Here is a 72,089-nt window from a genome sequence, read left to right as displayed (position 1 = left end):
AGAAAACACAAATTGCCTACTGAAACCTTTCTACTTCCTTCCAAAACAGTTCAGTACTCAAGCACAAGCCCGATTCCCTCAGTGAGATAGGAAATAATATTTTGCTTCAGCTGAAGGGTTATTAGAAGAAAGAAGGAAAGTTGTTGGTTCTAGGTGTTGTTATTTAGGGTTTAGATTTGTTCTAGTTAATTCGTTGGGTGTTGCTGGGAGAGGGGCCAACTTGAAGACCAGACCAAAAGGGTAGTAGGAGAAGAGGGGAGGGGACAGAAAAGGAGGCGGTGGGGACAGAATACAAGTTTCCTATTTCCCGGCCAAAGGGAAAGGGGACACGGTTCGCCCTGGGCTGGGAAAGGCAATAAAAAGCAGCATTTTCTGTGTGTGTGTTGTGTGTGTGTTTGGCTCTTGGGAGAGGGAGATACACACCCAGCTCAGGTGAATCCATCCTAAAAAACAGTTCTCTTTGGCTTTGATGACGTTGTCACCCCATTAAATTTCATCTCAGAGTTGGTTCCTCTCTAACACCTCTCTATCTCCCAGCAGCTCAGGGCTGCATTGCACAGTGCTTGCTGTGTGCCAGAGAGCTCAAAGCAGGCTGGCCTGGCGCCCCGGAATATTTCTGCAGAACACTCTGCATTTCACTCTTTTGCTCTGGCTCAGTGCACAACTCCAGCACTGCAGGCGCTTCCTCCCAGAGCCGTGTGAGGCCCCGGCTCCTGCAGATGTGAGCTGACAAGCTGTCCCTGCCTGCCGCTGGCCTCGCTTCCCCCGGCAGAAGCGCCGTGCCTGAAGGAGGCTGCCCTGTGCCGGAGCCTGCGGAGCAGCCCGGCTCCCTCCCCTGTGCCCAGAGCGCTGCACACACTGCTCACCTTGGCCAGGAGTTAGAGGGCAGCCGGCACAAGGGTGGCAATCCTCAGCCAGGCCTGCAGCCCTCGCCTGTGGTTTGCCTTTCTCTGCTCCTGTGCACGCTCCGGACGGCCGATGCCACCGGTCTGTGCTGTGCCCAGCACGGCCACGCTTCCCCTCGGGAGAGCCTTCCCCACTTTCCAACTGTACCAAAGAAGCCATCAATGTCACTCTCCACCTCTAAGAAAAAACTGACACTTCAGAAGAAAATGTTCAGCTTTGTCAGAGGCTCAGAAGGAGGGGAATCTTTGAAAGGAGTTGAGGTTTCACAAACTTTATTTCCAATCCTATGCTACTATCCTACTCCACTGTCCTAGCTGCAATCCTACTCTACAGTCCTATTCTACAATCCTTCTCTATACTGGTGTTGGAGAAAACAGTTGTCTGATTCCTGTCTCCTCCTTCCACTCTTTCACTGAAGTGATCAGTGGCACCAGGCTGGACACAGGCTTGGCTGATGTTACAAATGGATGCTGCACAAAGAAAAAAAAAAAAACAAGAATGAACCATTACTTTGCAAGCTAAGAGCCTCAAAGGCAGGGCAATATTTTTCAAAGGAAAAGGAGATTGAATCAGAGTACGTCTAAGGAGCAACAGTGGGGCCACATTGGCACAGCTTGCTGCAAGAGCTGCTATGTGCCCCAGGCCTGGAAATATCTCCGGTCTGAGCATCCTGATCTCTTGAAAGAGGTCCCTGGTCATATTGCAGGGCACTTGGAGCAGATGACCCTTACAGGCCCTTGCCAGCCCAGCCCAGTCTAGGATTCCTGACTGTTCTCATTTGAACAGCACCAAGAGTGGAGGTGAGGAGGAGGAGGCTCCCCTGATGCCTTGCACTTCAGTGCAGGAGGAGCCCGTCCCTGGGACACTGTTTCCCCTGCAGCCCCTTGGCATTTTACCTGCAGCAGCTCCTTGGCAGACCAGCGCCGCGCCTCGTCTCTCTGCAGGCAGCAGCTCAGGAAGTCACACAGCAAAGGGGAGCGGAGCTTGGGCTGCTGCAGCTTTGGGATCCCTTTGGTGGCTTTCAGGAGTTGAGCCTGAAGAGAAAGGAAACACGAGTTTCTCACCCGCTTCTTTCACGTCTGGAACTGCTCTCCCAGATCCCATTGTTTCAGGTGCACTCTGCAGTGGCACCTTCTGCCGTGGCACAGAGGCAGAGATGACTTTCCTGACCAACAAAACACCCAAAGCCCGATGCAGCCACAGCTTTTCCAGCATCCAGCTGCTCTTGCCTTGGCAGTTGATTTCATTGACTGGCCTTGTTAGTGGAAACAATAGCAGCAAAAGCAGGTTTCCTTCTCTGAGGGTTCACCTGAGCAGCTTGACAGGCTATTTGGAAGAGGCACTTTGCTCTACTAACTCACTCTACTATTTCCAAAGATAATTACATGAAAAGCATCTCTGCAGCTCTTGTTGGTCCCTTAAGCACAGCTGCCATCAAACCAAAGTCATCAAGCTTTTTCCTTGGTTCTTGAAAACAATGGGAATTGCAAGCAAAGAAAGGAAATCCCTCAGTTATTCCTCAGGTAAGGAAACAAACATTTGGAATCTCATCTTCCACACAGACACATGAAGATGCATGCACAAATGTCTTGGGACGAAAATGCCTCTTTGGGCACACAGGAAACACCTGCAGCTCCGTCTCTCATCAGACTGCAAATTTCAGCTTCCCTTAGGCAGCAAAAGGAAAATTTTGGTGGTCAAAGCAGAAGAGGGAGAAACGCCATCCATGTGGTAGCCCTCTGCTCATTTGGACACTCAAGTCAATGCATTAATGGCATGGCCATCCTAGAAAGTGCCTGGAAACAAAGGGGTGGGTTTGGCCGGCTCTCCACATGGCCAGGCTTCATCTTAGTGACATGGAGGTGACGGCTTGGGTTAGGAAAGAAAGACGGTCACTGAGTGTTTCAGCAGCACCGCACAAGAAGCACAAGAGACTCTGTGGCCTTCACACCCTCTTGTTAAGGTTTCAGGCAAATTTCCTTGTGAGAAGAATGGGGGTGCACTTCTTCTCTCCAAACCACTGTTTTATAAACATCCTCGGGTTTGGGTTACTTTCCTTCATTTCAGGAAAGATAACACCACTTCTAAGATGCTTGTTTGCTGCTATTAGGGCTGTCTACAAAGCCAAAAGAGCTGGAACGACTTCTAAGCCAAAGCCCAGTGTTGCCTGAGAAGGGAGATTGTTTGCCTGGGCTAAGGCTTGAGTTCCCCCACGGATGCAACCAAAACCCCAGCAGATGCTGATGTGCTGCCGGGACATTTTCAGAAAGGGACTGTGGTGGAAGTAGTTCCAGCGGATGGCAATGGCATTTTGTCCAGTGGCACACACAAAGTGGGATGGGGGAGAAAGACAGCGGGATCAGAGAGTATTTACACCTTACCATGGCAGAATTTTCCTCCCAGTCAGGAGCTTCTCCTTCCACCATTTCAATGACCACGATTCCCAAAGACCATATGTCCACTTTGGGGCCATAGGGTTCACTGTTCACTTCAGGTGCCATCCACTGAAGAGTCCCGACCACCGATCTCCGTCTACTCTGCTCAGGGGTGAGTTGAGCAGAGAGGCCAAAATCAGCTGGGGAGAGAGCAAAAGACCGTTTTTATTTGAATCCTGTGCAATTAGGAAAGCACGCAAAAGAATTTCCCGGTAGAAGTTTGAGAATGTGCTCTTGAACCTCCTGGACAACTGTCCCTGCTCTGTTTCCTCAGGACTTTAGCCAAGGAAATATGGTGCTGGCTGCTTCAGAAATCCCCACATTTTTTACACTGCCTCCAGCAGGGGCTTTTCAAACTTTAGACATGTAGCTCCCTCCCTCTGGAAGGGACACGCACAGAGCAATGCCACTGTGGACTGCTCGAGCCTTGCCATAGGTCTGTGCACGTTGCCACCGCGTGGTCAGCTCACAACAGGCTCCCTGCACTGCCACCAGCGCCATTTTGGGGGGGCTGGCACTCACTCAAAAGCAGCCCCACAGCCCACATATCCCTGGAACGCTGCACCTGCCCAAGAATATACTGACCCAGCTTGACAGAGCCATCCGTTTTGAGAAGGATGTTGAGGCTTTTCAAATCTCTGTGCATCACGTGGTTGGCGTGGAGAAAATGCAGTCCTTGCAGGCACTGAGAGAGAAACCAGAAACAGGAGGGCAAAAATCAGTGATGTGATTTCATCACACAAGAAAGGAAACAGCTCTCCAAGATTCCCTCTCCAGGGGAATGAGGAGTAATGGCAGAACACAGTGCCACTGAGGGGAAGAGCTCGCTGTCCAACACAGGCAGAGCAGCACCTTTCTAAAGAAAGGCATGTCAGGTTGCCAAAGAGCAACAGCAACTGCTGGTGTAGACTCTGCCCGGCAAACCAGCCAGGATGACTGCTGCTGCAGTGGATGTTCTCAGAAGCACACAGCACTCTGGCTGCACTGCTAACCTTTCCAGCTGAGGACTCAGAGAAATGAGTCTCTCTTTCTTCTTTGCTGTTCCTTTCAAATGCTCCCACCATCACCACCTTTGCTTTTACAGGCAAGGAATGCAGTGCCAACAGACCAAAGTTTAGAGAGGCAAGATGGAGAAGAGCAAATACAAGAGCCAGAGTGAAAATGCAACAGCAGGAGACAAGAGGACAAGAACAGAGTCCAGTGAGTGCAGGGGCACTGGCAGGCAGTTCATTTGAGAGGCTCTTGCTTGCCCACAGCATATCAGCCACACAGAAACAAAGCCTGGCTCATGGAATCGCTCCTGTTCTGAGCCCCTTTCCCAGACAATCCTGCCCAAGCTCTGGGAAGCACAGCTGGGATCCCCGACTGACCTCCCGACTGATGATGGCAATCTCGTCTTCTGTCAGGCGAGTCTTTTGGATTGTGTCGTAAAGACTGCCTCCATCCATGTACTCCATCACCAGCCACAGTTCTTCATGCACAAGGTAGCTGAAAGAAGGGAACAAGGCCATGCAGATGAACATGCATTCGTTGGTTCCTTTGCTTGATTCTTGTTTCCGGGTCGCTTTGTGACAAGGACAGAATTAAAAGAATTAAAGACATTCCCTCCGGGCTGTGGGTTGTTTGCAGTCTGTGCAGTCTCAAGGAGAACAGCACATCTGTCAAAAGGAGATGTCTCTGATGGCCAGCAATCAAAAAGTGCAGTTTAGTAACAGCCAAGATGAAAAACCTGTCCCGTGTGGTATTTCTGGAAAGAAGCACCTAGTGTTCCTGGCATGGCCAGCCCTGGAAAAGAGGGGCAACAATCCAAGGGAAATCCTCCCTAGCATGCTTCATCAGCATTGAAGAAACCTTAAAAAATCCATCCTGAGACAACATGGAGGCAGCCAGCTTACAGGGTACTGACTTCTTATGGTAGAGATGATGCAGGTTTTTGAACAATTTTTCAACTATGTATTGGAAAGCCAGGGATGACTCACGGAGATAAACTGCACTCTCTTCCCATCCATTGGAGATGAGTAGAGAAATAATAATGAAGCAATAATTAACAGCTTTCTTTTCTGCCAGTGTCCAAAGTGGGGTTTTAACCTTGCATGCTTTTACTATGTAAACAAACCTTCATGGGATGAGACCATGACCACTCACCCGTCTAAATAATGGACAAGATGGGGACTCATATTCCTCTTCATGACCGTGATTTCAGTAACAATATCCTCCATCTCGCTCGGTCCCCGAAGATAGATTTTCTTGATGGCCACCAAGAATGACATTGAAAATCAGTAACTTTAGAAGCTGGCGGAATGAGACCAAAACACACATGGGGAGAGAGACTTTGCAATGACACCGCCAAGCCGTGCCAAAGTGCCTTGTAATTAGACAAAGGAGTAATTAGGAAGTGACATTCCTACAGCCCATTTCTCTGCTCCTTTGGGGGCCAGATCCAGGACACGTGGCCACTGACCACATTTTGCCTTGTCCACTTGTTAGCAATGGTGTGTCAACTCTCACCCCCCCAAAGCTCTGAGCACACTCTCTGTCTGTCTGTACTTGAGAAGAAGTAATGCGTGACTTGGTACTCTGTGGATACATCTCGGGCTATAGGCAGGGCTTGGGGCTTTTAGGGACACCTTGCAGATCTCTCCCTACGTGCAGTTCCCAAGTGCAGCACTGCAGGTGGCTAAGGAACTGCCAGGAACATTCAGATGTATTTGCTGGCAGCCAGAAATGAGAATTCAGGACTCTGAAGCCGTAGCCCCAGAGAGCAGTGAGATGCTCCTTTGTTGGAGCATCTGAGAGCCAGGGAGAGCATCCTTCTCTGAAAGGAACCGCTGTCCTCCTTGCCTTCCTTCTGGCAGCTGAGCAGGACAAAGACTGCCCCAAATGCAGTTGGCAGGCTGGCACCAGTCTGTGCTTCTTGTGCCTTTGCAGCACAGCTCTAGCCACAGCTGCAGCCGCAGCTGACACGAGACAGGAAAGCCCTGGAGAGCAGCAGAATCTGCAGGGGCTCTTGACATTTACCTCTCCGCCCGTGGCAGTGTCGATCGCTCTGCAAACCTCTCCAAAAGCCCTAGAAACAAAACAGCAGCAAAGAAAGGAGAAGCCATTTAGACCTTGGAGTGAAAGCCAGCCCAGACAGGAGATGTCTGCTGGAAATGCCTCCAACCTGCAGCATGCAGGAGGGCACTGCCAGAAGGCAGATGATGCATGTTCCTCTCCAGTGCATGGGCACTGGGCCTGTTTCTGAAGCATTGGGGTTTAGTGCCTCAGCTCCAAAGGCCAGGTGATTCTTTCATCGTGGATTTCAGTTTCTAAACTGGGCGGTTTTTATCCTCACCACAGACTATTTCCTTCAGCAAACTCTTGGGAAGAAATGCTCCTGAGAAGTGTTATCTGACTGCTATGATAGGGGGTAGGTTGCTGTTTCTGGCAATGAAATAGAAGTGTCTTTGATAATGCCTTCTGACCACACTTCCAAATTCTGGCCGGTACTGAGAGATGGGGCAGACTAACCCGCGTGTCTGAATATGTTTGCAGCTTGCCTGACTTCACACTTGACAGATATTCCAGCAGCAAATCAGCTGCCCCATGACTGTGTAGAAGCAACTGTGGTTGGACTCACCCTCTGCCAACAATTTCCTTTTCGGTGTATTTCCTCCGGGGATTTTCTGTGCTCACCATTTGCCCTGAGGGAAACAAAATGCAAAATGCTCACTTGAAAGCAGACATCCCACTATCCAAGAGATACAAAAGGCAGCCCTGCTGGGGCTCTACAGTCTGGCCTTCTGAGTCCTTTGTGGCCAGCTGGGTAACAACAACAACGACAACAATTGCAACAAGACAGGCAGCTCTGCAGTACAAGCAGGTCAGCACAGAGAATGATTTTCTACAGTCCTTTGAAGAGATGCCTTGGCAGAAAACAAAGCACAGGGAGATGCATTCCCAGGAGAGGAGGGCATCTTCCCCACCTTGCAGCAGTTTCCCAAAGGAATGCCTTTCCCTTTGTAAACCCAAGCAGCTCATGCTCTAAACAACCCCAAGGGGCCTTCAGCAGCAGGACCCTCACCCTTGAGGAGCAGGCTGAGCTGGAAGACGCCCTTGCCCGTGGCCCACGTGAAGAACCACACTGCTTCTCCTCCCCCTGACAGCAGGGATCAGTCCCTGCTATTGCACTCGCCCTCTCAGCCCCGCACACGTGCCCACCTTCCCGCAGCGGGCAAGGGCAGCAAGGACAGCAGTGCTCCTCAGGTGCCGGCGGGACACGGACAGCTGCCCAGAGGAGATGCTGACCCTCTGTGAGCCCAGCCCAGGCCGTGCAGGAGCCGGCCCAGAGCAGGGGCTGCTGCCTCGGGGCAGCTCCGCGCTGCAGCGGCCGGCCGGCAGCGGCACTCTCCCAGCTAAGGAAGGCTCCAGCCTCGGCGCTCACACCAGCCCTCAGGGCCAGGGCAGCCACCGCCACAAAGCTGCCAAAGCCCAGGCACCAGCACTGACAAGCAATGGCAAGAAGGCACGGCCACACCCAGCCCCTTCCAAGCTGGTGCCCCCACTGAGGACACAGCAGGATTGGCTTGGAGAGCAGACACACCCAGGTGCACGTCAGTGCCCTTTTGTGCCAACAGGTGATGGGAGGCAGAGAGTCAGCTGGGCTCTCTTCTCAGCCCCACCAGGTCTTATCTGAGGGCACAGGACGGGCAGCTGCTCTGGGCAAGAAGCAGCTTCAATGACTTGTGCTGTACAATCACAAAGGGCACTGAGATGAGGAGGATCAATGGGTCCAGCTATGCTGACACATGCTCACAATACACTGTCCCTCAGAGAAGAAAGACACAAGACGTACTCATGAACCCCAGGAAGTCATCCTCCTCATACTCCATCTCCTGTTGCTGAGCAGCAGCTTTGTCAGTGCTGGAGATGAAGGAACTGCCCAGGCTCCACTGCTCAGCTGGGGCAGGCCAGGCCCCTTCAGGTGACACTGCTGCTCCTGCTGCTGCAGCTTCAATAGAAGAGCCTGTGGAGATCTGAGACAACAAAAGAGTTTGTGTCAGAAAAGTGGCTGGCAGAGATTAGCCCCAGATCCCATTTTAAATGCAAGCCCTTAGGAAGGTGCTGTCAGCCAGTGACTGGGAGCTGCTGTCAGGCTCAGCTTTTTCACCTTTCTGCCCACAATTCACATTAATTCAGCCACTTCTTTCTGCTTCCCTGCCCACCTCTGCTTCCATTTTACCAAAAGAACAACCTGGCAACCAAGGCACCAAAATCCCTGACTTGAAGCAGAAACTCCACGTCCCCAGTGTGTCTCTGAAATGCTCCCAGGTAAGCACAGCCAAGAAGCTCGTGGGGACAAACCGCCCCAAAAAGCTTGTGTTGTCACATCAATACTTTTTGTGCCTGTGGGTACTTGGCGAGTCTGTGGAGGGGGACAGGTGTCCCCAGACCACAGCGTCCCCTACGTATCCACCAAGGCTGAGCACAGTGCCTTTGACATGCTCCCTCCTCTGCAGACAGGGAACCTTCCTGCTCCAGGTTGGCCTCTATCAGAATCCCAGCAAGCTGGGGCCTAAACATGGCAGCTCAAAGCCCATTTTCCAGCTGTCACTGGCTGAGGGGAATGGCTAGGTCTGGCAGGACTGCAGCACTCGGCATCCTCAGCCACCAACAGCAAGAGCTGGCTGCTCAGAAACTTGCAGCTCTGCCTCGCACTAAAGACAGCGCCCTCCAGAAGTGGCACTTACCGTCTTGGAAAGTTGCGGCTGTGGTGTGACCACAGCTGGAGCCTTGTGGTCATTTGGCTCCTCGTTGGCTTCTTGTCCAGGAGCAGAGGAAGCCGGAGGGGAGTCTGTTCTTCCTTCAGTGATCTGTGGACAGACAGGAGCGTGAGATACAGGCTCATTTAGAACCTTCTTTCTCTTCAGCTCTAGAACCAGCTCTACTAAGCACAAATCATCAACTTGGAGAGCAAGGATATTCTAAGTCCCTCAGACTAAATTCTAATGGGCTGATTCAACTGGACTTGGCAAATTGCTCTGAATTAGATATTCCCCCCTGGCTACTATCAGGAAGCAACGTTCTCTCAGCAAAACTGGACTTTTAGTTCTTTTAAAGCTCTGGAATGGAAAATTAGGAAATAGCCGGTGATGCCTTTGCTCTTCCTGCTGTAGACATGGAAATGGATTTTCTTGCAGCCTACTCAGCTGGCCCTCTACACTCTACTGCCACAGGCCAAGCCCACAGCTTGCTGCACAATTTTAAACACCAGGAACATCAAATGTGCCTTTCTTACTCACCTCAGCATCAGCACCTCTGAATACCCGGCTCAGGTGACCTGCAGTGGGCAAGGGAAAATGAAGCAGATGCTTTGAGAAAACTGGAGACAACCACAGCATTTTTAGAAGATCTTCCAAGAAGGCCTCCCAGTCTACATTTTCAGAGTTGTCCTGCTTGACCCAGCAAATGGAGGAAATGACAGACTCTGCTGCCACAGACTCTCCCATGGAGGGAACGCAACCCCTGCAGGTTCCCTTGCAAATGCTGCCCGCACGGCCCTGGCTGCAGGCAGCCCGTTTTGAGCTGAACGTGTTGACAGCACCTTTACCCAAGTGGCATCCAAAAGGTCTTTCTGTTTCCAAATCAACTCAATGCCCAAGAAAGAGCAGGAAGACATACAAAAGGCAAGTTAGGTGACACCCAGGGAAAACTTCTACTTACGTGCCAGGTGAGTCAGGAAATAGGTGGAATATCCAACTCCATAAACGGAGCAAACTACAGCAGCCAGTTGCCCAATCATTGTGGCAACTGCTGTGCAAGTTTGCCAACTGTTCTCTAACACTATCAAAAAGCAAGTCTCCTGTCAGTGTGCACGTGCCCACTGACAGTCGCCTCAAGCTGCAGGACGCTCCTGCACTGAGCAAGCTCAAGAGCTGCTCTGACACCCCTGAGGCCTTCCGGGCAGCAAGGCAACCTCGTGATGTCACCACAACCACGTGGCAACTGTGCCCTGACATCACAAAGCAAACGCTCTGCCTTGGTCTGTGAGTTGATACAGATGGAGAGACTGATGTTTGTGTAGGCCTAGGCTGCATTTTTACCTCTTTCCCCCACTCAGCTGCCTGTTTCAGCTCTTGTTTCTCCCCCTGTGCCCCCTGTGTCCCCTGTTGCTGTGCTGGGTCCGAGCTGGCGGCCGGGCCGGGCGGAGCAGCAGTTCCAGCCCCGGGTGTCCCTGGAGCGCTGGGAGCTGCCGGTGGCCCCAGGCACTGTCCCCTGAGCCAGTGCCATCTGCTGTCCTTGTCCAGGGGTGCTGCTCTGCAGGGGGGAAAGCAAGGATGGAGTGAAAGGTTTTGAAGATGGGGCGGCTGGAATCCCTCTGCTTCGAGTTCTTTTTAAAGATATATGGACTTGAACATAGAGAGGGATAATTATATGGATATTTATACATGTGGGTATGTGCTATTTGTATGGGAATATTTCTATCTATATGTTGTTATATTTATAAATGTATGCTATGTATTTTTGTGTCTGTATATATGCATACGTCTTTGTAATAACGTATGTATATATGGACGCAAGTATATGTATATGTAAGTACGCTGTTCTATGTGTGTTTAATTCTATTTCCTATGAATACAGTTGTGTAGGTATTTCTATTTATGCAGTTGGAGTTATATGGCTCTTTAAATAGGTATATTGGTATTCCTAGAAGTAAATATGTTGAGGAATGGCTACATGACCAAGGCCACGTAGACATGAGAGAGCTTTGCTGAAATCACTTGCACAGAAGCCTGCGAGGTCAGCATGACCCTGAATGCAGCTGTGTTACCATAACAAAGCCTTGGGGTCGAGAAGTTTGAGGGAGAAGCTTAGTGATAACAAGTATATAGTTTTCTTTTACTGTAACCAATCAAATGTTAACAAGTGTGCATAATAAGAAGTAGCCTCAATATAATGTGTGCCTTTTGATCAAGAAAGTGAGGCTTGCTTATAAATCATATTGATTATGTGCGATCTTCCCACGTACGAGAAAGAGCAATATAAATATATCTAGTTTTATATTTACACATGTGCATTTACTTCTGTATTTTGAGGTGGGTGTATCTGGGTGTATCTTTTTATTTCAGCATGTATGGAGATGTATAGTTGCATCATTGTATCGACTGAGATCTTCCTAGAGGACTGTTTAGATAGAAATACTGATATTTTTGTATTCCTAGATGGGCTTTAGGCTTGCAGTAATATGTAATAAATTAAGTTGCTAAACACCTAATTGATCTTTGTGTCTAGTGAGTTGTTGTAGATGTTGGCAATAAATTAAGGTTTTCTTAACTGAAGTGGATATTTGTATATTTTTACATAGCATTGTTGTAAAAATCTAATAAATCCCTTTTTTAACTTAAATTGAGATATACAGTTAAATTAAATATATCGTTGTATATTGTCAGCGCAGTAGAAGCAATCTGTAATAAATGACATTTTTCATGTGAAATCAATTCTTGTGCATTTGTCGATCAGCAGTGCAGCTGTAGGAATCTGCAAGAAATTACAATTGTCAACTGCGATGGGTGTTTTGTGATTTGTGCTGTCCAGAGCAATGAGCAGTTGTAAATATTGGAGGATTTTGGCCATGGAAATCTCCATCCATGCCCAGCACATGCCCCACTTGCTCTCAGGCTGGGCAGGGCAGGTGCAGATTTGGGATGGCAGCAGAGCCACACCTTGGCTGAGAACTCGCTGCAAAGGCAGCTGAGAAAACTCCGGGACTCCACGGAGCATCCAGCTCCAACCAGAGCCACCCAGGGAGGACAAATCCACCCGCCATGCCACGGGCAGCTCTTCAGGAAGCGCTCCAAGTGTCCCTCTGAAGGTCATCCTGGAGCCCAGGAGCCAACAGGGATCCTGAGCCAGCTCCGCTGCCTTTGGCAGCACTTTGCAAATGAGCTGCAGCAAGGGGGAGGCCGCAGGGCTGTGAGTGCTGCAGGCTGGGGATGAAGGAAGGGCCACGGACACCTGTGCTGACATGACCCAGAATCCACAAGGATTCTGGGGGAGAACTGGCAAGCAACAAGTTCCCACAGCCACGACAGTGATGGAAGCCCTTGGTGTGAAGTTCCCTGGAGGAACTCCCAGGGGAGTTGCTGCTATAAGAACTAGTACCAGAAGGCACAAATGTAGTAACACTAGGAGATGGCCTCTAGGACCCACAGGCAATAGCTTAGGAAAAGATCAACTATATATTTGATATATTCTATTGATTATGGCATATCAGAATATATAATATGCAGCATTATATTTGATAAATTGCATATATGATACAAATAAATATGTACCATTGAGTGCATTTTCATAAATATTTTCATTTCATATAGATTTGATATATTCTTCCCACTTGGGGGAGTGAAGATGTACTGCTGTTGAGAACCTTCTGCCCACACAGCAGTCAGGCCACAGGGCTGTGCATGCACACCCACCCACCGTCCTTGTTCTTCTCGGCATCTTGGGGCTGCTGTTGGCACAGAACTGGGATGAATTGAACTCGACACACCTGTCCATGTCCAGCCTGTCATCAACGCTGATGTGGCAGGGCACAACACACAGCTCTCAAATCACTCACATTATCATCCATGCTTTCATTCCTGCTGGGGAATGGGGAACTTAGAAACACCAAAGACACAGAAAAGAGGTGGAAAAAGTTGGGATCTTTGGTACACTGCTGCTACCCTCATGGAGGAACATTTGTTGGGTTTTTTAAGGTCATAACTTTCCAAAAACTAGCAAAGCGGCTCAGCATCGCTCACTCAGTTGTGAACGGTTTTCTTGACTTGGCAAAACTGCTGTGCTAACTGCGGACTCCGTCCTTGGTTCAAACCACCTGCCCTGACCTGCAGACAAAAGCACCAGCACCAGCAGAAACTACATCAGCCACTTTTCTCAAAAAGCTCTCTTCAATATGTGAGAGGAAAGGAAAACATGTCAGACAGTGTGGACTAATGACAAGACTCTGAGCAACAGTTAAAAAGCCAAGGGCCGCAGCTTCTCTGGGACACCCCTCGTGCTCCAAGGCAGCCAGGCCGCCCTGGCTGCCCGGGACCCTGCGCTCCACGGGCTCTGCAGAGCTGCACAGCGGGGAGGCAGCCTCGGGCACCTCAGGCCCTGGGCACCAGTGGCCTTCTTGGTCTGGACGGCTGCCTCTGGGCAAATGCAGCCTGCTGGCCCTCTGCTCTCGGCCCTAGCCTGGCCTTGCAGGGCTAATCCTGCTCCCGGTCTGAAACGTGCTCAAGGGGGATTTGTTTGTTTCCAGCTTTCCGGGGCATTGATTTGCACCACAACATACTGAAGGACTAAGGCCTGAACAACAGGTCCTGAGCTAAATCTGCCCTCTGGATGACCCTTCCAACCAAATGTTCAATGGATCTGCTCCTTAACCAAGTGTTACTATCAATAGGATCGATGCATTCATTCATTGGTGAAACACATCTTTATCTTTCAGCATGAAGAAATCAGACAAGGCTACATCTGGCCTTGCTTCCTCCTTGAGCCCTGGACAGGCTCAGGGAGAAAATAAGAGGAGAAGGAAATCAGATCTCCTGCCCCAGAAGGTCTGTCAGATTGCTCGTTCACCACTGTCAAAGCTGGGCTACTCTCACAGTGCAGTCAGAAGCCTGGTGGCCAAGAAGGGGGGAGGCAGTGTAGGATTTCCTAGTTCCTTGCAGTGACTTTCCCGAGCTTTGCTGGGACAGCTTTCCCCACCTGATGAGTGGATCTGGATGAAGGCTAAATAAAAAGGGTGCCTGCTGATGTATCTTTCTTAACCACTAGAGGCAACCTTTTGTACCAGTGATAAGGTGCATTGCTTACCTTCTTCTCTTCTGATTTGCCTTTGCACTCCTGCATGATAGTAAATTACACTGTTGCTTCAGCTGATGTCTGTGTCTGTGTCTGTGACTCTCCCTGTTGCAGACAAGTAAAAAATGTTATTAAAGAAAGGTCTTATGGAATATGGATGAGGCCATGCTACTTCAGCTAAGCAGCTAGCAATAGCCTGCAAGCTCCCAGTTGAAAACTGTTTAGAGAAAGAGAAGTTTGTTCACACAACAACCTATTCTTAGGGAGAAAAACAAGTGCATCTGCATAAATATTAGCTCTGTTCCATCAGAACCCACCAAGGAAAAATGTAAACAACCTGAAACTTAGCACATACACACAAATGACCTTCTGACCAATAAATGAGGCAGTAAGGAAACTACCAGTCAATGGGTGCTGCACATGAGGTCCCTGAAAACTGGATAAAATAAGTGATGTGAATAAAGAATTGGCTTTATCGGCATGAAGGATATGGAGTCTCGGCTGATTCATTACAACATCTCCCCACCACCAAAACAAACACACAGCCAGTTGAGCACAAGACCTGCCTCTCTGCCAGCCCATTTCTCGGAAAACACCCCTGATTGCCATCTCTGCAAGTGCAATCCCCACTTTCCAACTACCTTTTCTGCAGCCAGGCGAGAAAAGTCGTCGCTCCCAGCTCCGGACACCTCCAGAAACCAACTGCTTTCAGCAGTCACAAGCCTGAAATATCAACTTCCTTACTGAACCAGCCCACTGGGAGCTCACACAGGGAGGCCTTTTGTCCAAGGATACCCACACAAGAGCTCGAGGCTGGAGCAGTTTGAAATGCAACTCCTCCCGATGTTAAACCACCCTTTATCAAATGAGCACATACCAACCTGCCCCAAAGGGAAAGCCGGCAGAAAAGAGAAGCTCTTCTCCTGCAATAGCAAGCTCTGTGCTTCTTTCTGTTCCAGCTGGAGAGTGGAGGCCATGGGCTACTCCTCACTTTGGGAAGGAACCCTGGGAAACGGCCAGATCTGGGAGACCAGCAGAGGGAAGTTCCCCAAAAGGTACGAAAAGGTTCTCTGCAAAGGGGGGGAAAAAAAAAAATTTAAAAAAAATTATATATATATTTATATAAATGAAGCATTTCAAAAAGTTCTCAGACAGAAACTTCTGCCCCAACATGACAACCCCAAAGTCTCTGTGGTCTTTCAGGACACATCATTTTTGTCAGTCCCCCAAAGCACAATCAGCTCCCCAACAAGACTTCAAGACTAAAGGACAAACCTTGCCCCCTCACCTCTCCACACCAGCTCGAGGGAGTCTCTGTCCATTGCAAGATCTCCTTTGTCAGTCTGCATTGGCAGGAGCTGGCTGCAGGAGGCATTTGCATTGCAAATCTCCCCACATGGGGGGAAAAACAGAAGAAGCGATTCCTGAGGAAAGAAAATGGCAACGTCCTTTGGGAAGACACCGGCGTGAGCTCCCTACAAGTGAAGGCCTTTCATCCCTTGCCTAAAGCAACACCCATCCATGGGGCAGCACTAGCGTTTTGATGACAATGCTGACAAAATCACTGCCCCTTCCTGCTGCTGTTGCTGACTCCAAATCATGAGAGATGTTCCAACTCTGCAAAAAACAGGCAGAGATGGCGAGAAAAAAACAGCTAGTCTGCTGAAAAGGTGACCAAAAGAATGCTTTCTCATGTCCCCTTTTCATCCTTTCCCCAGGCAAGACAAAGCAATGTCCTTTTCCTCCGTCACCGACGGTGACTCAGGTACAGGATGCAGCGTGGGGACAGAGTCCACCACTGCTCCCAGAGCCCGCCCTGGCCACGGGCTTCCCGTGCCCTACCGTGCCGAGCCGAGCTGTGCTGAGCCGAGCCGAGCCGCGGCCATTGCCCTCCGGCCGTTGTGGCCACAGTCGGCGATGGACGCCATGGCGGAGCTGCCGCTGCCCGCCGGGCTCAGCGCCGGCACCTTCCCCGCCAAGCTGTGGCGCCTGGCGAACAGCCCCCGCGTCCGCTCCGTGCGCTGGGACAGCCAGGCCCGGGGGCTGCTCATCGAGCGCTCCCTCTTGGAGCGGGAGCCGCTCGGCCCGGGCGGCTCCCAGGGGCCGGCCCCGCACACCTTCCGGGCCACGCGGTTGCGCAACTTCCTGCGCCAGCTCAACCGCTACGGCTGCCGCTAGGTGCCGGGCCGGCCTGGCGATGCCGGCGCCTGGCGCCACTACGCGAACCCCTGGTTTCGCCGCAACCGCCCCGACCTCCTGCTCCGCATCAGGCGCCGGAGCGCGGCCAACAGGCAGCGGCCGGCGGCGGGGCGGGAGGGGCGCAGGCGCCCGCCCTGCGGCTCCCAGCAGCTCCCCAGGGCGCGGCCGCTGCCGGACGGGCGGGACGGGCGCGCTGGCTTCAAGCCGCTGCCCCGGTTTTTAGGTGTCCACTCCACTTCCGGTGGGCACTGCAGTCCCAGGGAGTTCTCTGGTTTGCGTGTCGCCGTCAGGGCTGTGAGGGGAGCAGCGGAAGCACGGCCCCACGGGAAGGAGACAGTTTCAAAATAGACACCGGTACGAAATGGGGGGTGAGGGAGAGCGGTAAAGGTATACAAATGAACTTATTCACATGCAAACTGGGAACAATAACGGATACAAATGAATAAGTCTTTAAATATGTCTTTAACCTAGTAAACGTGGAACAGTAACTTATGCCCCTACGGAATGGGGCATGAGCAGCTACGAGCATTAACAAGGGTACAGGTGTGACGTAGCGTTAACAATTGATACAAACATTTACAACACGGAACACTGTGATTACTTAAGTAGACACTTCATATGAACCTTCTGTTTCGAGATTTTATTCCCCATAAAACCCTAACAAGCTCAAGGTCCATTTATAATTAAAAAAAAGGGTAGTCAAGCTTCCAGGACTGCAGACACATGGAGGTGAGACCACCCCCAAACAGGCTGAAGGTCCATTTGTAGGAGAAAAATGGGTAGTCAAGCTTCCAGGACTGCAGACACATTGAAGTGAGATCCCCAACAAGAAGCTCAAGGTCCATTTGTAGGAGAAAAACGGGGAGCAAAACTTCCAGGGTGTTCTCACTTTGATGTCTCTGCAGTTCAAGAGGTTGGACTATCCTTTTTTTCTCCAAAAATTGGACCTTGAGCTTGTTTGGGGTGGTCTCACTTCCATGAGTCTGCAATCCTAAAACCTGACTACTTGATGTTTTCCTACAATAAGCCTTAAACTTGTTTAGGGGGGGGGTCTCCCTTCCATATGTCTGCAGTCCTAGAAGCTTGACTACCCTTTTTTCTCCAAAAATTGGACCTTGAGCTTGTTTGGGATGGTCTCACCTCCATGTGTCTGCAGACCTGGAAGCTTGACTACCCTTTTTTCTCATACAAATGCACCTTGAGCTTTTTTGGGGAGGGTGTCACTTTTCTCTGTCTGTAGTCCTGGAAGCTTGACTACCATTTTTCCATTTGTAAATTGACCATAAGCTTGTTGACAGCAGACACATGAAAGTGCCACCCCTCTAAGAAGCTGCAGGTGCAATTTTTAGAGAAAAAAGGGTGGTCAAGCTTCCAGGACTGCAGACAAATGGAAGTTAGACTGCCAAAAAGAAGCTCAAGGTCCATTTGTAGGAGATAAAAGGGTAGTCAAACCTTCAGGACTGCAGACACGTGGAAGTGAGACCACCCCCAAACAAGCTCAAGGTGTATTCATAGGAGAAAAAAGGGTACTCAAGCTTCCAGGACTGCAGACACATCCAAGTGGGTTGCTGCATGGGCCAGTGTTTTTTTGTTTGCTTGTTTTTCTTTTTTTTTTCCTCCTCTTTTTTTTTTCTTTTTATTTTTCCTTTTTCTTTTTTTTTTTTTTTTCCCCCCAACAACCTCCTGGAGTACTACAGGAAAAGGGCAGAATTGCTGGACAGTGCCCAGTCAAAAAGGGACCTGGGGGTGCTTGTTACAGCAGCTGAACATGATCCAGCATTGTGCCTTTGTGGCTACGAAGGCCAACAGACTTTTGCAAATATTAAGAATATGCTAAATTTTATTCAGAAAACATTTCCTTCCAAGTCAATATCAATTAAAATATATCAGTGTTAAGCAACTTTTGAAAAGCTGTAACTAAAGCTCCCAAGGTTTTATTACTTTTTATTACTGAGCTTTTAACAGAGCTGTTCCAACATTCCATAAGTTTTTGCCCGAGATTTTATCTTGCCCTCATTCACATGGAATGAAATTCAGGAGGATCAGAAGTTGTTCCACGAGTCACAGAAAGGCCACTATTCCCAAAGGAGTGCAGAGTTTTTAGGTTGCTTCTCATGTACCCCCAGGAAATATGCAAGAGTCTGGTTTAATAAGCCAGAGCATTAACTAGAAGCATGACATGTAAGATTTGATCTCTTCCCCTTTCCCTCCTCCTGCATTTGACAGTCTGGAACTGGGAGAGTGGCAGGGTTGCCCTCTTTAAAGTTTCACTGAAATGAAGTCTACAAAACAAGCTCCCATTTTTATGAAATCACATTTCCCCACTCCAGATAAATCCTATTTCACCAGAAAACCTCTGCTCAGCTCCTTTTGTACATCCATTCTATGGGATATCTGCTTTCTGGTCCAGAAGCACTCTGGACTGATGAGGTAAAACAGGTAAGAGAAGAGATCACAGAGACTTAGTAAAGGAAGACCTTCCCAACCCATTTGAAGAGTTAGACATAACTAACAGCATCTCCCACGTGAGCATCAATTAAGAAGTGACAAAGGGACAACACCTGAAAAAAAGCCTTCAGCAGACTTTGCCTGTCAGCCCCATCAGCCTCACTAACATCATTTTTATAAGGAGGACAACCTGTGTTCAAGGTTGCTTCCTGAACTCACTTCTCCAAACTGTCTGACCTGCAAAGGTGATGGCTTTGTTGTCACTGACCGCACCAACTGTCCTGATGGATCACTAAGCTCTCCAGCAGCTTCTCAGTACTTTTTAATAGGCACAGAAATGGGAAAGCAAAGAAGCTACAATAAAAAATTTAAAACACACAAACAAAAAAACCACAAAGAAACCGTGGAGAGTCTTTGAACTTCAAAAAAAAGAAGGCAAATTGTTGTTAAAAAACCATAGCAAGCACCCAGTGCCAACCAAATTAATGCTTAGGAAAGCTTACAGAGTCTAAAACACAGTATTATTCTGGCTTCCTAATTTAGTGATACAGAGTCAAAGTTTCTATTTGACATATCCCACATAATTGCACTCAATTGTAGCACTGCCATTCAACAGAAGCCAAGGATCCAGAAATGGAAAGAATTGCCCAATGTGGTATATTCACGAATCTCTCCTTAATATCGAACCAGATCCATGGCCTATGTTCTCATCACTTATGCCATGTGTTATACAATGCACTTAGGCTTAGAAAGTATTATCAGGATAGCTCTAAAAGTAGTATTTCTGAAAAGAAAGGGAAGAAGATTAAGACAAAAAGAACATCTCTTCCAGGTGTTCCCAAACAGGGCCCAACTCTTCTGACAGACGCTTCAGTTGGCTGCCTTTACCTTGGTTTGGCTTTTAAGCAGAGATACTCATTCCAAGCTCTTCACTTCCCTCTAGCTCCAAATAATTTTTTCATTAGTGAACGGGACATTATTTTTTATGCAAATCAAAGGCCCAAAGGAGTTTATTTTATCACCAATACTTCTATCTGTACAACAGCTATTAAGAGAGCAGTACATCCACCCTAAACCTATCATCAAGGTATCCTGTTGTGCTGCTGATCAATGATACGCTCTCCAGTTCTGCCCCTCAAACAACACAGGGAAGAGTATTCCCAACAAGCTGAACTTTTTCAGGAGTAAAGTTGTCCTATTCCTTCCAATAATGAACTCTGGATCCCTGGTGAGTAACTCACATTTAACCGGCAGCATTCTGGGCTGCTCCTATTAACTGCAACAGCCTGGACAGCTTGAACCTCAACAAAACGTGCAGTAAGCAACTGAGCTAATTTAACCTCATTGATCCTCAAACCAGTAGAATAATTTGATGTCCACACAGCAGCTTGTGCACCGCCTCCAACATAAACGTGGCCCTATAGGAAATCCACACCAACAATGTGCTGCAGCCCAGCTGCCAGAGCTATCAGGCTGGGAGAATCACTGCACAGTCTCTGAGCCCCCTCGCCAGCTGCACGGCATGAGTCACACGCTTTGTTTGTTCTTGTTAACAGTCAAGGGCTTGTTTCCAAACTGGATGTATCCTGACATCTCCCCAGTGCCGCAGTTTTATGGAGGAGGCTCCATTTTATCTGTAAACTGTTTACCTTAAGTTTCGACATGAACACAAAAAGCATTGCTAGGAGAGGCAAACACAGAAAACCACGCAGCACTGGCACTTCTCAGGCAGGTACTGAGCTGGATTTAAGCTCCCTATTAATCATTAATTACAGCAGCATTTCAAAAATTTAGGTTTTGAAATAATTTCAGCACTACTTAATCACAAAGGATGTAAGGTCTCCCTGAATATTTAGGGACATCTACTTTCAGGGAGGCATTTTAAGAAATGTTCTTTGTATATAAACTATTTGTTATTTAAATTACTGCTGAAAGCCAGATGCTTTATTTTGTTCAATACAACACATTTAAAACAATAACATGAGATTTTAACAGCAAAATCACCTAGCCCACAAAACACCGTTCTATGTTGACTAGGGTGGCAAAACAAGGGTAGTTTCTAAACACAGAAAAATAAATTTAAAAAAAGGATTTTTTCTAAGCATGTAAATGCAGGTCTTGGTACCACATCCAAGAACTTCACTTGCAAAGGAACTTGGTCTTGCTAGAGTTTTAAGTACGGTGGTTTTTTATCAGACCTGGCCTCATTCATGCTTTATGCCACTTGTAAAATGGAACAGGGCATTTTAGGAAAGAAGTACCTCCCTTCAACTCCTAAAAGCTGTGACTGAAGCCTGTTAAGTTTCAGTAGCATTTCAAATATACCAGGGCATCCTCAGCTTTACCTTCTTTATAGGACAAGGTACAGAAACCCACTGGCAGTTAGAGGAGCCACATAATCAGTGTTCAGCATTTCTACCAACCAAATTATCCCTGATAAATAGATACGACCTAGCATGAGAATTCACTTTTACTTCAGCATATTAAAAGTTATTTATTTTAAGGATAAATATATATCTCTTTCACAACTACACTGCAACAGAGACATGAGTCCAACAGCGAAACAGCATAACAAAAATACATCCCCCTAATATAGGATATCCACTGCTTTTTCTTCATCAGCCATACAATATTGATGGAAACAGGAGAGATTTCTCTTTCCTTCTAACACAGCAGGTTAAGCGTCTTGAGAGAAGTCAGATGTCACTATTAACTGCAAGCACACAAGAAAACAAACTCATGCCAAAACAAGGGATAATAAAATTGAAGTCTAAATGGAAGTTGAGAGAAAAAAAAGTCCTGCTCCAACAGGTTAATCTCTAGCTAATTCCTCTTGTGACAAGTAGCTTTAAATAGCCATTTCACTCAAATTCTCCTACAACAAGTTTTCCTTGGAAATGAAACAATTTCTAGAACAAGCATAACTATCTTTGACCACACAAAACAGCATTTCATCTTGAACTACTCTAGCAAAAAGTCAACTTTTTTAAAAAGATTGACTAAGAAGACAATTGGAAAAGTAACTTTAGTCAGAAGTGATAGAATCAGCTGTAAATACTGGATGGGAAATTCCTGAAGAGACAAGTTTTCCCTTAGAGAGAGATGAAATACAGCAATTTACATTTCCCAACAACAATACTGCCTTTCTTTCCAAGTTCACCCAGAAAACTCACAGTATAAATCAATAGCACAGATTTGGCTCTTACACGCACCCAACTCCCAGGACATTTTGTCACGCTCATCGTGCTGCATTCACTGCCTCTCCCAAATATTAATTGCCTTCACTTCTATCTTCAATATCTACTCGTGACTTGGGGGATTTTGCTTCAGGTTTTAATGCTTGGGATTTTTTTACATAGGACTATACACCTCAATAATTGTATCCAGGAAAGACTGGGTTTGATGCCATTTTTACAGTAGAACCCAAATTTTCAATACTTTCTACCTACTTGTCCATTAACTGTTCATAGAACAGAAGGACAATAAAAGCCATAAACCTCTTACTTTAGTAGCCTTCTGGAGGTGTAATTCAATAACTTCTTGCAAAATAAAACAGCAGCTTACAAAAATTAAAAAAAAGAGTCTTCACCACAGTAATCATTACAGCAGGGCAGATGCAACAACTATGCATTTGTTTAGTCCATCTAGACGTGGAAAAGGATTAAAACATGTAGACAGTAGCACAAGTCACCATCACTTATTATTTAAGCCATAAACCTAAGCATACTTCTGTGGGAAAATTAATTACAAACCTGGGGGAAATCAGATCAGTCACTAATCAGGCAAAGTGAGCAGGAAAATACAGCTATGTTGTCCACTCCTGATTGAGTCGCAGGATCAAACAGCACTAAGTGCAAGTGAAGTGAGGGGGAGTTATTATTACGCCTTTTCATCACTGGAATCATGCTGCCCCAGACAACCCCGACTTCTGTGTCTGGGCTAATTGCAGCCTGTTAAACGTCACAAGGAGACTGCAGCACAGCAGCACCTCAGAGGAGGGAGAAAGACAGTTTAAGGAGGGAACAAGGCAACGAGAAAATTCTGTCCTACAGCTGAAGGAGAAGGAAACAGCCAAGCTAACAGGACACCTGCAAAACAAACAAGGGTCCACACCAGGCTGTGTGCACACACCCGCATGCACAGCCACACCAGCACTGCCTACTGGAAACACCTTCCCCTGTGATAAAATATCAATGCCAAAGGCCAAAGGCTTTGAGAAAAAAAATATAAATTCGGTGATAAGGCAACTTTTCTAAATCCATTTCACAAATACTTGTTATTTCAAGCCTTAAATCACTCGTGGTAGGATAATACAGCAGACTTGGAGATATAGATTTATGCAATTTGCAGTTACTTAAGAAAAGGGCTTATTTATACCTGTGTATTTTCACCAAACCCAACAACTGCAGGTGTCATTAGGCTACACTAAAAACTGCTCCCCCTTCAGTTCAATCACAGCCATGTCCTACAACTCATGCAGTCTGTTCTACCTCTAGGTCCACTAAGGATTGATTTCCAAACTGTGTCACAACTTCAGGATGACACAGCATCCAAGTATTACCAATAAATAAATAACAAAAGCTCTGTTTTTGAAGATGAGACACTAATTTACCAGCACATAATTGTAACTGAGCTGTTTCATACTCCAGCTGAAACACTCCTGGTTTGGTGTTGCTAGAAGACATTCACTGCATATGACGCTTTACGCATCACATTGAACTAATTTAACTGTAGGTGAGCAATTCTCTCAAGTTCCTGACTGAACTGCCCTATTGATCAGTTATTTCTCCTTAAAAAATATACACCTGAATTTTACTCTCCCTCCCAACTCCCATAAAGAGAAGTGGACTAAAACTGGTTATAAAATGTTAGTAAGTGTGCCAGCCAGCAAGTATCCGAGTGGCTTAATCATTAAAGCTGCCGTTCATTTCCACTAACCACGTGGATGCTTTCAAATGTCTCAGTCCCAACCAGAAACTGTAATATTTTTACAGACCATAGGAAAGCAAGATGGAAAATTACCTGCTGTACACTATGTTGATGCACGTGAACATGGATGCCATTGGGCATAACAACGGCAATTCTGGAGTTGGATGTCCTTTCTGCTTGTTCAGTGTACTCTATACAGCTGCCTTACAAACATGTCAATGTAGGGCAGCAGTTAGGTTTAAAATCAGTTGCAACATGGCTTAAGGAACGAGTTATTTTTGTAATCCAAACTCACTAGGATCCACATCTGTAAGAATTTCACAGAAAACCAGACAAGTGTATCTGCACATCAGCAGCTCCACAGCACAAACTGTGAGGAACAAAGGCCAGTGGCTGCTCAGGGACCCTTCCCATGAGGCAGCTGATGCACAGGAGCTGCTCTGTGTAGAGTGTGATGATTTACCCAGCCAGTGTTTAAAACGCCCATATTACCTGATATCTGCGCCTATTTTAAGAAGGGGAAGTACTGGGAGCAAAGTCCCCCATGGATTCCATGCAGAATTACAAATTCCTCTGTTTGGGTGCAGAAAACTGTTTTTGCTAAGGTGACTAACTTAAATTTTTCCACACTTAATTTCACTGTTCCTCCTACATCCAGTATACTGTCAGAATGAGAGAAAACTGCATTCTACCCTAAGTGCCATTGCTACGTCAAACAATTCTTTCAAATGCTGTTTTTGTTGAGCATCCTAGTAATTGTCCTATCTCAAAGACCGGCTTAATCCTTTCTGAAAACAGCTTCTCCTTTATGCTTTTAGAATTACTAAATTTTTTAAGTAATTAACATTTTCCCTCTGACTAGTTCTGTTGGCGGACATCAGCAATTTGAGGCTGTCCCCACAATTCACTTGCTTTGTTCTCTGCATTATCCCAGACTGACATTTAGGTTTAGTTTGCAGGAGGCTTAAATCCATCACTCACCACGAAACCCAAATCAGTGATTTCAATAATGCCTGAAACACCAAGGAATTGGGGAAAGGATAGGAAGGCACTCCCACACTTTAAGGGACCGGAGAGAAAGCTTTAAGCAGTTTCTCAAGCGTTCCCCCCTTTCTGACCAGGGACATTTGGTCTTGCTTGCTCTATGCTGGGTGTTTCTCCTTGGCATTTCTGTAGGAATGGGCACTGCTCCAGTGAGAATAAATGCACAGTTGAGTGTCATTAATATACTGATCTGTAAACATCTAAAGCAGGTATTGAACCACTGTCTGACTGGAGAAAAACAGCCTGTAGATCAGAAATAGCAATTCATTACCAAGACTTTTTTTTGCTGAATTGTGCATACAAAAAAACCCCTGAAAGATTCAATCAAATTCATTTTACTGTAACCCTTTCAAAGATGAACGAAAAGCCTCTTGGTCCATTTGAAAACATAGGGATAACTGTGCTTTCTTTTAGAGTAGCACAAATTTACAAAAGTTGCCAGAGGAAGTAAGAAAACAGTAACAAAACCCACCACAGATAAAACTTCACAAATCCCAATTCCAAGACACTGACAGAAATGGTTTATATCTAGCTCTGCTACTGAAGGCTCATTTGCAAAAATTGTGACCACAAAATGCATCACAAATTGGTTTTCTACCTCATGACTGCTGATTACTAGGTAATAGAATATTAATGGTGCTTTTTCAACATCTACTTTTTCTCAAGGTGCATAAATCTCTGTAAAATTGCTTTAACTTACTTTCCAAGCATTTGAAAGGCTGGTCTTCAGATGTTTGAACAGCAATCTTTCCACTACAGGGCAGCACACTTCCTTTTCATATAAGTAACACACTCATCAGATTATTTCCACCTCCTGATACAAAATCAGATGCACTCTCCAAAGAGGGAGGTGATTCTCCAGCTTCTACGCCTGAAGTATATTTACAAATTATTTACGAGTGTGACCAGATTGTGCCATGTCCCTTCCTAAGAGCTTCTAAAACACACAGTGAATCCAAAGGAAGCAAAACAAGATTTCTAAAGCAGCTGAGTCAACTTTCATAGAAGCTCTTTCTTTATCCAGAAATACAAATACTTTTAAGAAACCAGCAAGGGTATTGATGTTACCAACACAGAGCACATGGTTTGGTGTGACTTTTATGAATTTACAGCCTAAACTACTACTACCACTTGGGCATCTGGCTGAAATACTTCTCTCCACTAAACATGACTGTCTGCAAAGAGATAAAAGTTAAACAGACTGTTTCCTTGAGGTTCTCAAGAAACCTTTCTTCAAAAGGATAAGCAACTGAAGTTATTTTGTCAGCAGCAGCTCCCTCAGAAGTACCCATTTTCCTGAGCAGGGGATATTTGTCAAGAAAGCAAACTGCACAGCCAGAGCAGGGAGCAGTTCAGTCACACCATCAATAGTTTAATGATGAGAGACCCAGTGCTTTGGTACCAAAGCCCATCAGCCCAGTGAGAATCTGCATGAAGCACAACTGCCAGTGCTGACCGGGACAGGAACTGAACAGGGCTGCCTTTCACTGTTCTTTCCTTACCATAGTTATTATACCTGGAAGTGAAAGGTTTTACACATTGTACAACCTACCCAAAAGAGTACCTCCCTGCAATGAAGCAAAACATGAAAAACTGTTCTCACGGTAGTACTCCAAGGGAGGAGAAACACATCCCTAAGAGCTCTCTCTGACCTCCTTTTTTTGCAAGCTTATATTGGGATGGGGCAGGGACAATACCTAATCAAATGCTATGAAGGATCTTTTCAGACAAAAAGGCAAACTTTGTCATCACCAGATAGAGAAGTTCAGACAGACCTTTTGAGCAAGAAGTAGGAATTTAATGGTAAATACCACCACTACATCTACTTTCAGATGAGGGTATTCATTGAGAATTTAACAGAAAAATAGATTTCAAAGACAATAAACCATAATCCTTAGCTCTAGACAAACTCCCCACAGTACCAAGACATGGCTCAATTCAAGTGATTTTGAGCAAAAAGCTCCTTTGAATGAGGCGCATGAAAGGCTTGACCTCAATTTTGCATTTCACAAGGCAGGTTATTTTTCAGAACATCAAATAACCAACCAAAATACGGGTCAGTTGTTTGACCAGACTATGTTTTGTGAATGAAATCCAACAGTTCAATTACAACTTAGCAAACTCAAGCCATTTAATTCCAAAATCCTAAATCACGCTGGACATCTATGAATTGCAAAACTGCACAAGGTCAGGACCTCTCTTCTGATCCTTGGCCACTTGGAAGAAGGGAATTGCAGAAAACACCTACTGAACAGTACAAAATTTGAGCACTGCTTTCTTTTGCAAGCACACCATTCTCTCTTTTGTCTCACTGATGGCAACGAGCTTATTTCAATCAACATGTTTTCTGAAACACTTAAAAGATGAAGAAAAAACCTTATTTCTCGTGCTCTGAAGATACTACCATTCACTGCCACAAGACAGCCTGAACTCCAATATAGTCATGAACAAAGTGGCCAACTTGCACGGAGAGTCAGTTTTAGAAGAGTGGAAGGACTGAAACCAGAGAAATGACTTGAAGTGCTGCCTAATCTGCCCCTAGAGCTAGAGAAAAGCAGACAGTATTTGAGCCTGAATGCTCTCACTGTGTCATTCGTGGCTTCAGGCAGTCCACACAAATTTGAGATTTGAATTTGGGAGTCAGCAAACAGGATTCAAGGCTTTGTAGCTACAGGTGGTCTCAGAGCTCTGAGATTTGACTTTCTTTGAAAGATATTCAAGAACTAAAAAGACGCAACAAAACTCAACTTATAACAACTTTCAAAGTTTTACTTTACCCTATATTTGCCTGGTCATTAAACCTGGAAGAGGATTTAAATTTATTTCCGCTCTTTTAGAACTATAAATGCTTACGCCAGCCAGGTTATTGTCCAATTTCTATTCCTAGCATTCTGAATGATAGTGATGACTTTCTTTTTACATTTATTATAATACTTACATGGACAGAAGTAGTGGTGATGCATAATTTTGGCTTTCTTAATTCGGCCGAGACTGTCTTATGGATTTAATTAAAATTCTGCTACCAAAGCTCTAAGTTTTTGACGTATTGGCAATGCAGAACTATCACCTTTTATTCATTTAATTGTGTAACCACCTCAACCCAAAAGTATCTTTACCCACAATCTGCTTGGTCATTCCATCACAACTATTAAGGACAACTGAGTAACCTGTTCCCATAAAGCACAAAGATTAACAAATGTTTGGTTGGGGTTTTTTTTTTCCCTGCCACACAAAAAAAGTGCACATTTTCAACACATCTTTTGGGCAGAATGACAATTATACACACAGCATATGCTGTTTCCCTCTGTAAGTTGTAGCCAACATTTCTATTCTTTCCTCTAACAATAAATTTAAAGTGTGTACTACATTTATATAAGAAGAATATATAACCCAAGAGTGCCGGCTGCAGCCCCACAAAGCCACCAAAAGTTTATTTTGTCTCGCAAAAGAAGGCAAGCACCTTTCAGAGGCACCACCATTCCCTTCTCTCCTGGATACAGATCCCTTCAGGCAGATTTGGCACACACGCTTGCATTAAGAGGACAAGATGGAGCAGTTCTGTCAGTGCAGCAGATTAAAAAAACCTGCCACCAAGAGGCTTTATTCCAAAGGCAATTCTCTGATTCACAAAAGGTCTGCCTACCATACAGCCAAGCAGAGGCTCCCAGATGGTGCTGGCAAAGCAATCTCCACTTTCTCCCAACAGCACAGCAGCATGTTGATGTCTAGTAAAAAATATTTCTAGTCCTGATCCCTTTGCTGTCAGTTCTGTAACATGCACTGCCCTGATTAAATAAATAAAAGCCTATCAACCACCAGCAGTTTCAAGACTTACATGAAGCTCTCCTACTCTTAGGGAAAAAACCCCATGAAGTCAGCATTTAAAACCAAGAAAAAGTGCTTGGAATTACATCTCTTTCTTAATGACAGTCCCACTATTCCCTAAAGTTTGGGGAAGTTCTTTAAAGCAGCAACATTTTTGGCCAAGTGATCAATAGTTTACTCCAGTACGAGACAAGACTAACACTGGACAGGTACCTCTAAAGTCACCAGAAACCAGCAGATTGCAGTTGGCTTCTCTCACAGACACACCTCTAAGCGATCTTGGCTCCCAATTCCAGTCTCCTCCACCCTGGCATCCACACATGAACAAGTGGACTAAGCAGCATTGCTCAAATCCTGCTGCACTTGCTTAACCTCCATAAGACTTCCCAAGAGAGCTTTACTTTGTGTCACTTCTGCTCTCCTTCAATCCTGCAGCTCTTCTGCAAGCTTCTGCTCAAGACTTAGCACAGACTACTCAAAAAATCAGAACACAGGAACTCAGAAATATTTCAACAATTAAGCTTTCTTCTGGAGTAGAACCAACCATAGAAATCATACAATTAGAATATTTCCCTGATTTTTATTTTAAACTTTAAAAAAAATCCACACTAATAAAAGGACCTTAATACATTGATAAACTATTCACCAGGTCAATGAATAAAAAGGTTGAAGTTTCTCTCAAAGGAAAAAAAAAAAAACACCAACCAAACAAGTCTAGGTGGGAGATAACAGGCACAGCACCCTGTGTCACATTTTCTGTCTTGAAGAAAAAATAATGGGGATGTTTGGACAAGTATTTATCAGAACAAAGCCTACAGTGGCCCCTGAGGATAAAGTCAAATTTTTCCAATGCCAGCTAGTCAGTAACTCATTGAGACTGTTAAAAAACTGAACTCAAGGACACCGGCAAAAGCAAGATTTGAGAACTGTAAATACACTATCAAATTTCTACCATGTGAAACCTATTTTGATGGCCACAACCAGCAAGACACATTCCCTCATGCACACATTTGTCACACCGGGTGATTTAAAGTGACCCTGCAGAAAAACTGGTTTGCAAAGACAGCAGACAAGAAAAACTTAGAGGCCACAAAGACTACAAGAGGAAAAACTGAACTTGCTAATGATAGTTCAGTTCATGCACTTGTGTATGCAGACCCAGCCAAGCCACCAGAAGGTGAATGAAAAATCTGAAAGCACAATTGAGCAAACCTTCCAAAAATACCTATCACTTAAGAGACCAATTTCATATACACGTGATGCTGAATCAAAAGAATTGAATACTTAAGCAGGAGGATAAGAGTCCATACCATTGACACGAGATCATTTTTTCCTCTTAAAACAATGGGAGAAATGTCTTGTATTAAAACAATTGTTTTCTTTAGGACTTCTGAATTGCACTAAATATTAACCTTCCTAAAACTGCAATGGCAAACCCAAATTTAAAAAAAAAAAAACTTGGGACAAGAAAAAACAGTGATATATATGAACACAGTTCAACAGATCTCCACAGACACTCTTACGTTTCAGAATTGAGTTCATATTGACTATCATACACATTAATTTGAAATCCCAGCTTCAGTCTTTCATACAAGTTCTACTTCTCAGCATTTTTAATGAGGAACTAAGATCTTAATAAAGACATTCATTTCATTGTATCAGAAAGTCCTTTGCCTGCTGTACATTTTCTCTGCAGCTGTAGGCATGCATGAGTATGCCTAGCATGTGCATCTGCGTATTTCTATTTACACTAGGAGTACTTCAATATTCATCTGCAGTTATGTATTTATGTACACAGCTAAAACCCCATAGCTAGGTTAGACATGAAGCGATGTATTTTAATGGGGGTCAAATCTTCAATCCAGCCTGGGATTTTCTGCTATTTAAGAGAAACAGGCTGTGGAGCATTTGACCTTTTTCTCCAAGAGCAAGATAAAATGTCCCAGATGTGCCAAATTCTCGAATGCATTGTTTGTATCTCTTGTAAGAACAAGTCTCCAGGCACCTGAGCAAAGATAACCCACCTTACATGGATACCTCACAGACCGGCAGCAAAGTGCTGTCATCTTACCAACCAATATTAAAAGCAGGCTAATGCATGAGGCTGCCAGAGAGCCTTAGGCAGCGCTGTTACATCTCACATTTCACACTTGGTTTGCTACAAGAAGCAGCAAAAAATAGTATTTTTGGCTCACCAATATCAACAGGAAAAGACCAAGTGCTTTCCGTAAAGAAGGATTCTCACCTGACACCAGGAGCCCCCTGGAATCTTGGATACAATCAAGCTCTATCAAACACACTGCTGATATATCTTGCAGGTAAGACAGAATTTTACACCAATCTCAGTCTCCCAGCTTAATATATTCTCTTTGCTGTGACAGGTAATTATGCAGAGCAGGACAGCCCTCTCAATTCCTGTCTTGTGAAACAAAGATCGCCTGAATTAACATAACCAGTACAACAAAACACTTTCTAAACTTCCACTCAAGAGAAAAGATTCCCTTCACAAAGACGGCCGCTTAAGGGCATTGAGAGGAGTTTTTGGACTTGGGGGACAGGGACAGAGCAACATTACTTGTTTGTTTTCAGTTTTGTGCAGCTTCTCATCTGCTTCACCAGCTAGTGAGAACTGACAGAAATGCCACCTATCTTATCTAAACAGTTCTTATCTGACCTTTTTTGGCTTCTCTTGAGACAGACAGCAGGACTCTGGCACTGCTAAAGGAAAAAGTACTGCCTGGGATCTCTAAAAACACAGATTCTCAGAAAGAAAACAGTTTAATGCATCAAACAAGAACACTTTCTTCCCTCAATACTGCTTACATATTTTCACCTTTTCAAAGTCCCCAAATAAAGCTTAGAAATTAAACACATCAATGCTACATTCAAATATTTCTCTCTTCTAACCTAAGCCAGAAAAAAAAGAAAACCAAATCAGGAAAAGAAATCCTTATTTTTACTGCAAGAAGTCTCGGTTTTCCACATGAGAAGCCACATTCTCAACAAACAGATGCCACAAGAGTCAACATTATTGAAGAGGGTTGAAGTGAGCTGTCAAATTACCTTCCGTCCTCTGAGGATGTGCACTACACTTCCAGCATATTTCCAGCTCTCACATTCAGAGTGTGAGAGCCAGGACTAAAACACCTGCTGGGCCTAACGAGGTCCCTGTCACATCTTTGTGATAACACATTGCTCATGTCTATCATGTAACACAGACAGAACATATTCTCCTGGTTTTAGTCCCTTAGATTCCTTGGTCTAAGCAAGAAATTGGCAGCCTGCCAGGCTTCCTATGGACCATTCTGGGGTGGGACCACCAGGTAAATCTCCCCGAGTCCGGCCATGATATCCTAAAGAGAGACACTGCCCTCCTTCCCCATGGATAAATGGCATGATGAGCAGTGCAGCAGGAGCAGGAAGCTCTGCTAAGTTTCCACCACTGCCATGCATTTTCTCTTCACTAAACACCCATTTACTTGCAGGAAGAAAGGCTCCCCTAATAGAACCTGTTCTTTTTATTGCAACCAAGAGAGAAATGGGCAAAAAATAGCTTGAAACTATACCAGTGTCAAGCTATTATTAACTAGCAGGCATACACTGACAGTAGGAGAGATGAGGTGGCAAGAGGACTTCCAATAGCCCAAGAGCCCTTTCATCATCTGAGCAGCTTAGTATATTGTATTAAAATAAGTGTTAAAATACAGAGAAATCACACATATCTAGTGCCTTTACAACGAGTATCCAGTTGCAGATTTCTTTCTGCACGTGACTAAATTTAATGCATCCTTGCCGTGTACAAAAAAAAAAAAGCCTTGTGAAATGAGAGGTGCTTACATTTTCTAACAAATGGGATGACATTACAGAACAGGATCCTTTTTGTTACTCATGAAAACAACATGCTCTTGGTGCAATTGATTTCACACATAAACGGCAACAGTTTCAAAGCCCAACATGGCTATTTTGGGCCAGTTAGTAGAAACCCATTTCTAAAGCTGATAGCAGCTCTGACAATTAATTACAAGCTCAAGATCAAGCAGGTCAAATCCTTGTGAAATCCCTAGACATCAATCAGAATGACTCCTGAGGGCCTCCATAGAGTTCAGAGCAAGTATTCCCTCTGTTTGCAGATCATCTTTCAGTGCTCTGAGCTGCACAGATTATCAGCATGAAGATTTTATGGAATAAGATCAAGGTAAATAGGGCCAGGTGTACAATTTCCTGAGTTTAGGTTCAACAGACTTGCCACAGGTAAATAACTGCTCACTTAGGCACTTATACATCTTACAGCCAGGTGAGGGGTGGGGAAACACTCCCAAAGGAGACTAAAACACACTGCAGGGCAAACTGCAATTCCACCAGTCCACATCTGCAAAACTCATTTTCCACAACCGTGCTCAGCATTCCATAAAGACTCTTAACGAATTTATGCAGCAGCAGTACAAGTTGACAAATACATTAAAAACATTTTTAAAAAATAACTATTATGTCATGATGTTCCTCATGCTGATCTAAGTCAGGGTAAGAGCTGAAGGGCATTTCCTTGTGAGCTGACAGGCCCACAGAAATAACCCAGCCATGACTGTCCCCAAGGACAACAAATGGGGCAGACCCCACTCTTCCAACAGGCTGAGCTAATCAACAGATCTGCACATCTACTGCAGAATCTGCAGAAGAAATCGATTGAAACCATTTCTTGTTATGGATTCATTTTGCCAAAAAATTAACTGTGACGGGCTGGCACGGTAATGACTTGAACTTTTCCACAATACCATGAAGTACTGATGCTTCTGGAAAAACAAAGCAGATTCTGATGTACCATTTAGCCTTCCTAGAAAGAAACCACGCCAACAAGATGAGATAATCTTGAAATTGCCATCTCCAAGCTTCCTAAAACTGGAGAGAAGCTTTGAAATCTATTCGGACTCTGATTAAACTCAGCAAGCAACACGGTAAAAAATATATTAAATAGAGCTTTTAAATAGACAAACTGCAACAGTATTTACTTATTTTCTTCTATTTCTCCTCCCTGGAATCAAGCACTCAGGCAAACTTCTCACTTCTACAACAGCATATTGACTTTTTGACACTATGATCATTAAAGTCAACGTGGAAAATACATGCCCAAATAGAAAATCTAGATGCTGAAAGGAATATCAACCAAGTCAAATCCAACTTCTAAAAATAAAATCCTCAAGAAGTGAGTCACCCACCCCCAAAACTGTACCACTTATAGCTACTTTATAACAGAAATGCAGGAAATATCAAAGGCCTTTTTCCACTTTGGAGGTTTATGCACAAAGCTGAAGTCCAGCACACGTTTGTTTGTTAATGGTTGAGACCTCAAGCAGAAAAAAAACCCACAAATAATCCCCAGCCAACAGTATAAATCAACCTAAAGAAAGCTCATCATTTACTGAGTATCATGGCCATAAAGCTGCCCAACAAAGAGAGGGCAAGACAACCTTCATACTTGTATAGCAATCTAAACTGAAAAGCATCCAAACATACCACGTGGAATCACTAGTGCGACAACCAAGACAAAAAAAAATCTCTGCTATCAATCTTCAGCAGCCAGCTCACACTTTTTTACCCTCTTTTATAAGCCATTTCTTCTTACAGAGTCACTTCCAGGCCCTCACTTTGAGTCTACCATGTTTGACAGATCAGCTACAACATTTTTCTTCTGTAAAACAACAGAACTTAGACCAGATTTTACTCAGCCACAGACTCTGCAAGCTCAGGTGTCGTTGCTTTACACTCACTGTGTCAGGTTCTCCTTCCACCAAGCCTGAAGGTGCCACAGTGAAGGAGCTCTGGAACTTGCTGCTCTGATGAAGGCACTTGGTCCAACTGCAGTGTTTCCACTCTGTCTAACTGCAACCTTGATTGATGCCAGCTGCACCTCATTTGTTCCATCACCAGGTTTTCCTGAAGAGTAGCACTCACCCTCCAAATTTTAACCCTGTAGGGGACAAAATTAAATTATATAAAAATATACAATGAACATCTATATTATTTAGAAACTGAAATATTTATGATTTATTTAATGAAACTGGAAAGTTTAGCCCTCTAGGGGCTAAAATTAAGGGGACAACAAGTAGAAAGACAAGAGAAGCACGGTCTGTCCAAGAAGTAAAAATCACTCAAGGCCCATCAGGAGTTTGAAAGTTTCCCTCAAATAGTAAAGATCACACAAGCAAAACAGAAGTCTCCAAAGTATCTAACAGAATCATTTTGTATAGATTACATCACTACATCCACCATTTAGTTAATTCATTAACAAGTGCTAAAACCCCTCCTTTATCTGTCCAAAGACCAATCATGCACAGAAAAGAGGAACATATGGGAAAGAAATATAGTCTTGCAACATGCAGGCACGTGGGAGACAGACCTTTTGGGGATCCCGAAGGTGGCAGCACAATTACTAAATTACCCAAGCAAGAGTCAGCCGCCAAAAACTCCTGGGGAAGCACCACAGCCCACAGCTGCCCCTGCCAGTGTCATATGGGACAGCTGCAGCTTGTTTGGAGGAATACCTAAAGGTGATCCACCCAGAAGGAAAGGGATCCTGCTTTAAGATAAGTCTCTAGTAATTAAAGGATTGCTGAAAGTAAGAGTACATTTATTTGTATGTTTTACACTTAACACTTGCTTGAATACCCCTCCAGAAATGTTGTTAATCTGATAACTAAGAACATGCCTTTTAAAAAAATGGCATGTTTTTGTCTCTTTCTTTCAAAAGTAAAATATTCCTTGTTGTTTAATGGAAAAGCATGCTCCTCTCCAAACACATCCTGTGAGGCCTTTTCCAGTGAAGCAGTGTGCATAATGATAAATGAAAAAGGGAAAGGTTCTTGCAAGTATTTTTATCTGTGTTATGCAGAGGTTGATCTGTTACACCCCAAAATTATTTTCAACTTCAACAATTCACCTTTGCCAAATCCCTAACTCACTGTAAAACTCTAATAGGTACACACAACATTTCTTGTGAATAAGTTTGCAACAAATCCTACAAGTTCACCCTCAGGAAAGGTGGCAAACACCCCGAGGGAGTATACAACACACAATATACACTCCTTGGAAGTGGAGGGAGCGAGATTTGTCCTTCCTCCTCCTACTTTTTTTGCCAAGAGTGAGGGAGTCCCAAGGAACCATTTCAACACTTCAAGGAATGGCTCACATGCCAGGAAAGGCTCTGACACACTGACTGAAAACACTGGGAGGAGGGAGGACACACAACACATCAGCCAATGCAGATTTTCGGCTGCCTTGGACATTATCCCTTCACAACAGCCACAATCTTTTTCCATAGACATTCTCCCCAGGTAAAAATCCAGGCGTGATGGTGAAGGGGCTAATTCTTTACCCCATTTAGAATTAGTCAGAGATCTTCACTGTGTTTGTGACTCGTGCTCTCTTCACTTGAAACAGCTCCCACAAGACCTTGAGGGACAACTTGCTTCAACTGCCAGGAGGTCAAACTTGATAAAATCTTCAATATTGTCCTTTCCGGTGTATTTCCTTATCCTCCTGCCCTTATGAGATCTGCCTATACTGCAGGACCAGCTATCTGCTCTAAAAACATGGTTCTTGTATGAAAAATACAAGCCAACATAGAAAATCTAGATGCTGAAAGGAATATCAACCAAGTCAAATCCAACTTTAAAAAAAAAATCCTCAAGAAATCAGTCACCCACCCCAAAACAAATGCAGCAGGAGAGGCAACTTATTCATCTCACAGAGATCATTCTCCTATCTCTCCATGCTCTGCTCCAAAGTGTGTTCAAATCAAAGGATCTCATTTTTTTCCTCTTCCCCTCAATTGTATTTAATTAGGCTTTTTTTATTTCCTTTGAAGTCAAGGGAAAGAGGCCTATTTATTGCAAGGAATATTTAGCCTGGCCTTTTCCTTCCAGTGGTCTACCTCACTGCATCTTCAAACCCATTGTTCCATGGGGACAGGGAGGCATCCAAATAAAGATTAAGAAAAAGGCAATTCCTGTGGTGTTATCAATTGAAGAAACAGGATCACTTTTCCCAGTGTCAATCAACTTCAATACACTAATAAAATTAACACATATCAAAGTGGTTTGGGTCTGAAATAGAAACATTTCCACTAAATCTGAGTAGCTTTTCCAAATACTGGGCAAATAGTTTGATACAATTTGAAATACTAAAATATCTCCAGTGCTCCAAGATGAAGCTGAGCAAATTTCACTGAGTGAAATGAGAGTAGACATTGTTTGCACCTTCGAAGCATGCACCATATTTTCATCTTGGTGTTTAAAACAAGGCCACTACAAGGAGAATTTCCACTGGCCCAGCTGTCAGTAACTGGTTTTGTGACTTACCTGCTGGGGAATTACTCACTTCCCATTGCAAATCTGAAATCACTGTTCATATGGACAAATTGCTCCTGACTGCACCCTGATGATGCGTCCTCAGTCCAGCTCATGGCACTGGCAAGATAAATGTGTAGAATGAGATTAGGGGCAAAACACTAAGAAAATTTGCTTAGATCAAAGAGAAGCACTCACACCCTGTCAGTACTACCTGACATCTTCCTGACAATATTATGAGGCAATTAATGTCTGTATGTATTGGCTGATGGAGGTGAATTATGGTAAGTTCTAGGAGGCAACTCTCTAAAGCAGGGGAAGCTGATTAATTACCCAGCAATAATTCATTATTGAGACATTTAGGTCGACTTGTGCACCACAAAGTCAGAGGGAGCAGGAAACAATCAAACCGATGAATACTGTTCAGACTAAACTCTTTGCAGCTATAGCCATAGAGGCACATTTACAGAGAAAATGACACCATCTCAGAGAAATTAGGTGCCTGGAAGCAAATCCTCAAACCAAGTGGGCAGTCTCCATCCCATACAAGGGATGTATCAGCACATGCAGCAGGAGCCCCTGTGCTGGCATTCTCACTGTTTCTCAGGTCTACCTGTTCCCTGCCTCAAACAATGATCACACACCCGGGGCACAAAGGAGGAGCCAGTCTGCAAAGCCTTGGGCTTTCATCTCACACTGCTACACTGAAGCAAATGGACAGGAAAATAGAAGAAGCCTGAATACACCTCTGCTGATAAAGATCTGTATGTTAATACCATTAACATTGACTACATCTAATTTAAAGCCGATATCTGCCTGCATATCACATCCAAGTCTCTTTTCAGGTGTACAAAAAATGTGTCTATTTCACAGCATTTCTTCCTTTACTTCTCCACCTGGATCATACAGAAAATACACTTCTTGGCCACCAGCAAATCATTACCCCTTATGGGGACTGTTCCCCAAAGAGTTTAAGTACCAGAACAATGGACTACTGCACACCACCAAATTTCAATTGTGACTTAACCATTCCACAAAGGGGATTTACTGTAGTGACACCTCTCAGGAAGACACAATTATTGCAAATTTCACTGACATTTTCCACTAACAAAACACCACTTCTACTTTAGCAGTGATTCAAAGATGGAAACTTTCCATAAAGCCTTTTCTTTCCTCTGGGTGTCAGAGTTGTCCTCAAAGTCCTTCTGTGTTAAAAATTAATTGTCTGGTTTGGTCTAACACACCCAATGTATTAGTTAGGGAGTACATGCGCAGTAATATTTCAGAAAGGTTACAACCCTCCTCCCCAAGATCTTGGATGGCAATTTTGGGTTACTCTGAACCTCTCTGCAGCTTTGGCTTCTGAACTTTTCCTTTAATCTACTTTTCAATTCACTTCATGTACACCGATACAGTAGTTTTCCTCCTTTTGTAACCTGGTGTCCAAATACCAGAACGACCGCTTGACCATTTCCATAAACAGACCATCCTCTGCAAAAGCCTTCAGTCAGAATCTTATTATTAAAGCAAGTTTTTCCAAACAGTTTCTGCTGCAGAGTCAAAGGGCCCTCTGCTCAGAATCCTTTTCCTTAAAAGCATGGGGATATGGATGATTTCTGTGCCTCGCAAAGGTCCAGTGCCATTCACCTCTGGATACCAACCTGTTCTTCCATCTGACTGGGGATGGAGTCGCGGAAGATGAGAGGAATTCTCTCCAGCAATGATATCCTGCCCCTTCGCAGATATCAGGCAGTTCAAATCAAATTTCAGGTTTAGCTCACAACACTCAGGATGCTGACACATGCTGGAAGCACTGTCACAGCAGCTCTAGCTTGACTTTCTGTGTACACTACCGCACATCTTAAATCACTTCTGAACAGGATCACTAGAAATGGGCAGCCATCCCTAAATCATCCACGAAAACACAATGGCATCCAACAGGTGTTTGCTTGAGTTATCCCCCTAAGGGAAGGCAGTACTTCAACAGGCATATAGAGGATAAAAGGAATAATTCTGTTCCTAAGAGCTGCCTCCTTCCCCTGTCTCCTCATTTCACATCAACATCTAAGAGGTCAACATTCAAGAGCTTTTCCTACAGTCTCTTCTTGAACCCCTCGGACTTGTTCTCATCTCAGGATATCCAGGTAACTCAGTTTAGAGTTAGTATATCTAGGTAACTCCATTTAGAGTTACTGGAGATTTGTTCATCACCTTTATTATCTTCCAAGCTACTAGGCAAACCAAGTGGGCTATCCTGTCTTATAAATTCCAGCTCTGCCCGACCAATGTATGACGGACATTCACTCCAGGAAATACTGCCAAAAAGAAGACATTTGCCTGATCTTCTGGCTAGAGTGGACACCATGTAAAGGTACTAGAGTAGAGCCATGAAAACCAGAGCATGGCAAACAATGCCTGGCCTAAAATTGTCTCTCTCACACAGAAAAAAAGTCAGAACAATTAGGAGGAAGTCCAAGATTATTTAGAAGATAACCATGCGTCCACCAAAACACTGCACTGGGGAAATGGATGGAGTCTAGAGAATTAGAGCAGCTGCCAACATGAGACTGAAGTTTGTAAACACACTTCTCATTGCAACTCTCCACAAAAAACCTTGGGGCCTTTCACTACTCTCCCCAGAGGTTTTGGCCTTGTTATTAGTTTGCTTGCTGCCAGTTTGAGTGCCACTGAACCCACCTTCTAATTTATCTTCAGAATATTTAATTAGATCAATTTTGTGCTATATTATCATGCTTGGGTTTAACTTTTTGCCTTAATGACCATTATAAAGTCGAGAAAGGATAGGGCCTATCATTGTTTACTTCATATTAGGCACAATTTCTGCATTCTCTGAATGCTTCCTCATGAGCCTTTCTCTGCTTGCTTAATTTATCCACTCCAAAAGACTGAATTCATAAACTACAATTACTATGCTTATTGTCATTGGAATATTTTTATGTACTTATAATTAATGTCTTTTAAACATACAGTCAAAGGTTATAGATTTGAAATCATGTGTAACCTTCTGTATTGATATCAAGATTTAGCTCAAGAATATGATTGATCATTTAAATATTTTCCTTTCTCAAGTCATGGAGCATAATTAAATAATTACCAAAAAAAGATATACTGCCATATCATCCTATCATCATGCCTATTCTATTATTCCTGTGGATTATTTGAGTAATCCAAAATAATTAAAGTTCTAAAGAGCAAGAATTAAGAGAAAAGATACAGGATAGTTCCTCCCAGTTTTGATACCATGAGACCTGTAAGGTTGACTCTGAAGGCCTCCGACGGGGGTTCAGAATAATTCATTCTGTGTATGATATTCCTTATTTATAGCCAAAGCAGGGATTATGCTTCAGCTTCTAAACATTTACAATCTCTAATCCATTTTTTTCCAACAGGAGTAATTTACGTATCCAAGTCCAAACTGAATGAAAACTACCTTTTGATTTACTAAAATCTCATTATTCTTCTAATTGCAATAGGCACGAGATTGTACAGTAGTAAATCCCTCCAATTTCCACTAACTTCACTGAATACCACACCTTAACTTGATGGGGGATAAAGATATTGAAGGAATTCTATACCGTTTGACAGTTCTAAGATCACACTTTTGCCTTTGCAAACTCTATTCCAACTGCTCTTTTCAACATCACCTCATGCTACACAAAAATCACAATGCAACCTGCACAATGCCGGGCCCCAGCTTCTCCCGCTGGCCCCGCTCACTCACCAGCTCGCCCCAGTGCCGGATGCGGGCCCGGGGCACGCATTTGATGGCCACCTGCGAGCAAAGGCCAGCAGCGGGCTCAGCTCGCCGCCTGCCCCGCCGCGCCCCGATCTTCTCCTCCTCCTCCTCCGCCCTCCTCCTCCTCCGCCCGCCGCCAGCCCCGCCGCTCACCGGGGCGCCGTCCGAGAGCCGCGTCCCCGAGCAGACGCTGCCGAAGCCTCCGCGCCCCGGCAGCGAACCCAGCCGGGACCGGTCCTGCAGGGCCTCCCGCGCCTCCCCTGCGGGCGACACGCGGCCCTCAGCGCTCGGCCCGGGGCCAGACACGGCCCCCGACCGCCCCCCGAGCGCCCCGGGCCGGCCATCCCCACCCGCCCCGGGCCCCGGCGGCTCGAGGCCGGCGGCTGCGCTGCCGAGCGGCGGAGCTCGGGCCGGGCAAGCCGCGGCGGAGGCGGCGGGAGCGGCCGCGCCGCGTCGCGTGTGTCCTCCGCGGGGCCCGGGAGGAGCCGGGGCGGGGCCGGGGGCGGGGCCGCGGGGCTGGGGGCGGTGCCGGGGGCTCGGGCGGGGGCGGGGGACGGAGCGGGGCCGGGGCCGGGGGCGGAGCCGGGGGCGGGGCCGGTCCGGGGCCGGGGGCGGGGCGGGGCCGGAGCCGGGGCCGGGCTCGGGACAGGCGCAGCCAAAGCGCAGCGATGCCGCCCTGGCCCCAGGCACTGATGCCCGCCCAGCACCGCCACAGCCAGCACCGCCAGAGCCGGGCGGAGCCGAGACCGCGGCGGGACGCCCGGGGCCGGGGGCGGGCCCGGGGCGTGGCCCAGCCCTGCGGGGGGAGAGGGACGGGCCGGGACGGGGACGCCGAGAGGGGCCGGGGGGCTCGGGAAAGGGACACCGGGAGAGGCTGCGGGACACCGAGACAGAGTGCGGCACAGCGGGAGAGGGAGAGGAGGAACAAGAGAGGGACGGGGAGGGGTCGTAGACGCCGTAGACTCCGTAGACTCGCTGCTGCCGCTGCCGCCGCTGCAGCTGGAGCCCTGGGGCCGTTTGTCCGCGTGTCCGTTCCACGCTCCAGCCCCGCGCTCCCCGGGGGCAGCCCCCGAGCCGCTCCAAACACGGCAACTTGGCCGTGCTGAGCCCAGATCCAGAGGCCTGACTCCTGCGCCGTGGCGGAGGAATTCCCTCGGTCGCTGCTGTGCATTGTCCCTGCTGAGGGTCAGACACTGTCAGGACGCATTCCCTGCTTGTAGGATTCGTGCCCGACCCAAGCACTACGCTTATGTCTCCAGCATAACTTTGCAACAAAAACAGGGGAAGGCAAACTCTGTGTTCGGCCCACGGTATTTTCGAGTGTCTAAAACTCACTAACACCACTTGTGTTCCTCTGGCTGCCCAAATCCAGTCCCGTAATGTTGCTGTCTGTCCAGTGTGGGGCTCTGGTTCCATCTCTGAGGTGTGTGATGCATCCAGCTGGCAGTGCTAACTGACAGCTGGAGTCAGCAGAGGCATGGGTTAGTTACTCTCCATTCCATTGCAAAGGAATTCCTCTGCTGCAGCCAGGTGTCGGAGGTAATAACTGTCCTGTGCTGCTGATGCACTGCCTTCTCCAGCTTATTTAGTGGTCTGTCAAAAAAAGAAAGATCATTTCGCTGATTTGAAAAGCAACACGCTGAACAGATCATTCAAGGTAGGAGGCTATTTCACATTTGGGAGAATAAATGTTCTTTCAATGTTGCAGTTCTGAGTAAACTAAATATAAACATGTTTTCTTCTAGCTAGAAGGAATGTCACTCTCTATTTTCATACAGTTGATAATAAGTTGGAAAATAATGTAGTCTCCTAACGTTCAAGGAATGTCAGAAATATGGCAGGATTTTCTGTGGTTTTTTATGCTCATTTCTAGTGTAACTTGAATGTATTCCAAAATTACATGTTGGTGGTACATTCAGGCCAACATTGAAATGACTGGATTGTGTTGGTGGGTCCATGTGTAGGTTTTCCATATATTTACATACACCTTTTTCAAGAAGGGAGTTGTATTTTGCATTTCCATATACCTTCTAAAAGAAGGGAGTTGTATTTTCTGTGACTCCCTGCATAAATCCATAAATCTGGAGATTCTGTAGGGCTTAAAGGACAGTCTGGGGAGCAAAGCCCTCTGAACCCTGTGTCTTAGACTAAATTGACCATTAATCCTCCTGGTGTCCACATCTGAGAGCCATACCCTCTGCTTGCTGCAGGTTTGTCACAGCTCTTTGGGGTCACGATGGCCTTTGTGATCTGAGTAATGCTGTACTGCTCCTGCCTGCTCACCTCTGCTCAGAGAGGTTCAGTATTTACTAGCTCAACTCTTATGCAGAAATTTACCAAAAATTAATGTTAATTAACCCCTTCTGATGGGGTTAAATGGAACTATGGGCCTGATGGTACACTTACATTCCTAATGAAAACTAATATTTGTTATCAATATCTTAAGTGTTAGTATTGTTTCTTTCATGTTGGCTATTGGGTTTGTGGGTTTCCTGTTGTTTAAATGACTTCTGCCTTTCAACATTATCAAGGTACATTAAGGTGTTTTCAAAATTTGTTCCCCCCATTCTTGTTTCTGTATCTTTGAGAGATATATATATATATATATACACACACATATATACATTATTGAAATACTACGTAGTTCCTTAAAAATGCAGCTGCTAATTTCCCATTTTTCCTAAGCAACTGTTAGGATTTCCTGAATACATTTGTGAAGCCTGCTTTATGTTAATATTTCCAATTTTTCTTTTTCTTAGTGTATTTTCGTTTTGATTTGTTTGCTGTGTCACCTAATTTACAAGAGCATTCACATTCAACATCCATAATTTGCGTGCCATTTTTTGTGTTTGTTAAATTGCACGGTTAACCTAAGAGAAAGAGAAAAATATTGCATGTGGGCCTGGCAGGCTAAGTTTTAGTTGTACATTTGTATCCATGTGTTTGCCATAGTTTTTTTTGCATTTGAAATATTCTGTCTATGCATTTAAATATTCTTTTAATGTGAGTTTAAAGGGATTGAATAGAAAGATGAAACTGAGATCACTACACAGTCTTGATGCTGAAATCAGTCCTTTTTAGTCTAAATAATATAAGTGTGTAATATAAATGATACTTTCTTAGGAAGTTGTAGAAAAAAGCAGATAAATAATTCCTTTTAATGGTGGAGTTCTTCAAAACAGAATCAGAAATACTGCTTACTGTGTGCTTTCCTTAAAAGGTCTTTACATGAGGTAGCAGGAATAGGCATCAAGAATCCAAGCTTCTGGAATGTAAATTTCTTGAGTGTGTTTTGAAATATTTTATGGAGTGGGTTTCTGTTATCTTGCATCTATCTGGGAGCATATGAAAAGTCATACACCCTTACTAATAGAAGGTAAAAAATAAAGGGTAGTTTTTTAGCGGCCCGTCTCCATGGTGTTGTCACAAGGTGCAGCAGTCTGTACCTTAGCAATGTGCTGAGGAACAAAAATGTTCTATTTGAGCGTGTACAGTAATTTAAATGCTCTTCTCTCTGAATTGTCTCCTCAGCTGGTTAAGGTTATGTTGGAAACTGTTGGAAGGTGTTATTTTCTTTGTTGTACCCCGAAAGGAACACTTTATAGATCACTTGTGTTACCAAAACCACGTCTAACTGAAGGTATGTGTATCTCTATTCTCCAGCAAGCAGGAAAAACGGGCATTTTCTTTTCTCGTGCAACTGATGAGCAAAAAGAGTACGTGAAAAGGACTGAGGAGGGTGGTATTTGTTTGGCTCAGGTTTCTTCAGTGTGACATTAGGGGACACTTGCCAGCCTTGGGGTCTATGTATGAAATTTATTGCACTTAATTGATTTTGTCCAAGACAATAGTCTGCTTCAATTGAAAAGTTTTACATCTGAATACCAGTAGCTTTGCAGCTGATCTGATCCTAACATTAACTCTGGGGAGAAATTCGGTCTAGGGAGAGCATTTCTGTATTTTGGATGCTGTGCTTTGAAAGTTTGGACGTGTAATCTTAACAAAATGATGGAGAAAGAACTTTAGAAAGTCTGCACTGCATAAGCCATTGAAATGTACTCTTAAATGTCAGTTCAGGGGTGAAATTCTCTGCTCTGTTTGGCATTTATCCTAGGCTACCTATGTCCTGTGCTATCAAGCTGTACTGAAGGGGCTGCCTCACAAGAATTTTGGATATTAGTTGTTTATATCCATCGTGGTAATGGCTGATGTGTTTTCCAGATCAGCCACTGGAAGGTGTGAAAATTGTAAACTGATGAGCACAGAGAGGGTCTGACAGTTTCTCCTGCAGAAGGCAGTGATACATCTGTCCTCAAGCAAATGCTGCATAATCCATACAATTTATTAGTGAATCATGCCTTGAGCTTGGGAATTTCACAGGAGCGGAGCTATTCAGGGGTCTGACATGTCCATACAGTGTTTGTGGAGAGTCTCTTTGCATCCTCAGCAACCCCATCCATGCTTGTCCAGCCTCCTCCTTCCTCCAAAGCAGGGAAGAGACCTCTGAACCCATTGCTGCAGGAATTTACCCCGTTTGATTTATGATGGAAGCAAGCTCAGGTCTGTCAGAAGATCTACTTTCATCCCTAAAATGTGGGAGTGAGGGAAATGTGATTAGGAACATTACCTGCCCTCAGACAAAACTAATTGTGTCTAATGTTTGCTAATACTTAATGGCACTTTTCAGCAGTCAAACTTGAATGAGTTGATGATTGCTTAATGTACTTTGTGTAGAAAAGCTGTCAGTGGCCAGCGCAGGAGATGGGAATTACGTGGTCAAGGACTTGTACAGTAGGAATAGAACATGTGGAGAGTGTGATTGATAACTGGCTAGCTGCAAAAGGTCACGTAGACATGAGAGAGCTTTGCTGAGCACACAGGCACTCTCATGAGAACCAGCAAGGCGGTAAGGTTCGCATGCCCTTGAGCACAGCTGGGATACGAGCCTGGATTGTTAGGCCTTGTAGCTGAAAGATATGAGGGAGAAGCACAGTAAAACAAAAACTTACTCAAACTATGTAACCACAAAGAAATGTAGAAAGAGGCGTAGCTGACTTTTAGTCTGAGCACCAATCCTGAGCTTAACTTTTGCAATATGCATGAGCTTATTAGTGTTATTATTAAAAGCATTGTGTGAATTAACAATAAACGAGATTTGCCGATCACTCATATTGAGTGCCACATTTCTCCCGCTGCGGATTTCCCACAAGAACGGACTTTCCAGTTCTTAAAACCTTCTTAGTAGGAGGTGTGATGGTGCACTTTGACTAAATTGTGGTCAATTCTGTCTCCTAATAGCTGGCATCTTCAGATTCTACCGGCAGTGTTGGGAATGTCTTTTCAAGAGTTGAGAAGGAAAGTTTCTTTTAAGGATTCTGATCTTCCAGTGGGATCAGGCAGTAGAATAATCCTGTCAACAAGGAGGATAACAGTAACTTTTCCAAGGGACAAATGTCAATGTCACTTTCAGTTACATTGCAGGAAAAAATGGTAAAAGAAGTGGGTGTGACCCAGAATTCCCACAGCCAAGAGGATATGTGAGTACCAGTTTGGCTGAAATGACTGTTGCTTGTCATTCCCCAGTGACAGTTTGGAGAAGTCATCACAGGCTCTTTTAATTGATGAATACTGATGTGTATAAGTCAGGTGTCGGTATATGTATTTTCACATCCTTTTTTTTGCTTTTTCCATTGTGCAGCAGGTAATCTCAGAACAGCAGCGGCTGTGCTGAAGCAATATAAATAGTAATCTCTGATTTTTTCCAATGATGTTTGATTGCCAAGTGATATCCTCAGCAAAGTTGGTCAGGCCCTCTCAGTCCTACTCCTTGTAGCTACTGAGTACTGAGATTGTGGAAGGCCTTACTGAAGCCGACAGAAGTAATTTTCATTGCCTTCAGTGACTTTTAAATTGGGCTGAAAGTGCTGGTTGGTCTCAAAAATACTTTATGAGCTTTGATCTAATGAGTGGAGACCAGTGGTAAATCAAAATGGAAGGAAGAACTTTGTGGGCAAAATGCAGTACAGGTTAATTTGCTTTTTCAAATTCTAACTTATTTAAATTTTACATCAGAAGTTGTGGAGGTCTAAATCCCTACTACCACCTTAAGGCATCTCTGCCTCATCATTGCTTAAGACACTGACTGAATGCACATAGTTTAATTTAAAGTTGATTGCATTTAACAACAGAATTTTTTAAAGCCTTTGGTCATGTAATAATGGTAGATAGCGCTTAATTTAGTCAAGAATGACCGATACAGTTATCTATCATTTACATTAGCAATGTTGAACCGACAGTGAATTCAATTAATTCTTCAATTTTATGCTCTTAACATTTAAAAACCTAAATCCACTTTAAATCAATTTGCATTATTTTGAGGATGGGATTCTTAATGTTAAGCTCCTATTAAATCCGCATTTTCTCTACTATAAGGTTGCTTTGAATTTTTTTGTCATGTTTTTGTGGAATGTTGGTCTTAAGCAGTTTTTGTGGGTTTGTCTGTGACTTAAGGAGCTCTCTATTGGATACTGATCTATGCAGTTGAAATAGAACACTGGAAAAACATGATTTATAACAAATGTTCTCATAGCAGACCAGGAGGTTGGGTTGATATTTCTTCTTCTTCCATCAAGGAACACCCATGGCTGTGGGCTATAATTTATAACAACAGTGTTGCTTTGACCGGTTTTGGTTACTGTGGGCTTGTTTTCAGGAATGATGAGTATGTAGTTATCCCATCTTGAAAGAAATACATAGCACATGTGCTTATTTGGATTAATTAGTATGGTTTTATATCACAGTTGATAGAAAGCTGGAAGAAAAGCCCAAGAATAAAGGAATAAAGGAGGCCAACCAAATAACTGAGGGTTGTGACTGTGGTTAAAGTCCCTTATGAATTCTGAGTGCTCCAGCACCGGTTTTCTGTGAGTCACTCTTTGAAGCTGCATTATCATTTTGTTGTATATATTCCAATATATGTCAGTCCTGTCAGACCCTAGAGAGAACACTTGCAGTGAGTAATTTCAGGTCTGAGTGCCACAAGCAGGCTGCTGAGAAAGCTGGCCCAGCCTTTTTTTTCTTGGTGTTTCTGATGGTTTGAGCTGCAAGTTCACTCAGTTGAGCTGCTCTGTGCTCCAGCTCTGTTTCTTTAGTGATGCTGCAATACTTGCTGCACGGCAACTCAGTTGGAAAACAAAGAAATTAATGATACAGACAGAAGATCTGTTCCCAAAGCAGGGTGAAATTCTGGTGGAAGGGCTTCTGCTGCTTGAATTTTAAACACTGTGCTGTGAAACCTCTCACGTCATCTGTGGGTTAGTGGTTGTATCACCTGGGATAGTCTATCCAGGCCCTGTTGATGCAAACGTGCTTTTCACTGGTGCTGCTCCCTATTTTGGAGAATATCTGAAAATAAGGTGTGAGCAAGTACTGAAAATTTCCATTTTTGCTCCTATTTACCCACTTGCCTGCTGTTTTAATTTTGAAGTAGGGTGTCAGATAGAATCTGTCTAATGGCAGCGGTGTAAAAAGCGTGCCTTCAGTTCAAAACTGAAACCCCTTGAAATCAGCAGATGTCCCAGCTCAAGGAAAATGGCTTGCAAGCCCAAAACATTCACTTTCCCTGCCTCATTTCTTATGGTCTTACCAAGGAAATAGCAAGACTTGGATTGTGCTTACTCTTTGCAATGAAGAAGTTGTTAATGCTGCGTTTTCATGCTCCCATCGTCGCTGTACTCCAAATGTCTGTTCTGTGGAATGGGCAGGATTAGGCTGTTTAAGACAAAGCCACTCCACATTTACAGTGCCTGTAAGGTCCACAGTAAGAGCCCTAAATGGAAGTATCATTTTCAAGATGCCTTCTATTTTACAAGCAGCCAAACAGAAAATGAAACCCTGGGCTGAATTGTAGTCTTCCTGAAGGAAGTGTCAAAGCCTAACAAGGGAGCTCGACCCAGCTTTGTTCTTGTTGTTCAGTGAAATAAACTTTAATTGTTAATGAATCCAAACACTGTTAATGAATCCAATACTACTACTTTACTGAGAAAAGCTGTAATTACTGGACAATCCCCTGATTCTCAGCTGCTGTAAATCACTCTATCTTCACAGAATGGAGAGGGGCACTTCATTTAACAACACTGAAGAATTAAGACAGGGAAATGGCATAAAAATCAGAAAGGATCTTAGAATTATAATCAGGGGAAACAGAGTAAAGAAAAACATGTAAAGTTGGGCGTTGCTTCTGTGTAAAGAGAAGTTGTACATCCATGTACATGTAGTTGCATTAAGGAAAAGCATTAGTATTCAAGCCGAATGATGTCATGGAAAAACCGGATTTTTTTTTTAAGCATGCAAAACTTCTGTCAGTTGAAAGGGGTTAAGAACAGCATATTAATCTATTTCCCTCCTTACCTGTTGTTTTGTGAAGTAGTTAGGATTGCTGGCATTATCCATCTGGAATTTTATGCCAGTGGCAGATCCCTGACTGTGATGGTAGAAGGGTAAGGACCTCATCCAAATGCATCAAGAGGAATAGTGTTTCACTGTGAAACTGCCAAGTATTTCAGACCGGTGCCTAATAAGGCAAAAACTTGTTGCAATTATGTGTAAAGTGTAATTTATCTAATGTAATTATGAGATGTTTAGAGCCAGTCATTTGAAATAGACTCCACTCCTCTGTTAACTTTTGACATTGGAAAGACTGTAATCATATTGCAGACCATCAGCCCTTGGATTAAAATTTCAACCTACAGTGAGCTTCAAACTGCTTTGCATTTACCCTTAGAAGAAAAGGGAGGTTGAATAATTTTTCTTACGTTGATTTATCTTAGGAAAATGGGTGTCAAGGTTCTGAATTACAGTAATTATTGTAAGCATGTAAAATATTATCAACTACAAGATACATCTGATGTGGTGTGGATGGATTAGTGCACATGCTAAGACCAATTTGAGAACATTTCACTTTTTGCTACGTTTGCTAGGGCTAGTTACATCCACTTAAAATACAGATTGGCTCTAAAATGGCAGCGGTTTGCAGGTCCTAAGTGTTAGGACTTTGGTTAAAGCAAAAGGAACAAAATAATTCTTTTTCTTTTAGCTTGTCATGCAGTTTGTGCTGAAGCTTTCAGTAGTACTTTATTGTGACAGCTCATTTTCCTTTTCATTTGATGCCCTCATATACACCTTGTCACTCTATTAAACTAGAAAGATTTAGTTTCTTAAAGAGCCCTCAATGAAGCTGTTATAAAGCCTTTTCTCAAAACAACAAATATGGAGCCTGAACACATGAGATTACATTCTTTTAGTTTATGTTGCTTTTTTGAGGAAATGAAAACAGGAGAGAGCAAGAGTTTATTGCCTAATAAGTATCAGCTATTTTCATAAAAAGGGTTCATAATTTTGAGTTTCATTTTTATTTTGACCCGAACACTTTTAGATAATAAATGTTGCAATTGAATCTTGTTTTTTTTAGGAAGTTGTTAAAACCAGCTAAATGCTTTCCATTTATGGATAACAAACTGATGCTCTAAGTTTAGGAATTACTGTGCCAAAATTTGAGTATTTCTTTGATTTCCTTGTAACCTGTAAAACTGACTGTTTCTGGTTATTCTGGGACCTTTGAACTAGGGGTCTTACCTCAGGTGGGATGTCAAAAGAATATATAGATTGTGATGCTGTTTTCTCTCCATTACTAGAAACAGTTTTTGGTCTGGGCAAGTCGTGATTCAGACAATGCCACTAGATTTCTACTTGAGAATCTGCCTTTTGTGGCCTGTTTTATGGGTATTTTCACTTTTTTCATTGCAAGTTTTTAGGATTTTCTAAGCGTGTGTTTCTAAAAAAGCAGCACCCAAATTAATTCATCTTCTGAGTACGTAAGAACTACTTTATGGCATTTTAACCTGCAAACGCTATGATAGCGTGTGTGGAAATGGAATTTACCTCACTTGGCGGACTTGAAATATATCCCTAAGCAGTAATTGCAACATCTTATCAAATTCTCGAGCAGGAAACCAACCTTTTTCTAAATGGAATTTTTATGAACTGTTTTAAGGACTGTTTACTGGAAATCTGCCTAATCACTGCCTTCCCTGGGTAATGGCTGAAATATGTGTGCTGAATTAGTAGCAGGAAGATGCTCAACTACTCTGGCAGGGAAGAGTTGATACTGCTTTTGCTAATGCATGTAAATCACAGGAAAAATTCTGAATATGGAGAAAATTTTTATCAATAGCCCCATTTAATTGTATCCTTCATTTGAACGGTGCCTTGCTTCAGCGATTTTTAAGGAAATTATTGAGACTATTTTTTTAAATGGTAGAAGTAATAATTAAAACCCGTCCATTAAAAGATTTGGGAATACATTTAATTGATAGAAAGATTAGGTATATCAGGGGAAAAATCCACTTTGCTGGCATTCTTCTGGTTTTGGGTCTTGGCAAAGGAACTAAAATGGGTTAAGAGGAAATTGCTTGTTCCACAGTGTGCTGTGTGTGGCTTCCTGGGGATTTTACCTTTACGGTGAGTGTTCCTCTGAACACAATGAAGCTGCAAGCGTGTGCTAAATCCAGTTAAGGAGATTTCCAGTCTAGTCTTTTGGCTCTGGAAGAGTCCCTAACTGTGCACCTGGGACATAGGATTGTCCAAAAGCGTCCCCATTGCACATTGCGAGGAATCCTGGTCTTCATTCTGCTGGTTTAGTTTGATGTTTCCATATTCTTCTAAAAAAGAATAATTGCTTTCTGTTCAGTGCCTGCATTCACAGCTGTCTGGTTTTTACCTTTTCTTCAGCTGCCTCTTCTCCACACAAGTGCCCTTGTCTACTTAACTCTTTCTTTTATGGCAGCTGTTCAATAGCTGGAGTTAAGCTTCTTGCCCTACTCTGAATTTCCAATTTCCCGTTTGAGGATGAGGCAATCACCGCTGACTTCCCAGAGGGCACTCCTTTGCTTAGTTATCCAGCTCTTAGCAGCTTTGAATGGGACAGAGAAATGGAAGGGAATAGCTTTGGTTCATAAATATTTTTGCATTAATAATAATTAAAGTTAAGATCAATGACTGTAGTACAGATGACTACCAATAGTGCTTTATAGCCCCTTTGGGAACTGAAATTGTGTGAAATAATTCAAAATAGCCGCCCTAGAATGGTTATTCTGTGAGCAGCAGTAGGTCTGTTTTAAGGCTGGCGTGGTGTCAGGAGGTCTCTGGGCATGCCAGGAGTTTCAGGTTGCTCACTTTTCTATTATTTTTGCCCATCTCCAAGTGTTTCCATTCTACATTCGGTCTTCCTGAAAATATTTGTGTGTCTTCCTTCATTTGGACATTGCAAAGCATGACTGCTTTTGTGGAGGACTTTTCACCCTTTCCCAGTCTTGTGCCTTTTGTTTCTTTTGGATGTAAATCCAAGCAAGCTGCAAATCTTTTATATCTTATTGGGATTTAGCAGTGGTGTCAGCGAGTACAAAAAAGAGTTCAACATGTTTTATTTTTATCAAAAGCATTTCCAGGAGTGGGAATGAGGGATAGGAATCCAAGGCACAGGGATGGTGGATCCCTGTTTATCTCTGTAGTATTTTAGAGTGTGTTTCAGTGTATCCCTCTACCTCTTTTGCAAATATTGTTAAAAAGGCAGTGCTTCCCAAAGCAAGAAATGAACCCGGGAAAAAAAAAATCTCACAGTCTTATCACAGCATGCTTTTTCTTTCTTATAAAACCAACATAATCAAAATAAAAACCAACCAAACCAAAACCAAAAACCTCAAAAACTAACCAAGCAAAAAAAACCCCCCCAAGCCCCCAAAAAACTAAAACAAAAAACCCCAAGCTTCTATCCAGTAAATAAGACTTAAGTTTTAAGATTTATAACTACAGAAGGTGTCTTGATCACAGCTGAAAGAGGTTTGTAGTTATGCACGGCAGGCCTGTGAATTCCTTAGCAAACTTATTATTTTCTTCTTTTCTGAAGCATGTCTGTGAAATGTTTTGAAGTTTTGTATTGGAAAATATTTTCCTGCAAAACACATTTTAGTGGGAATAAATAAAAACGCCAACTAATATAAAGATGGAATCATGTTTTTAGGAATTTATACTAGAATAATCTTGAATCTAGAGGAAACTTGAATGTGGGGAGGAGAGTGGAGGTATTGAAAATCTGAGAGGGTTTTTGCTCGCACCAGTTGTGTTTTCATGCTGTTTACTTGGGCTAATATAGTTCATGCTGCACTGCAAAACTTTTAGGTGCCTTCAGCATGTTGAATAAGAAGCTGTAGTTTTATAAAATAGCATTTATTTTGTTGTGGATGGGCTGCTTTATCACCTACATACAAGGACTTGCAATCACATACGTTGTATCTCGTGTTAAACAAGGATTTAGGAGAACTCCATGGAGTTCAATGAGCCCATTTCTAGCTGTGTTGACAGCAGATTTCTACCCAGATGTCGGATAAGCATACTTGGTATTTTGAAAAGTTTTTCCAGGCTCCAGCTCTTTTGAAGCAGGCACTTAATGAGCTTCTGTGTATTTAGCAACCTTCATCAGATGCCTTTACATCAACTTGTGCAGGCTGCCTTTGGGCTCGTATGAAAAATCAGGCGTACGTTCTAAAATGTGAGAATGCTTTTTTTCTCTGTGAATGTTTGAGGGATCTCGTGCTCTTTTACCACAATTTAGTCGTTCAAGCCTGAGGTGCTCTGGTCCCAGGGAAGATCGATAGGATGTTGCCATTACGGCCGTGTCTGTCAATTACAGCCAGATTCAGGCGGCCAGGTAGGATTGTAAATTTGTGCCAACCAGTCACAGATGTTCCAGCTGTGCAGACATGTGGCACTATTTATTCTACTCTTTTTTCATAAAGGCCACAGGGGGGCAAAATATTGTCCCTACCCAGAGACTGCAGCCGTTCTCCTGAAAGCACCTTTCAATCTTCCTCTCCACGCTGGGATGATGGCATTAGGTCTTTTTAGCCCTCACATGTTTGTTTCAAACTCCCACAGCTGACAAAATTAATTTCTGTTGGGAACACAATGTGGTGATGAGGCAGGTTATTCTGGCTGGGCTTTTCCTTTATCTGCTATACAAAGCAACTGATTCACTTTCTATTAATTACCACCAGCTATGGGGACTGCCTGGTGTTTTTCCTTTGGACTTTCAGCCTTTTGAGCTCGTTCTCAGGTTTGCTGTTTGGAAAAGCAGAGGTGACAGGAGCGGGAAGGAAGGATACAGGAGAAAGAGGCTGACTTACCCAAACCTTAAAGTACATCTCAGCTGGGAATGGTTATTGTGTGTGGAGCACTATATTTTACTTATATGCAGCACAATAGTACTTGTCTCAACTTCCCTCCTCCCCCAACCCTATGAAAGGAAATTCTAAAAAATTGCTTTTTAACTAATTATAAGAAATCCAATAACATTAGCAGCTTATTTCTTTCTGACTAAATGTAATGAGATTGGAGCATTGCTTCATCAGGAGAATGACCTAATACAATAGCTCATTGAACCATGAAAGATTCATTAAAACTACCTTGCAAGGGGATTTTTTGGGCAATGTTTTATGTGGTGGACTTTTTTTCTTTTAAAAATAACTCCCAAGCCTAAAGCAGTTACTGCATGCAGTTGTAATCAATTTTGTAACACTAGGCAACAGAACTGGTTTTAATTACCTCTTATGTTCTAAAGATGTTACAGAAAAATCCTCACAGCTGAGCTGCACTTCATTTGTTGGAGGCTGAGGTTTGCAGCCAGGTGACTTTGCAAAATACCCAGATGTTACACACTGGGATTTTGCACAAAACTTCAGGAGTTGGTGATAAGTTTCAAACTGCCAGAAAATTTCCATTTCCTGCTGACCTAAATGAAAAAATCTATCCCTTCCCTGAGATGTGAGTGGCAATGTGTCTGTACAGCTTTTAGAGTTGGTTTCTCACAAAGGGTGCATGATGCCCATTTGCCCCTCAGCTTTGTATCTATTACTAAATGATGCATTTTAAACTGTTCTTTGTATCCATGATAACTGTGGGTTCTGAAACAGTAGAGACTTTAATACACTAAGCTTGAGGTATAAAAATGAGGCATCTGTCAGAAAAAAATACGGACTGACTTACAACCTCTATAATTAAGGTGTCAGGAAATCTCAAGCTGTTAAAATTTATTTTGAGCTACCCTAAAACATTACATCCAACAAGACAATATCCAATAACAGTAAGAGAAGGGGCAGAAGGTAAGATGATGGTTTGCAAATGCATAAAAAAAGGAACTAAAAAAACTAGATATGGAATTCTAGAGTTCAGTTCAATTGATGTAACTGTCCCCATCATCCTTTCTGCTGCCAGTAGGAAAATGTCCAGAGCATGTGTTTAAGCAACACGCACTAAAGCCTGTGGGCATGTTTGACTCTTTCTGGCAGTGTGCACAAACCCAGGCTGCTTCCACAGGTGAGAGAGGTAAATGCTCTTTCCTCCTGAGATACATCTGAAAAAATCCTAAAAGGAGCACCTTGTAATCTGGGGAAAAACCAAAAGGTTTCTCTTTCTACTGAAATCTTGGAGTGAAATAAAAGGAACCTGCAGAAATCAGCCTCTCTCTTTCTTTACACTGAGTTACTGAGCCCTGCGCCTCTCAGGGTCGTTCACCTGCTGCCCCAAAGCGTTTCCTAGGTGTTCAAACAACAACAATAACATTAAAATATGAACTAACACTCAAATAACAGCAGTTCCCTGCTTTGGCAGGCTTCTCCCTCAGGGCAAACCATCTTTCGCCGCTTTTCTTTTGCAGAGCAGAAGAGCAGGAGAGGCTCAGGAGACAGAAGGACGATGATTTGGCCAAATTGCTGCCAAAAGCTGATGCCGTTAGTTTAAGGAATAAATACCTGTCCAAACTTGGAACTCAGGTATCACTGATTAAAAACCAGAATGCTGAGGGGTTTATTTAAAGGATTTGGCAGTTTTTACCAGCCAGCAATTCCACCTCTGAGTGAAATCCCTGGGATTTGTTCTCAGGAAGAAACCTTCCAGTAATGAAAAATCTAATGAAGAAAAAGGATTCGAAGGTTGGCCCATTTCAGAAGCTGAGGAATGTCTTGAATTTTATTTTTTTGCAGCTCCCAGCTCATTACTCCTCCTGTTTCTCAACCCTGGCCCACAGAAGTGTGTTGAAATAGCAGCTTGGCCCTGTGGAGAAGCAGGAATCCACTGAATTTCCTGGGATGCAGAGCCCAGCGCCAGCAGATGCTCCGTGCTTTGCGGCAAGCCTAGATCCTAGATTTCCAATATTGCCTAAAAACTCCTCCTTCCTGGACAATCCAGAGGATCCTGATGGGGGATGGTGGCTCTGGTGGAACCTCTGAGTACCTGCTCCAGCCTCTTGGCTCTAATTACTCCGTGAGTAGCTGAGTCAGGGGCCAGGGGTTGCTCTCTGGCTGTGAAATGGGAAAATTCCATCAGGAAAGTGCTGGAATGAGCCTGGAGGGAGGTGGGGCTTCTCCAGCCTCTCCTTCTTGGACACCTTCCTTGCTCTGCTTCGTTTTTCTGAGGGAGGAAAAGGTGAGGAGAAGCTCCCCAGGGAATATTGCAGAGGAATCTCCAGTTCCAGAAGTACAAAAAGTGCCCAGCCTCAGGAATTTATCCCAGCTCAGGAACAGCACTAACCTCTCCAAGCCTGAACAATGTGAAAACCGATTTTTTTTTTAAGACTTAGCGACTAAAACCAATAAAAAGAGGTAATGCAAGGACTGGATTTTGCTTCCAGAGGGAAAAGCCTTGAATTCTATGCTGGAACTCATCATTTTCCCATCATTTCAGTGGAAAGCTTCTTGCTGAACAGGGACTTCCCAGGGCTCCTGCAGAGTGCGCTTTGCTTTGCTTTCATTCCTCCTGGAGGTAATTGGATCAATTATCTCTGACCCGAGCTGAGCTTGCTGTAGAGGGGCAGGAGGTTTGTGGAGCCCCAGGAATGGGGAATATTCCTGGGATACTCCAGGAAATGTTCCTGGGATGGCTCCAGGGAATCCTGGTGTGCCACAAAAAGCTCAGGAGCCTTTGACGTTTGTTTGGCTGCAGGGAGAGGAGTCCGTTAGAATCAAAAAGCTGCATTTGATGTAGAATATCCTGAATTTCATCGTTTCAATCTAAGCAGAACTCCCAGTCTTAAAGCTTGGTTTTAAAAGAGATTTTTGTGCAGTGGAGATTTCTTTGACGTGCCTGGAAAATTCTCATCTTCCCGAGGGACATTTTGGGTGAAAGTTCTGGATTCTGGAGGACAATGAGGGGACCCAAAGGAGCAGTTTGGGAGCTCCCTGTCCCCCTGAGCTGTCCTGGTCCTTTCTGGGCTCCTCGGGACCAGCTCTGAGGCTTTGATTGGACGCTTTCCTTGTGAATTTGGGGTGTTTTTTAAAGAAAACCTTTCGTTGGACACTGTCACCCGTGCTTTTTTGGTTGTTGAGGGTTCTGGTGTTGCCTTCGGAGGCTTTGGGAAGGGAACTTTATCCCAAGAAATCCTCCCTTTTCTAGGGACCTCTCACTAGAGGTCAGCACTGCCTCGTTGCCGGCTCGGGAATGTTGGATGGTTGGGATTAAAACCACCGAGGCTGCAGCTGCTGGGGCTTGTTTGGGTGCCTGATGTGCACCAGCCTTGGTCCTGGCACGAGGTGTCCATCCTGGGGTGTCCATCCCTGGCAGTGTCCAAGGCCGGGCTGGACATTGGGGTTTGGAGCACCCTGGCATGGTGGAAGGTGATTTTGAAGGTCCTTCCAGCCCAAACCAGTCTGTGATCCCATGGAACCGAGTCCAGTCTTTGGGAAAAGCACCTCAGTGCCTTCAATCAACTTCTCTTTGAATGTTTATTAATGGAAGGCAAAGCAAAGGGATGAGCTGGGAGGGAAAAAAGGGGAGGGGCATGGTCTGAGGGCTGAAGACATGGAGCTGTCCAAAGGGAGGAAGGGTGGAGGGAAAAGGGACGGATGGTGTAGCAAGGCAGGGAGAGGGTTGAAGGCACGAGAGCTTCCCACAGGCATCAGCAGCTTTGTGGAGGCTGCCTTGCTCTGCACACACCCGGGCCACCTGCAGCACAGAGCTTTGGCCCCCAGAAAGGCAAACCCGAGGGGAACAGCTGGAAAAGGTTTCATTTTCACCTGTCAATAGATGACTTTATTTCAGTGCTGGGTGCGTGGGGAATCACTTTCCTAACACGTGCTCAGCCAGAAATCCCACCTACTCATTTGTAACCATGGAAACAAGACCTACTCATTACTTTGCTGAAACTCACAGGCTAAACATTCCCTCAAATTAGTTGACATATTTAAATCACTTCTCAGAAGTTACTGACAGGAGAGTAGGGCTCTCTTGAGAGTCTCGGCTGGTCATTTGGGGAACATCCCATTGCTGCAATTCTCCTCTGATGCTCAAGAGCCTCCTACAACCACTCTTTTCCCCTTGAATGCATTCCAGCTACATTCTTGGGAAGACTATTCTCAAGGCTAAGGTAGTCACCTGCACACATCAATCACTGCTCCGGAGGAATAGAGGGCTCAACAGTCTGTTAATGCAAAGGGAATTCACAATTTGTTACAGTTCAACATTTTCTCAAAACCTGCCTTCTCTGGGCATTGCTCACAAGCATTTCTTTAATTCACCTTGAAAATGTTTTTGCTGACTGGAGCCACATTGTGTCTTTCCTTCAGCAATTCAGAAGAAAAACACAAACTGCCTGCTGAAACCCTTCTGCTCCCTTCCAAATCAGTTCACTGCTCAAGCACGAGCCACAGGCTCCTGCCCGATTCCCTCTGTGAGATAGGAGGTAATATTTTGCTGCAGCTGCAGGGTTATGAGAAGAAAGAACGAAAGCTGTTGGTTCTTGGGGTTGTTATTTAGGGTTTGGGTTTGTTCTAGTTGATTTGTTGGGTGTTGCTGTGAGCTGGGAGAGGGGCCAGCGTGAAGACCAAACCAAAAGGGAAGTAGGAGAAGAGGGGAGGGGACAGAAAAGGAGGCGGTGGGGACAGAATACAAGTTTCCTATTTCCCAGCCAAAGGGAAAGGGGACACGGTTCGCCCTGGCCTGGGAAAGGCAATAAAAAGCAGCATTTTCTGTGTGTGTGTTGTGTGTGTGTTTGGCTCTTGGGAGAGGGAGATAGACACCCAGCTCAGGTGAATCCATCCTAAAAAACAGTTCTCTTTGGCTTAGATGACGTTGTCGCCCCATTAAATTTCATCTGAGAGTTGGCTCCTCTCTAACACCTCTCAATCTCCCAGCAGCTCAGGGCTGCATTGCACAGTGCTTGCTGTGTGCCAGAGAGCTCAAAGCAGGCTGGCCTGGCGCCCCGGAATATTTCTGCAGAACACTCTGCATTTCACTCTTTTGCTCTGGCTCAGTGCACAACTCCAGCACTGCAGGCGCTTCCTCCCAGAGCCGTGTGAGGCCCCGGCTCCTGCAGATGTGAGCTGACAAGCTGTCCCTGCCTGCCGCTGGCCTCGCTTCCCCCGGCAGAAGCGCCGTGCCTGAAGGAGGCTGCCCTGTGCCGGAGCCTGCGGAGCAGCCCGGCTCCCTCCCCTGTGCCCAGAGCGCTGCACACACTGCTCACCTTGGCCAGGAGTTAGAGGGCAGCCGGCACAAGGGTGGCAATCCTCAGCCAGGCCTGCAGCCCTCGCCTGTGGTTTGCCTTTCTCTGCTCCTGTGCACGCTCCGGACGGCCGATGCCACCGGGCTGTGCTGTGCCCAGCACGGCCACGCTTCCCCTCGGGAGAGCCTTCCCCACTTTCCAACTGTACCAAAGAAGCCATCAATGTCACTCTCCACCTCTAAGAAAAAACTGACACTTCAGAAGAAAATGTTGAGCTTTGTCAGAGGCTCAGAAGGAGGGGAATCTTTGAAAGGAGTTGAGGTTTCACAAACTTTATTTCCAATCCTATGCTACTATCCTACTCCACTGTCCTAGCTGCAATCCTACTCTACAGTCCTATTCTACAATCCTTCTCTATACTGGTGTTGGAGAAAACAGTTGTCTGATTCCTGTCTCCTCCTTCCACTCTTTCACTGAAGTGATCAGTGGCACCAGGCTGGACACAGGCTTGGCTGATGTTACAAATGGATGCTGCACAAAGAAAAAAAAAAAAACAAGAATGAACCATTACTTTGCAAGCTAAGAGCCTCAAAGGCAGGGCAATATTTTTCAAAGGAAAAGGAGATTGAATCAGAGTACGTCTAAGGAGCAACAGTGGGGCCACATTGGCACAGCTTGCTGCAAGAGCTGCTATGTGCCCCAGGCCTGGAAATATCTCCGGTCTGAGCATCCTGATCTCTTGAAAGAGGTCCCTGGTCATATTGCAGGGCACTTGGAGCAGATGACCCTTACAGGCCCTTGCCAGCCCAGCCCAGTCTAGGATTCCTGACTGTTCTCATTTGAACAGCACCAAGAGTGGAGGTGAGGAGGAGGAGGCTCCCCTGATGCCTTGCACTTCAGTGCAGGAGGAGCCCGTCCCTGGGACACTGTTTCCCCTGCAGCCCCTTGGCATTTTACCTGCAGCAGCTCCTTGGCAGACCAGCGCCGCGCCTCGTCTCTCTGCAGGCAGCAGCTCAGGAATTCACACAGCAAAGGGGAGAGGAGCTTGGGCTGCTGCAGCTTTGGGATCCCTTTGGTGGCTTTCAGGAGTTGAGCCTGAAGAGAAAGGAAACACGAGTTTCTCACCCGCTTCTTTCACATCTGGAACTGCTCTCCCAGATCCCATTGTTTCAGGTGCACTCTGCAGTGGCACTTTCTGCCGTGGCACAGAGGCAGAGATGACTTTCCTGACCAACAAAACACCCAAAGCCCGATGCAGCCACAGCTTTCCCAGCATCCAGCAGCTCTTGCCTTGGCAGTTGATTTCATTGACTGGCCTTGTTAGTGGAAACAATAGCAGCAAAAGCAGGTTTCCTTCTCTGAGGGTTCACCTGAGCGGCTTGACAGGCTATTTGGAAGAGGCACTTTGCTCTACTAACTCACTCTACTATTTCCAAAGATAATTACATGAAAAGCATCTCTGCAGCTCTTGTTGGTCCCTTAAGCACAGCTGCCATCAAACCAAAGTCATCAAGCTTTTTCCTTGGTTCTTGAAAACAATGGGAATTGCAAGCAAAGAAAGGAAATCCCTCAGTTATTCCTCAGGTAAGGAAACAAACATTTGGAATCTCATCTTCCACACAGACACATGAAGATGCATGCACAAATGTCTTGGGACGAAAATGCCTCTTTGGGCACACAGGAAACACCTGCACCTCCGTCTCTCATCAGACTGCAAATTTCAGCTTCCCTTAGGCAGCAAAAGGAAAATTTTGGTGGTCAAAGCAGAAGAGGGAGAAACGCCATCCATGTGGTAGCCCTCTGCTCATTTGGACACTCAAGTCAATGCATTAATGGCATGGCCATCCTAGAAAGTGCCAGGAAACAAAGGGGTGGGTTTGGCCGGCTCTCCACATGGCCAGGCTTCATCTTAGTGACATGGAGGTGACGGCTTGGGTTAGGAAAGAAAGACGGTCACTGAGTGTTTCAGCAGCACCGCACAAGAAGCACAAGAGACTCTGTGGCCTTCACACCCTCTTGTTAAGGTTTCAGGCAAATTTCCTTGTGAGAAGAATGGGGGTGCACTTCTTCTCTCCAAACCACTGTTTTATAAACATCCTCGGGTTTGGGTTACTTTCCTTCATTTCAGGAAAGATAACACCACTTCTAAGATGCTTGTTTGCTGCTATTAGGGCTGTCTACAAAGCCAAAAGAGCTGGAACGACTTCTAAGCCAAAGCCCAGTGTTGCCTGAGAAGGGAGATTGTTTGCCTGGGCTAAGGCTTGAGTTCCCCCACGGATGCAACCAAAACCCCAGCAGATGCTGATGTGCTGCCGGGACATTTTCAGAAAGGGACTGTGGTGGAAGTAGTTCCAGCGGATGGCAATGGCATTTTGTCCAGTGGCACACACAAAGTGGGATGGGGGAGAAAGACAGCGGGATCAGAGAGTATTTACACCTTACCATGGCAGAATTTTCCTCCCAGTCAGGAGCTTCTCCTTCCACCATTTCAATGACCACGATTCCCAAAGACCATATGTCCACTTTGGGGCCATAGGGTTCACCGTTCACTTCAGGTGCCATCCACTGAAGAGTCCCGACCACCGATCTCCGTCTACTCTGCTCAGGGGTGAGTTGAGCAGAGAGGCCAAAATCAGCTGGGGAGAGAGCAAAAGACCGTTTTTATTTGAATCCTGTGCAATTAGGAAAGCACGCAAAAGAATTTCCCGGTAGAAGTTTGAGAATGTGCTCTTGAATCTCCTGGACAACTGTCCCTGCTCTGTTTCCTCAGGACTTTAGCCAAGGAAATATGGTGCTGGCTGCTTCAGAAATCCCCACATTTTTTACACTGCCTCCAGCAGGGGCTTTTCAAACTTTAGACATGTAGCTCCCTCCCTCTGGAAGGGACACGCACAGAGCAATGCCACTGTGGACTGCTCGAGCCTTGCCATAGGTCTGTGCACGTTGCCACCGCGTGGTCAGCTCACAACAGGCTCCCTGCACTGCCACCAGCGCCATTTTGGGGGGGCTGGCACTCACTCAAAAGCAGCCCCACAGCCCACATATCCCTGGAACGCTGCACCTGCCCAAGAATATACTGACCCAGCTTGACAGAGCCATCCGTTTTGAGAAGGATGTTGAGGCTTTTCAAATCTCTGTGCATCACGTGGTTGGCGTGGAGAAAATGCAGTCCTTGCAGGCACTGAGAGAGAAACCAGAAACAGGAGGGCAAATATCAGTGATATGATTTCATCACACAAGAAAGGAAAGAGCTCTCCAAGATTCCCTCTCCAGGGGAATGAGGAGTAATGGCAGAACACAGTGCCACTGAGGGGAAGAGCTCGCTGCTCCAACACAGGCAGAGCAGCACCTTTCTAAAGAAAGGCATGTCAGCTTGCCAAAGAGCAACAGCAACTGCTGGTGTAGACTCTGCCCTGCAAACCAGCCAGGATGACTGCTGCTGCAGTGGATGTGCTCAGAAGCACACAGCACTCTGGCTGCACTGCTAACCTTTCCAGCTGAGGACTCAGAGAAATGAGTCTCTCTTTCTTCTTTGCTGTTCCTTTCAAATGCTCCCACCATCACCACCTTTGCTTTTACAGGCAAGGAATGCAGTGCCAACAGACCAAAGTTTAGAGAGGCAAGATGGAGAAGAGCAAATACAAGAGCCAGAGTGAAAATGCAACAGCAGGAGACAAGAGGACAAGAACAGAGTCCAGTGAGTGCAGGGGCACTGGCAGGCAGTTCATTTGAGAGGCTCTTGCTTGCCCAGAGCATATCAGCCACACAGAAACAAAGCCTGGCTCATGGTATCGCTCCTGTTCTGAGCCCCTTTCCCAGACAATCCTGCCCAAGCTCTGGGAAGCACAGCTGGGATCCCCGACTGACCTCCCGACTGATGATGGCAATCTCGTCTTCTGTCAGGCGAGTCTTTTGGATTGTGTCGTAAAGACTGCCTCCATCCATGTACTCCATCACCAGCCACAGTTCTTCATGCACAAGGTAGCTGAAAGAAGGGAACAAGGCCATGCAGATGAACATGCATTTGTTGGCTCCTTTGCTTGATTCTTGTTTCCGGGTTGCTTTGTGACAAGGACAGAATTAAAAGAATTAAAGACATTCCCTCCGGGCTGTGGGTTGTTTGCAGTCTGTGCAGTCTCAAGGAGAACAGCACATCTGTCAAAAGGAGATGTCTCTGATGGCCAGCAATCAAAAAGTGCAGTTTAGTATACGCCAAGATGAAAAACCTGTCCCGCGTGGTATTTCTGGAAAGAAGCACCTAGTGTTCCTGGCATGGCCAGCCCTGGAAAAGAGGGGCAACAATCCAAGGGAAATCCTCCCTAGCATGCTTCATCAGCATTGAAGAAACCTTAAAAAATCCATCCTGAGACAACATGGAGGCAGCCAACTTACAGGGTACTGACTTCTTATGGTAGAGTTGATGCAGGTTTTTGAACAATTTTTCAACTATGTGTTGGAAAGCCAGGGATGACTCACGGAGATAAACTGCACTCTCTTCCCATCCATTGGAGATGAGTAGAGAAATAATAATGAAGCAATAATTAACAGCTTTCTTTTCTGCTAGTGTCCAAAGTGGGGTTTTAACCTTGCATACTTTTACTATGTAAACAAACCTTCATGGGATGAGACCATGACCACTCACCCGTCTAAATAATGGACAAGATGGGGACTCATATTCCTCTTCATGACCGTGATTTCAGTAACAATATCCTCCATCTCGCTCGGTCCCCGAAGATAGATTTTCTTGATAGCCACCTAGAATGACATTGAAAATCAGTAACTTTAGAAGTTGGAGGAATGAGACCAAAACACACATGGGGAGAGAGATTTTGCAATGACACCGCCAAGCCGTGCCAAAGTGCCTTGTAATTAGACAAAGGAGTAATTAGGAAGTGACATTCCTACAGCCCATTTCTCTGCTCCTTTGGGGGCCAGATCCAGGACACGTGGCCACTGACCACATTTTGCCTTGTCCACTTGTTAGCAATGGTGTGTCAACTCTCACCCCCCCAAAGCTCTGAGCACACTCTCTGTCTGTCTGTACTTGAGAAGAAGTAATGCGTGACTTGGTACTCTGTGGATACATCTCGGGCTATAGGCAGGGCTTGGGGCTTTTAGGGACACCTTGCAGATCTCTCCCTACGTGCAGTTCCCAAGTGCAGCACTGCAGGTGCCTAAGGAACTGCCAGGAACATTCAGATGTATTTGCTGGCAGCCAGAAATGAGAATTCAGGACTCTGAAGCCGTAGCCCCAGAGAGCAGTGAGATGCTCCTTTGTTGGAGCATCTGAGAGCCAGGGAGAGCATCCTTCTCTGAAAGGAACCGCTGTCCTCCTTGCCTTCCTTCTGGCAGCTGAGCCGGACAAAGGCTGCCCCAAATGCAGTTGGCAGGCTGGCACCAGTCTGTGCTTCTTGTGCCTTTGCAGCACAGCTCTAGCCACAGCTGCAGCCGCAGCTGACACGAGACAGGAAAGCCCTGGAGAGCAGCAGAATCTGCAGGGGCTCTTGACATTTACCTCTCCGCCCGTGGCAGTGTCGATGGCTCTGCAAACCTCTCCAAAAGCCCTAGAAACAAAACAGCAGCAAAGAAAGGAGAAGCCATTTAGACCTTGGAGTGAAAGCCAGCCCAGACAGGAGATGTCTGCTGGAAATGCCTCCAACCTGCAGCATGCAGGAGGGCACTGCCAGAAGGCAGATGATGCATGTTCCTCTCCAGTGCATGGGCACTGGGCCTGTTTCTGAAGCATTGGGGTTTAGTGCCTCAGCTCCAAAGGCCAGGTGATTCTTTCATCGTGGATTTCAGTTTCTAAACTGGGCGGTTTTTATCCTCACCACAGACTATTTCCTTCAGCAAACTCTTGGGAAGAAATGCTCCTGAGAAGTGTTATCTGACTGCTATGATAGGGGGTAGGTTGCTGTTTCTGGCAATGAAATAGAAGTGTCTTTGATAATGCCTTCTGACCACACTTCCAAATTCTGGCCGGTACTGAGAGATGGGGCAGACTAACCCGCGTGTCTGAATATGTTTGCAGCTTGCCTGACTTCACACTTGACAGATATTCCAGCAGCAAATCAGCTGCCCCATGACTGTGTAGAAGCAACTGTGGTTGGACTCACCCTCTGCCAACAATTTCCTTTTCGGTGTATTTCCTCCGGGGATTTTCTGTGCTCACCATTTGCCCTGAGGGAAACAAAATGCAAAATGCTCACTTGAAAGCAGACATCCCACTATCCAAGAGATACAAAAGGCAGCCCTGCTGGGGCTCTACAGTCTGGCCTTCTGAGTCCTTTGTGGCCAGCTGGGTAACAACAACAACAACAACAACAATTGCAACAAGACAGGCAGCTCTGCAGTACAAGCAGGTCAGCACAGAGAATGATTTTCTACAGTCCTTTGAAGAGATGCCTTGGCAGAAAACAAAGCACAGGGAGATGCATTCCCAGGAGAGGAGGGCATCTTCCCCACCTTGCAGCAGTTTCCCAAAGGAATGCCTTTCCCTTTGTAAACCCAAGCAGCTCATGCTCTAAACAACCCCAAGGGGCCTTCAGCAGCAGGACCCTCACCCTTGATGAGCAGGCTGAGCTGGAAGACGCCCTTGCCCGTGGCCCACGTGAAGAACCACACTGCTTCTCCTCCCCCTGACAGCAGGGATCAGTCCCTGCCATTGCACTCGCCCTCTCAGCCCCGCACACGTGCCCACCTTCCTGCAGCGGGCAAGGGCAGCAAGGACAGCAGTGCTCCTCAGGTGCCGGCGGGACACGGACAGCTGCCCAGAGGAGATGCTGACCCTCTGTGAGCCCAGCCCAGGCCGTGCAGGAGCCGGCCCAGAGCAGGGGCTGCTGCCTCGGGGCAGCTCCGCGCTGCAGCGGCCGGCCGGCAGCGGCACTCTCCCAGCTAAGGAAGGCTCCAGCCTCGGCGCTCACACCAGCCCTCAGGGCCAGGGCAGCCACCGCCACAAAGCTGCCAAAGCCCAGGCACCAGCACTGACAAGTAATGGCAAGAAGGCACGGCCACACCCAGCCCCTTCCAAGCTGGTGCCCCCACTGAGGACACAGCAGGATTGGCTTGGAGAGCAGACACACCCAGGTGCACGTCAGTGCCCTTTTGTGCCAGCAGGTGATGGGAGGCAGAGAGTCAGCTGGGCTCTCTTCTCAGCCCCACCAGATCTTATCTGAGGGCACAGGACGGGCAGCTGCTCTGGGCAAGAAGCAGCTTCAATGACTTGTGCTGTACAATCACAAAGGGCACTGAGATGAGGAGAATCAATGGGTCCAGCTATGCTGACACATGCTCACAATACACTGTCCCTCAGAGAAGAAAGACACAAGACGTACTCATGAACCCCAGGAAGTCATCCTCCTCATACTCCATCTCCTGTTGCTGAGCAGCAGCTTTGTCAGTGCTGGAGATGAAGGAACTGCCCAGGCTCCACTGCTCAGCTGGGGCAGGCCAGGCCCCTTCAGGTGACACTGCTGCTCCTGCTGCTGCAGCTTCAATAGAAGAGCCTGTGGAGATCTGAGACAACAAAAGAGTTTGTGTCAGAAAAGTGGCTGGCAGAGATTAGCCCCAGATCCCATTTTAAATGCAAGCCCTTAGGAAGGTGCTGTCAGCCAGTGACTGGGAGCTGCTGTCAAGCTCAGCTTTTTCACCTTTCTGCCCACAATTCACATTAATTCAGCCACTTCTTTCTGCTTCCCTGCCCACCTCTGCTTCCATTTTACCAAAAGAACAACCTGGCACCCAAGGCACCAAAATCCCTGACTTGAAGCAGAAACTCCACGTCCCCAGTGTGTCTCTGAAATGCTCCCAGGTAAGCACAGCCAAGAAGCTCGTGGGGACAAACCGCCCCAAAAAGCTTGTGTTGTCACATCAATACTTTTTGTGCCTGTGGGTACTTGGCGAGTCTGTGGAGGGGGACAGGTGTCCCCAGACCACAGCGTCCCCTACGTATCCACCAAGGCTGAGCACAGTGCCTTTGACATGCTCCCTCCTCTGCAGACAGGGAACCTTCCTGCTCCAGGCTGGCCTCTATCAGAATCCCAGCAAGCTGGGGCCTAAACATGGCAGCTCAAAGCCCATTTTCCAGCTGTCACTGGCTGAGGGGAATGGCTAGGTCTGGCAGGACTGCAGCACTCGGCATCCTCAGCCACCAACAGCAAGAGCTGGCTGCTCAGAAACTTGCAGCTCTGCCTCGCACTAAAGACAGCGCCCTCCAGAAGTGGCACTTACCGTCTTGGAAAGTTGCGGCTGTGGTGTGACCACAGCTGGAGCCTTGTGGTCATTTGGCTCCTCTTTGCCTTCTCGTCCAGGAGCAGAGGAAGCCAGAGGAGAGTCTGCTCTTGGTTCTGGGATCTGTGGACAGACAGGAGCGTTAGACACAGGCCATGACCTATCATTTAGAACCTTCTTTCTCTTCAGCTCTAGAACCAGCTCTACTAAGCACAAATCATCAACTTGCAGAGCAAGGGGATTCTAAGTCCCTCAGACTAAATTCTAATGGGCTGATTCAACTGGACACTGCAAATTGCTCCAAATTACATATTCCCCCCTGACTACTATCAGGAAGCACATTCTCTCTGCAAAACTTATCTTTTAGTTCTTTTAAAGCTCTGAAATGGAAAATTAGGAAATAGGCAGTGATGCCTTTGCTCTTGCTGCTGTAGACATGGAAATGGATTTTCTTGCAGCCTACTCAGCTGGCCCTCTACACTCTACTGCCACAGGCCAAGCTCACAGCTTGCTGCACAATTCTTAAACGCCAAGAACATCAAATGTTCTTTCCTTACTCACCTTGGGATCAGCACCTCTGAATACCCGGCTCAGGTGACCTGCAGTGGGCAAGGGAAAATGAAGCAGATGCTTTGAGAAAACTGGAGACAACCAGAGCATTTTTAGAAGACCTTCCAAGGCCTCCCAGTCTACATTTTCAAAGTTGTCCTGCTTGACCCAGCAAGGGAGGAATTGGCAAACTCTGCTGCCACAGACTCTTCAACAGAGGGAACGCAACCCCTGCAGGCTCCCTTGCAAATGCTGCCCGCACGGCCGTGGCTACACACACCCCCTTTGGAGCTGAACATGTTGACAGGAGCTTTACCCAAGCGGCATCTGGATGGCCTTTCTGTTTCCAAATGAACTCAGTCACTAAGAAAGAGCAGGAAGACACAAAAACCAGGTTAGGTGACACTCAGGAAAAACCTCTACTTACCTGCCAGGTTAGTTAGGAAATAGCAGGAATAGGCAACTCCATAAACAGTGAAAACTGCAGCGGCGAGTTGCCCAATCATTGTGGCAACTGCTGTGCAAGTTTGCAGACTGCGCTCTAACGCTAGCTAAAAGAAGTCTCCTGTCAGTCAGCAGCTGCCCCCTGACAAAAGCCTCAAGCACAGGACCAAGTTCCTGCACTGAGCAAGGCCAAGAGCTGCTCTGACACCCCTGAGGCCTTCCGTGCACCAAGGCAACCTTGTGATGTCACCACGACCACGTGACAACCGTGCCCTGACGTCACAAAGCAAACGCTCTGCCTTGATCTGGATGGATGGAGGAGGGCACGTGGACTCGACTACTGAGGACTCATTGCAGATGCTAGAATTAAGGGCTGTCCTTTGGATCATTATGAATTGGCCTGATCAGGGTGTAAATATTGTCACAGACTCATGATACGTAGTAGGGGTGGTGCTGCGGATTGAGGATGCATTGATAAAGGATATAAAGAATGACAGGTTATGGGAACTTTTGAGGCAGCTGAGGCAAGCTGTTCGGCTGCGCTCAGCTCCTTTTGCGATTTTGCATATTCGAAGCCACAAATGGTCAGAAGGTTTGGGTCAGGGTAATGCCATAGCTGATCAGTTGGTTTCTGTTGCAGTACCACAAGACGGATTTCAGCAGGCACGTATTGCTCATGAGACTTTTCACCAGAATGCGCGAGGCCTAAAGAAACAGTTTCGCATATCTCTGAATGATGCCCGTGGTATTGTCAGATCCTGTCCTCTCTGTAGTCAGCATGGGCCTGGACTAGGGATGGGAGTAAACCCACGGGGCCTTGGACCCAATCACATCTGGCAAATGGATGTAACTCACGTATCCTCCTTTGGTAGATTGAAATATGTGCATGTTACAATTGATACTTTCAGTAAATTTATTTGGGCTTCAGCGCAGCCGGGAGAGAAAGCTCTCCACGTGGTACGACACCTAACTACTTGCTTTGCGGTGATGGGGGTGCCAGAACAGATTAAGACAGATAATGGCCCTGCATATGTGAGCAGCAGGATCCAAAGGTTCTTACAGAAGTGGGGTGTGACACACATCACAGGTGTCCCACATTCACCAACAGGTCAGGCGATTGTGGAGCGAGCCCACCAAACACTCAAGGATTATCTGTTAAAATATAAGGAGGAGGTGGATGCGCAGACCATGCTATCAAAAACACTATTTGTATTAAACTATCTGTGTGTAATGGGGGACCACTCGGAGCCCCCTGCGGTCATCCACTCAGGCGGAGTAAAGGAGGAAGCAACTAAGCCATTGTTTAAAGTCATGTACCGAGATCCCAAAACTGGAGTATGGGAAAGTCCCGCAGAGGTTCAGTACATGGGTAGAGGTTATGTTTGTGTTCTTACCCCCACAGGGCCCCAATGGATACCTAGTAAATGGATCCGTCCTGCTAATGACCCTGCAAGAGCGACATCGATACTGGACAGCCAGGGTTAGAGGGGGTACACTTAATTGAAGACTTAAGGGCAAGAGAAAACCTACAACTGCTCTGGCAGTTTGACAAGGTAGTACAGAGAGATCACTCCATGTCAATTCATACCCAAATAGCTAAGTTGTAAGAACTCACTAGTCATTTGCAGCAAGACACAGGCTTGGGTTTAACAGATTGGCTATGATCTTTCGGGCTAGGGCCTTGGATAACCTCCCTACTGCAACATGTAATCAATATTGTGATTGTTATTATACTGCTTGTACTTTTTGTATCTTGCTTTTTTTGCTGCTTGCAACAGATGATGTATCGCATAGCAGAAACAGTAACTACTCGACACACTGCGTTTGCTGCACAAAATAAAAAAGAGGGAATTGTTGAAGAATGGTTAGCAGAGCAAGGCCACGGATCATTAGAGGCCTCATGGCCCGATACCAAGTGCTAGCAGCCTACGCGCTGCTAAGATAAGCTGTCCTTGGGACAGCAGTAAGCACGGATACAGGCCAAAGATAAAAGAACTTGTGCTTAATAGAGCGTAGCAGTAAGCACGTATACAAAGTTTTCAGCATGCCAAGGGGAGGAACCTTCTCACGCTTGATATAGCCAATCAAGTATAGATGAGTAGTGTATGCTAACCAATTATAATTTGACAAGTATGCTGAATGCTTGGGGCAAAAGTATAAGAACGGATGTTATGAGCAATAAAGTTGAACAATGCTTTACCAATCATATTGATTGATTGCATTCTTCCCTCGCCGAAATCCTCCGCAGTGCAGCACATCCTGCGTAGGAGATGGTCCTGGTGTCCCAGAGGGAATTGTGCATGGCTTTGGGGACAGTGGTGCAGATGGAGCCCAGGTCGCTGAGGGCCAGGTTGAGCAGGAAGAAGAACATGGGGCTGTGCAGGTGGTGGCCGCAGGCTACGGCGCTGGTGACGAGGCCGTGGCCCAGGAGGGCAGCCAGGGAGATGCCCAGGAAGAGGCAGAAGCGCAGGAGCTGCAGATGCCGCGTGTCTGCCAACGCCAGCATGAGGAAGTGGCTGATGGAGCTGCTGTTGGACATTTGCTGTGGCTGCATATGGGGACGTGTTCATGGATAAAGGACAGTGACAAGTCAGGGCTGGCTGCTTTGAGCCAAACCCGTGCCATTCCCTGTAGCCTGTCCTGCTGGTGTTGGTGTCTTTGGGGCGGACCCTGACTGCCGACAAAACAGCAACACATTCGCTTAAGAGCTGGACTAGGTCAGTGCAAAAGATGGCGGCCAGGGCTGAGGGAGCCACACACAAGATGGCGGCCAGGGCTGGAGAGCCACACACAAGATGGCGGCTGGGGCTGGGCTGCCAGGGCGGCTGATCTCACTAGGAGGCGCAGCCTCAGCCCTCTGGCTGCCATCCTGTGTGGGGCAGGCAGAGCCCCCCTTCAGTGCCTGTTGAAATGGACATTAACGGACACCCGGGAAAAGGACACGGTCTGGCACCTTTGCTCTGTGCACACAAACATAGACCAGCCAGTTTGGAACGCCAACTGGCAGTACTTTGATGTCAAGGCAATTCAAATAGGTGAAAATACGAAACTCCAGGCATTGAACGTTTTAAAATAAAAACTTTTTTTTTTTTTTTTTTTTTTTTTTTTGAAAGAGGGCTAAAAGCACTTCTTGTGCACATGGACTCCAATTAGCATCAAGCAGCATCACAAGTGGTTTCGTCCAGGCAGGAGTCACAGTCACTGTGAGGTGATGAAAACGGAGATGGGATCTGCTTGAGGCGGATGGTGCAGCGGCTGCGCACCTGCGACGTGTATCCCTCAGGGTACCTATTTCTTTAGAACACTATGAAGACTAGAGGGAATTGAAAGTCCACTGCAGTTTAGGTTGTTCTTCACGAGATTGTTCAAGTCGAGCACAGCCATTCTGTTCAGCAGACACACGGGCAGGGGCTTCTTGGAGCGCTGCTCTGGCACCCATTCTTTGGAGGAGGGGATTGCAGGAAAGAAGAAAAGAAGCTCATCAACTACTGAAGAGGAAGAGTCACTGACAGGAAGCAGTGGGTTAAGAAATGTGAGGGGGAAAAAGGCAGAAAACATGAGGTGACAAGTGTGAGAAATGGGAGAGGAAAAAGGAGGGAAGTGTGAGG

The sequence above is a fragment of the Chamaea fasciata genome, unplaced genomic scaffold (assembly GCF_029207755.1).
Source record: "Chamaea fasciata isolate MVZ Bird 193981 ecotype frontalis unplaced genomic scaffold, bChaFas1.0.hap1 SCAF_54, whole genome shotgun sequence".
NCBI classification, from domain to species: domain Eukaryota; kingdom Metazoa; phylum Chordata; class Aves; order Passeriformes; family Sylviidae; genus Chamaea; species Chamaea fasciata.
Note: the sequence above shows the minus strand (reverse complement) of the source record.